Raw genomic sequence first — 56735 nt, 5'->3', positions numbered from 1 at the left:
TGATTGTGCCATGGCTTCTGCTTCTACTTGTCATACACATGACGGTGCCATGGCTTCTACTTATGGTGCCATGGCTTCTACTTTTCGCACATGACTTAGATAAATTTTGATAAGTATGGGAATGAGTTGTTGTTCTCCAAAGGAGCTAATGAGCCCCATGCTTGGACGAACGATGATGCGCCATTCTTGAAAATGACTTAGATTATTTTGCTAAGTATGGGAATGGGATTCTGTTCTCCAAAGGGGCTAATGAGCCCCATGTTTGGGCGAACGATGATGCACCATTCTTGAAAATGACTTAGATTATTTTGCTAAGTATGGGAATGAGCTGCTGTTCTCCAAAGGGACTAATGAGCCCCATGCTTGGGCGAACGATGATGCGCCATTCTTGAAAATGACTTAGTTATTTTGCTAAGTATGGGAATGAGTTGTTGTTCTCCAAAGGAGCTAATGAGCCCAATGCTTGGGCGAACGATGATGCGCCATTCTTGAAAATGACTTAGATTACTTTGCTAAGTATGGGAATGGGCTTCTGTTCTCCAAAGGGGCTAATGAGCCCCATGTTTGGGCGAACGATGATGCACCATTCTTGAAAATGACTTAGATTATTTTGCTAAGTATGGGAATGGGCTGCTGTTCTCCAAAGGGACTAATGAGCCCCATGCTTGGTCGAACGATGATGCGCCATTCTTGAAAATGACTTAGATTATTTTGCTAAGTATGGGAATGGGCTGTTGTTCTCCAAAGGAGCTAATGAGCCCCATGCTTGGGCGAACGATGACACGCCATTCTTGAAAATGACTTAGATTATTTTGCTAAGTATGGGACTGGGCTGTTGTTCTCCAAACGGACTAATGAGCCCCATGATTGGGCGAACGATGAAGCACCAAAAATGACTTAGATTATTTCACTAAGTATGAGTTCATGTGCTTGACGTGTGCTTTCCTTTTGACGTGTGCTGTGCTTGCATGGCCAATGTTTGGCTTCTACTTACAACATTCTAGAAACAAAATTTGCTAAGTAATATTACTGGTCGAGCTCTTTACTATTGCCATGAAGATATAAAGCTTTGTTTACAATGATGAGATGTTATTTAGCCTATGGCGGGCTTACATGTATCTTACCCCCACTTTCATCATTGAAAACTATCGATTTGAGCTATAAAGCTAAGTACTTTTGAGAAAGGGAGAAACTCTTAGGAGATTGAACATAAAACCTTCTAAGGTTGTCGGTGTTCCATGGGCGAGGGAGGGGCTTGCCTTCAGGAGTTTTGAGTCCCTTCTGGCTTGGCTTTCTTGGCCAGGGGCTGGGGGTACTTGTCCCTCTCTTGAGGCTGTTAACATAGCATCGCCTGCCCACTTGTTGATCCCCAAAGATTTTTCCCACGGAGCCATCTTCCAACTCAAACTGCATGAGAAGTTGGTACACCGAGATTGCGGCTTTTATTTTGCTTAGTAGAGGTCGGCCTAAGATGATGTTGTATGGCAGGGAGATGTCCACGACAAGAAAGTCTACCAACAACCGTCTTCCCTTGTTTTTAGGACCCAACCTGACAGGTAGCTTGATGGTGCCTTGAGGATGGACGCCTTGACCTCCAAATCCAATGAGTGGCTGGGAGATGGTTTTCAGATCATCTTTGGAATACTTGAGCCCTTCTAGACACTTTAGAGTAATGATGTCGGCGGATGATCCACTATCCACTAACACTCGCCTTACCGTTGAGTTAGCGACTTTCATCTCGATGACCAGCGGATCGTCATGGGACTCTTGAATTGGATGACTAGTGTTCCCACCAAATGTCATCACCGGGGCTGTTTGAGAAGCCGATACCACTTTTAGGACTTGATGTTCCAGTGCCCACAAGCTATCCTTCTCCTTGCTCACAGAACCGCCTGTTGCCAAGCCTCCGGCTATCACTCCAATGTAGTCTCCCGTATCATCACTAAGAGACTCCTTTTCTTTGGCTTTTGCTTTTGGGGGATTCTTCCTTAAGTAATTATTCAGCTTGCCCTTGTCAGCCAAGTGATCCAGTGCCATTTTTCAGCTCCCTACAGTTCTTTGTGGTGTGCCCGCACTCGTGGTGAAACTCACACCAAAGTGACTTGTCTCGCTTTGCTTCGGGCGTACGGATTGCGGGTGGCTTAGGGAGGATGTCTTTTCCTTTGAGATCAAGGTAAATCTCCCGCCTATTGCGGTTGTACCTCGGATCCTCACCATGGTCATCAACCATAACCGACTTTTTGAGGGAGGGCTGAGTTTGGTCGTGGCTGCCGTTAGGTCTTAGCTTTTGTTTTTGCCTTGTTCCACTCTCACCACCCCAATTGATCTTACAAATATCTGTGGCTTGAATGTGCATTTGGGCCTTCTCCATTGCTTCCTCGAGGTTGGATACCCCGGACTTGACCAATTCAAACTTGAAGTCATCTGGCTGAAGACCTGCCAAGAGGGCTGCGAACTTGGTTTCGTCCTTGAGATTGTGTATCTTTAGGACTTCTTCATTGAATCTCTTAATATAATTGCAAAGGGTCTCCGTCTCTCCCTGTCTGACTGCCATTAAGTTGACACTTGTCCTTTGGTGCCTCCGACCCGCCGCGAATTGGCTGATGAAAACCTTTTCAAGCTCACTGTAGCTCTTGATGCTTCCCTTCGGTACGTGCTTGTTGAATCATATAAGGGCAAGACCCTTCAAGGTGGTTGGAAAGTACCTGCACCAAGTAGCTCCGCATCCAGTCTGAACGTTCATTTGAGCCGCATAGGCGGCCATGTGTTCTTCTGGATCCGTAGTTCCATCGAAAGGCTCGATGGTAGGGACCTTCACTTTGTCTCGGCGGGGGGTGTTCATTATTTCTTGGGAGAAGGGAGTGAGAGCCTCTTGCAATGACGAGGTATGTCTGTGCCTATCAGTTCTTGGTGGAGGGGAGTCCCATCTTCCTCTTGGGGAGGTATGTCTACCTCTACTCTCTGGGAGAGGCGAGTATGTTCGCTCACGGCGTGGAGGGATCCTTCCTATTCTTGAGGGTGAGTGATGCCTTGGGCGATGAGAAGATGAATGAGCCCCTAGCTGTTGATCGAGGGGTGAAACCCTTGTCCTGGGGGAATGGCCTCTAGCCCGGCTAGAAGGTGAGTGACATCTCCTTATAGGAGAAGGTGAGTGCCTCCTGAGAGATGTCCTTCGAGAGCTGACCTCGATCGGTCTGACTTGTCTTGAAGGAGTGGGGTGGTCTCGTGCGAAGGCCGTAGTCTTAGCACTAGAGGGGGATAGACCTCGGGTGATCCTATCATTCCTGATGGCTTCTCTGGCTTGTTCGAGGCGCCTTCTGTGCAAGAGGTCTCGAGCATCAAGGTCTCCTCTGTGCAATTGTCGATCTTCAATTATCCGGCGTGCATCTTGGCTGGCCCTTGATTGGCGAGGGCGAGGCTGTGCCCCACCCCTGTCACCTAGCCTGTCCTTCACACTTCGGGGCTGTGCCCTGTGGATGGTATGAGATGTTGTGCTCACCTTTGAGCTGGTAGGGTGGTTTGGATGTTTCCTTGAAGGTCCTTCTCCCATTCCTTGGAGGTTGTGGATAGCCTCATTGACTTGAGCAGCCAAATACTCTAGATCCTTTCGGGTGACCAAGTTCTCAGGGTGACCCTCAACATGGGGATGTTGATTCTCATGGTCCTGATCACCATCGTGATCATCTCTGTTCCTCGAAGTAGGCATCAACACGTAATTGGGATGGGACTCTGATCGATGAGAGGAGGAGTGTTGCCTGGTTCGTCGAGTGTTAACCATGGCTTGTAGTTGACTTCCCCACAGACGGCGCCAACTGTTTCTGCGAAGAAAATTCTAAGTGTGAAAATAGGGGAAGCCTCTTCAACCAGGCTGTCGTTTTCCTCCAATCGGTTGTGGTTTGTCCTACAAAAACGACAAACGTAAACTGGCTCGGGGGGGTTCCCGAGAAAACCCTCTCCGACGCTCAAGTCAGTTCTTGTAGAGAGAGAAAGTAGTGAGAGAGTCAGTGTGGGAATAATTGCATACCTGAGTAATGATTAGGTGAAGCATATTTATAGTAATGCAGGATGGCATTATTAGTAAATATAGGCAAGTGTAGGGGCATGGAATCTTGGGCCTGTAGGGGGCTGAGATATGGGCCCCTAACTTCTGGTCTGTGCCCATCAAGAGTTTTGTGTTTGAGGGTATTTTCAGTAATTTCCCCTAAAAGGGTATCTTGGTAATTTGTGTAGAAAGTGGGTCCCACAGGGGGGGCCCGAACAAATACCATGAGGACTCTTTGAGTACTTCCAACAAACGCCTGTGGTTGTGACTACTCCAACAACACTTCCAACAAGGCCATAGTTTACTGCTTCCCTAGCAGTTTTCAGCTGGCAAAAAAAAGATTAAATAGATAAATCAAGTATTATCACAGCAATATGATACAAAACAATACAAGTTTAATCACACTAAAATCCATAGCGAAACTATTCAGAGAAAAATCTAGAATCCAACATTTAATTTAGGTCCATCTCTAAATGGCAATTAACACCAGAAACCTGTCAAATGTAAACCTCCACGACAATGATGGTCCTACTGATTTATAATTTCATCTAAACAAATTGGTCTGAGTTTCATAATTTGTTAATTGTTTACAACTTTACTGGCTGAAATTAACAACAAGAATAACAACCGTTGGCAGTTACACTCATATACTACTACATGCTTTTAAACACATGCAAACAACTCAACAAGCTCAACACAAAGCAAAATTCACAAACACTTGATCAACAGGAAACATAAAAATGACACCCAAAATACAAAATCAAATCGAAGAATTTCAGCAATCAATCAAATAACTGCTGAATTTTCTGAAGCTCCAATTAACACCAGATATAAATCAAACACACCCACATCAAATTAACAAAATAAAGTCATTGCAAATTGACCCAAAAACAACAAATTGAGCAAAGCCCAGAATATTGAAGAGGAGAACCTCGTCGCAGGTGAAGATGACGCAGAGGAGGACGCAGCTAGGCTGGTGAAGAACGACCAGAGTCTGGAGGCCAGCACTACGAATTTTGCAGGATAACGGCCAGACTTTGGAGGAGAGGAGCCGGTGGTGATGGTGGGCGGTGATGGTGGCCGGAGGGATGACTTGCACGAGAGAAGAAGGAGGCTTATGGAGTACGTGACTGCGAGCTGAGAGAAGAGAAGAAGATGGTTGCGTGAGTATGGAGTAGGTTAAAGTTGCGCTTATTTCAAAAGGAGGGAAAGTTTTAACGATTTTTTTTTTAAACCATCAAAAACTGCTCTTCTTGTATAAGGGCCACCTTTGATGAGCCACCTATAAGGATTTTTCCTCTAGTGATCGAATGAGATACAACACTCATATGCAGATATGGAATCATGTTTGAGTTCCATGAATGTTTTAAGTATTGGGTGAAAGGCCTATATCTGTAAAACATTAAATGCTTGATTTTGGGGTTAGAGGCCCACAATTTGGTAAGCATTTGGTTTAAACATTTATCATTTATGAAATTGTATTTCATATTAATTTAATCTTGGTTTAGTATTAAATGAGAAAGTCCAACTGATTCAAACCAATCAAATGGGATGTCAAGATGGATTCTTTGAAATTCTTATTCAATTAGAATTGCAACATTAATTAAACTCTTAATTATTTGAATTCTAGTAAAACTAGGAATACTTAATCCAAGGTTACTTGAGAATTAAGCAATCCGATATTTCTTGGAGCCCAAGACGAAACAACCCAACGCAGCCACAACGGGCCACGTTGGTGTGCGTGCTGCCTCGGCCCAGTGCGTTGTGGCCCCTCACCTCGGCATTGCACTTGCTGCTCGCTGGCTGGGCGCAGCCCATGAGCTGCTGCCTTGCCGCAGGCTTGGCGCGGCCCATGTACTGCTGCCTTGCTTGCAGTTTGGCGCGGCCCATAGCTGCTGCCTTGCTCGCAGCTTAGCGCGGCCCATGGCTGCTGCCTTGCTCGCAGCTTGGCGCCACCCATGAGGTTGCTGCCTTGCTTGTAGCTTGGCGCGACCCATGGCTGCGGCCTTGCTCGCAGGGCGCGACCCTATGGCTGCTGCCTTACTCGCTGGGCGCGGCCCATGGTGCTGCCTTTGCTTGTCGAGCGATGGGCCGACTCGCTTGCCGGCTTGTAGCTCGTCGAGCTTCCGATTCGTTTTTCGATTCCGGAATTCATTTCCGTTTCGAACAAATATTTACGTTTCCGTTAATATTTCCGATTCCGGAAATAATTTCCTTTTCCGATAATATTTCCGATTCCGATAATATTTCCGTTTCCGGCAATATTTCCGATTCCGGCAATATTTCTATTTCCGATAATATTTTTCGATACGAGCCATGTTTCCGTTTCCGGCAACATCTACGACTTGGATAATATTTATATTATCGTCATGAACCATATTTTCGTTTCCGGCAATATCATCATTTCCGGAGTATTCGTTTTTTTGCCTTTTGACGATTTCAGCTCCCACTGGAACCGAGATATGTCGTTCCGAATGTTCATAAATGGAGTATTTAATGGATAATATATTCACTTAAATACTTGATCCGTCCACGTACTATTTGTATGACCCTATACGGGTTCAGTCAAAAGTAAGTTGTGGATTAATATTATTAATTCCACTCGAACTGAAGCGGCCTCTAGCTAGGCATTCAGTTCACTTGATCTCACTGAATGATTAACTTGTTAATTAATACTGAACCGCATTTATTAGACTTAGCATTAAATGCATACTTGGACCAAGGGCATTATTTCCAATACAAGAATTTGTATCTTTAACGACAACCTAATTACGACGGGTTAAAAATCCCGTCGCAAAAGCCTTTTGCTACGGGGCTAACAACCATCGCCATTGTCTTTTACGATGGGTTAATGACGAGATTTTCCATTAACGACGACCCCCTTTTATGACGGGTTCGCGACAGGAAATCTCGTCATTAATCAATGATTATTGGCCTTTAGCGACGGGATTTTCCGTCGTTAATGGTACAATTTTTGTAGTGTTCCTTCAATAGTGTGATTGTGTTTTCTAACAATAAGATTAAAAAAATGTTATAACATTGATAAATGAACCTTAAAAAAATTAATATGTTACATAGTCTAATTAGACATATGGAGTACTTTGTAGTTGTCGGAGACGTGCAAAGTCAAATAATGTAAATGAAGCGAATGATTTGATATAATTATGTACATAAGGGGAATTAAACCAATTTTTAATTTTTGTTAATGGCCTATTGGAACTTGCATTAGTAGGACCGCACCCCATATCTCAATTCCTAGATCACTGGTATTAGCGCGCTATTGATGATGGTTTGGTGGTTGATTATTGTTATTCGGATGGAACACGTACAAGAGGGGGGGTGAATTGTAATTTGGAACTTGCTTCTAACTTTTTGCGGAATTATAAAAGAAACTTAAAAGCAAGTATAGAAAATAATGCAAGAGAGAATTTAGCGTGGAAATCTTCTTGAAAATTATCAAGAAGACAAAACCACGACCACGGGGGATTTTAACGACGAGCTCTCATTCATCAAGCGAACGACCCTGTTACTAACTTAATTGGAAACTCTATCAACCCAAGTTCCCCGTGAACTTAGGATCCCATACAAAGAGTATAACATTCACGCTTAGTTGTGTTTAACTCTCTCAAGACTTCACTCAAAGCCTTTCCAAATACAATAGGAACTCACTCAAGTTCCTAACCCAAACCTGTTACAATATATGAGAAGCGTAGAAGAACTGTAAAGGAACAAGAACTTTAGTGTAGGAACTGAAGGAACTTAGAACTCAGGAACTGACTCATAAACGTGGAACAAATATATTTTCTTTAATTACCTTCCACGTAAACCAGACTCTGTGGAATGACTGAGAAGTCAGACACCTTGGAATGAATGCTAAGATCCTCTTTTATAGTGTTGGAACTCCTAACTGCTTTCCCCATAATCTCTTCAACTATCAGCCATATTCCCATGTTCCTAGGCATGTACCCATGACCTCTATAGTTGATGAGAACGTGGTATATGAACGTGGATATAATGTACTTGGGGAACAAGCTAATACCAAGTAATGCATCCTAGTTTCTAGGCGTGATCCTAACATCAATAACTAATATGTCAGTTATATTTAACGTGTTATATTAAACGTGATTTAATAACTGATTTCATAGGATTCCTAAGTTAATAGGAACCTACCTAATTAATCTACTGATAAACGTATATTAATATTTGACTAACCTAGGATACCCAAATTAGTAGGACTCTAATTAATTAATTAGTTAATTCCAAGATACCCAACTTAACAAGACTCTAATTAATTAACTAATTAATTCCAAAATATAAAACATATTTATCTTATTAAGAATCCTAGACTTAGTCAATTACCTATTTATTTAAGGACTTTTAATCAAATTAAAACTCTTAAATAAACTATCCTAAATCACGTTTATATTCTAAACTTACTGACAATTAGATTAATGCATATTGACATTATACTTAGGATGCATACCAAGTTCCTAGACACGAGTTCCACGAGTTCCTTTTAATACCTTGTTCCATTACCTTTCACGTTTCCACATACTCACATGAATCCTAGAAAATAAACTCTTGTTTCTTGTCTTCATGTTTCATGCTGCTCCGCATGTTGGTTGTTCCTCAGGAACAAGTGCTCCGCATGTTGGTTGTTCCTCGGGAACAAGTGCTCCTCGGGAACAATGGTTGATCCTCAGGAACAAGCATCTTTAGGAACAGCCATCTTTAGGAACAGCCATCTCTAGGAACATCCATCTTTAGGAACAGCCGTCTTTAGGAACAACCGTCTTTGGGAACAACCGTCTTTGGGAACAGCCGTCTTTGGGAACAGACGTCTTTGGGAACAGCCGTCTTCGGGAACAACCTTCTTTGGGAACAGCCATCTCTATTGGGATTCCTCTAGCTCATCTGGAGTTCTAGTTCTTCCGCATGAACTTTAAAACTCCCAGCTTCTCTAGAGTTTATCCTTAGGAACTGCTCTGCAATTCCAGCTCTGGATTTTATGCTTCTTTGTTATAAGCATCTCACAATCATCAACTTCCAGTAAGCTTTATTATTGATGACTTGGGCACAACTATTCATTAATGATCCTTGCACACATACAACTTGAAAACCACGTTAGTTGATTACGTTAGTTTGTCATCATCAAAACCATATTGGCTCAATAATTTCCCCCTTTTTGGTGATGACAAACCAAGGCAAAGTAATAATAAAACTAACAGAAACTTAGTAGCAAGATCATTATTTAGTAGAGAATAAAACATAAATAACTATTAATCATCTTATAAAAGTAGGAAATAAGTATCTTTGCCTTTTCTCTTCCCCCTTTGACATCATCAAAAAGTGTACTTCGTTTCAAGGATTTATAAACAATCTTCTAGATGTACATTGACACCACACCACCAAGAACATATAGTTAATGGTCAAACATGAGGCAAAAGAAAGTATTAATTTGCTCAAACGTCAATCTAGTAATATTAGCCATCCTCACGCATACATCAACAAATCAGTCAAAGAAGCTAAAGTGTAGTTGTCAACAGTATAATCTCATTTTCACCAAAGTGCAACACATTAATAAGAATAAGTCAAATGTCCAATGAGTTCCAAAGAAAATAGATAATTGATGGAAAAATTTATGAAGAGATAAGCAGGCTAATGGGATGAATAGATTTATTCCTTTGTCACTTGTTTCTCAAGCATGCCTCCCTTTTTCTCACAATTTCAACTGAAGTTCCTCCTCATAAAATACATTGTTGTTCCTTCTCTTTCTTTTTCTATTCTTCTTTAGCAGTACATAGTGTCCTTTTCTTCTTCATATAGTTTATTTGAAGCTTTTTGATAGTTCCTTCATTCGATAATTTTTGTAGGAACTTACGTTTATGGTGTAAGTTCCCTTGTGAATCATTAAAGAACTTGATATTTTTTAAAGATAATTCTTTGAGATACTGAAACCTTCATTTGTTTTTCAACTTGGAAACTTAACTGCTTGTAGGAACTTCTTATCCCTTCTATTTCTTCCTTCACATAGCTCTCCTTTTGTTCCCCTCTTTTTCATTTTTTTTTTTTTTTTTCATTTTTCTTATGCCTTCCTTTTTTTTTCACCTCCTTTAATTTTACCTTTCAAAATTACATCTCTATTAATCACCTTCCTCATTTGTTCCCCCTCAACAATTGCTACATCATGTAAGTGACAAAGGAGGAATATTTAGTATAGAATTTTTATACAGTGATGAATTTTTTAAAATGTTTATGAAAAGAAAATAAATCAATGTGTGATATTAATTGATTTGGATCTCTAATATGTTGTAGAGATACGGTAGGAAAAGTGTAGGAAATATTTTTGTGAGGAACAAGAGTTTAATTGGTGGATATCATGGAAGAAAGAAATTATCACACATTACAGGATTTGGACATTCTTAATAGTGCACATGGATCGAATGAAAAAGCCTTATTTTGTTCCATAAGGAAATGGAACTTCACTTTTTTCTTCTTTTTCCTTTTTATTAACGCATAAGCAGTTTGGAAACTAAGGGTAATATTACAAAGACATCAGTGAGTCCTTAATTCAATTCTAGCTCATGACTACGTACAAGACATAGAAAAATTGTAGTGTCAATTTTATAAGGAACACTATTCACATAAACTCTACACCTATAATACACAATTCAATGAGTCTTAAGGGAAATTCAAAGAAAATTCAACGAATTTCAAACTTATATAAGATTTTCCTACATTATTAATAAGCCTTTTAGTGAGAGAATAAAATATATTGCTAATGAATCACTAGGAACAACTAGTGCCATGCGTTGTTCCCCCTCACTTAAGCATTCATATAGTCTAGTTATTAAATCAAGGAACACTACTTTTCTTGGGTTCCGTATTGAAACAAATAACAGACTGTTGAAATAAACATACCTCAGATTCGACTTAAAGTCAAAATTTTTCATTAAACATAGTTGTGAATCTTGAAGTGTTCCTTTGTCCGAAAGTTCCTCTTCGGATTTTGATCTATATTCCCATTTAAGGTGCTGATGTAATATGCCATCTAAAATGCCGCACCATCATGAGTTCCTAAGCATAAGTCACGGGTCATCAATGAACCAGCGAGTTCCTCAATGTTGAACTTGAACTTGCAGGAACAAGGAAGAAACTGGTGCGTCAAGTTTCTGACAGATTAGTGTGCACCTTTGTTTGTTCCTGTACCAATTCCTTAGGCAAGGGAACCCAACATGATTTGGGTCCCTTCTTGTTAGTAATGACTGTTAAAAATATAATTAAAACAACTACTACTACCAAGATACAATATGCATTCATATAAATGATATTCAATATATTCATGAAGCATATAAAATAATAATTCTTAGGCAAAAAAAAAAAAATTAGCAGTGTATAACGTTGCCGAAAAATTAAAAATTTCAAGTTCCACAGATTCTTATGTGCATTTTCTCAAAAGTCGTTTCCTTGAACTAATTTAAATATACTGGAGTTTTAAAAATAAATTGAAAAATCGGCTATTAAAAATAGATTTTAGATTTTTCAAATTCGATTTTAAATCAAAATAAAACAGTAGTTCCATTAGAAACAATGCAAGGAACAAGCAATAAATTAATGTATGCACATAAATAAAGTCTAAAGGAAGATATATTTACCTTAGAAGATTGTCTGTTACACCTTGACTGGCCTTTATTTGACAATGAAATTCAGATCTCCCTTGTTCCTTTGAATATGTAGGACCGAGTTCCTTTCGTCAAGTTTCTTGTAATTGTTCCTCCTTCCAGGAACTTAACTCAGCAGGGTTGCCTGCTTATCAGCGAGTTCCGGCTCTGATACCAACTGTTATTCGGATGGAACACGTACAAGAGGGGGGGTGAATTGTAATTTGGAACTTGCTTCTAACTTTTTGCGGAATTATAAAAGAAACTTAAAAGCAAGTATAGAAAATAATGCAAGAGAGAATTTAGCGTGGAAATCTTCTTGAAAATTATCAAGAAGACAAAACCACGACCACGGGGGATTTTAACGACGAGCTCTCATTCATCAAGCGAACGACCCTGTTACTAACTTAATTGGAAACTCTATCAACCCAAGTTCCCCGTGAACTTAGGATCCCATACAAAGAGTATAACATTCACGCTTAGTTGTGTTTAACTCTCTCAAGACTTCAATCAAAGCCTTTCCAAATACAATAGGAACTCACTCAAGTTCCTAACCCAAACCTGTTACAATATATGAGAAGCGTAGAAGAACTGTAAAGGAACAAGAACTTTAGTGTAGGAACTGAAGGAACTTAGAACTCAGGAACTGACTCATAAACGTGGAACAAATATATTTTCTTTAATTACCTTCCACGTAAACCAGACTCTGTGGAATGACTGAGAAGTCAGACACCTTGGAATGAATGCTAAGATCCTCTTTTATAGTGTTGGAACTCCTAACTGCTTTCCCCATAATCTCTTCAACTATCAGCCATATTCCCATGTTCCTAGGCATGTACCCATGACCTCTATAGTTGATGAGAACGTGGTATATGAACGTGGATATAATGTACTTGGGGAACAAGCTAATACCAAGTAATGCATCCTAGTTTCTAGGCGTGATCCTAACATCAATAACTAATATGTCAGTTATATTTAACGTGTTATATTAAACGTGATTTAATAACTGATTTCATAGGATTCCTAAGTTAATAGGAACCTACCTAATTAATCTACTGATAAACGTATATTAATATTTGACTAACCTAGGATACCCAAATTAGTAGGACTCTAATTAATTAATTAGTTAATTCCAAGATACCCAACTTAACAAGACTCTAATTAATTAACTAATTAATTCCAAAATATAAAACATATTTATCTTATTAAGAATCCTAGACTTAGTCAATTACCTATTTATTTAAGGACTTTTAATCAAATTAAAACTCTTAAATAAACTATCCTAAATCACGTTTATATTCTAAACTTACTGACAATTAGATTAATGCATATTGACATTATACTTAGGATGCATACCAAGTTCCTAGACACGAGTTCCACGAGTTCCTTTTAATACCTTGTTCCATTACCTTTCACGTTTCCACATACTCACATGAATCCTAGAAAATAAACTCTTGTTTCTTGTCTTCATGTTTCATGCTGCTCCGCATGTTGGTTGTTCCTCAGGAACAAGTGCTCCGCATGTTGGTTGTTCCTCGGGAACAAGTGCTCCTCGGGAACAATGGTTGATCCTCAGGAACAAGCATCTTTAGGAACAGCCATCTTTAGGAACAGCCATCTCTAGGAACATCCATCTTTAGGAACAGCCGTCTTTAGGAACAACCGTCTTTGGGAACAGCCGTCTTTGGGAACAACCGTCTTTGGGAACAGACGTCTTTGGGAACAGCCGTCTTCGGGAACAACCTTCTTTGGGAACAGCCATCTCTATTGGGATTCCTCTAGCTCATCTGGAGTTCTAGTTCTTCCGCATGAACTTTAAAACTCCCAGCTTCTCTAGAGTTTATCCTTAGGAACTGCTCTGCAATTCCAGCTCTGGATTTTATGCTTCTTTGTTATAAGCATCTCACAATCATCAACTTCCAGTAAGCTTTATTATTGATGACTTGGGCACAACTATTCATTAATGATCCTTGCACACATACAACTTGAAAACCACGTTAGTTGATTACGTTAGTTTGTCATCATCAAAACCATATTGGCTCAACAATTATGTTAACTTGATCTTCACTTGTATCGTGTAAGAATTAACTTATTTTAGTTGTAATTGATTGTTTGTAACTAGGGGTGCTTATGAGCTCCCCGAACTCGCGAGCTACTCGAACCCGACTCGGTCAAAGCTCGGTCAAAACTCGATTCGAATCAGCTCGACTCGAGCTCGAGATCGACTCGAAAATTTAACGAGTCGAGTCGAGCAACTTGATACTCGACTCGAAAAGCTCGAGAAGCTCGAATTATATATACATAATAAAAACTGTTATAAAAATATAAATGTTTTATTTTATCATTTTTATTCATCATTTTATGTTTTTTAATTCTTTTATAAAAATATTTTTTTTCTTCCTAAAATGGATGAATAAGTTATTAAGGACAAAAAAAAAAAAAAAATCTAATTCGTCCATATGGATTACACTATTTGGCAGTCAAAATGTCTTCTATCGTTACTCCAACGTTGGTACATAAATAAGGGAGGAAAGAAGGAAATAAATATATTCATTTTGTCCCACATGGGTAAATAAGTGAGGGAGGAAAGAAGAAAATGTTATATTAACTTTGTCCCACATTGGTAAATAAGTGAGGGAGGAAAGGGGAAAAGGGTTATAAGTATTACTCTTTGAGTATGAAAGTGTACAAATCATTTCCATTGGGCTTTCATTTGGGCTAATGGATATATTGATTTGGTGTATAAACTTACTTTTTATAAGATTTAAATTTGATTTAAGTCGAATTTAAGCTCAATTTTGGGTTTTCAAATCGATTACGAGTTGAGTTTTAGCTCGAGTGCTTGTGTTTTCGAGCCGAGTTCGAGTCGAGTTCAAGCCGAGTTCGAGCTTGAGTTTAGTTTTGGAGCTCGGCTTTGAGTTTTCGAGCTGATTTCGAGCCGATTTCGAGCTCGGGTTTAGTTTTCGAGTTCGAGTCGAGTTTGAAAATTTTAGGCTCGCAAGTTTTCGAGTCGAGTCGAGTTTGACTATGAGTTTTCGAGTTCGAGTCGAGCTTAGCCAAACTCGAGCTCGACTCGGCTCATTAGCATCCCTATTTGTAATGATCCGAACTTGAACCAGTATAAATAACAATGAAATAGTGTATAACTTGAAGAAAGTATAAAGAATAAACAAATATGTATAAAAAACCAAAGTGATCACATTTACAAGATGCTAGCTAGGCACAATATGATGTACCATTATTATCCTCCTATTTCTGATATCTTCTGCATCTATCCAATCCAATAAGGGCATCCTTTGTTCTAACATGGAACTAGCAATTCGTTGTTCTTTCTATTAAAAATTATTTCTAAAAATCTGTATAGGTACATATTGAGATAGAATTAGAATTAATTCTATAGTATAATATTAGAGTTATATTATTATAATAGGTAATGAAATTGGTGAGATAATCAAAGTTAAAAGTAGGTTGTTAATTACAATGACAAAAAGCTTAAGCTTGGCACAAAATGATGAAGTCTCATCCTTGCTCTCGATTCTGCATCCATCCCTTCCAATAAGGGTACCCTTTGATCCCTCTTTGTTTGTTTTGGATCATAAACATCAAGATAGAACTCCCTTACATCTCCATGATGGGACAATAATGTGTTGAATAATATCAATACCTTGCCATTTTTAAGGTCCGGGATCAACAAGAAACGTTCTGTATTAATATCAAAGTAATCTATAAGTGTAAAACAAGTCCAAGACTTGTCAATGCCGTAGTCCTTCATCACCCATATCTCCATCCCTTTGTCGATGGTTGAACCGCAAGCGGTACCCACACAAAGTAACCCATTCAATACGCCTAGATAAGAAACAGTCTTATTGGAGTTCTCATCACAAGTTTTAATAGTGTATGGGGAAGGGATAAACTTGAACTTCTCCTCGTCAAGATCAAACCTTAGTATAAGATTATTATCAGCTACTAACCAATGTAATGCACCATTCAAAGCTACAGCCTCGCTTTGTATGGAGGATAATTCAACAGAGCATTCTGTATCCATGACCTCCCAAGTAGAATTATTATTATCTTCATCACATACTGTCAAAACTTGTGTAGTAATTTTAGCAGTGTGAGGTTGATGATACAACTTAACTACCTTCAATAAGCCTGTTTTGGAAGCATAACCAAACCCGTATTTGGGGTCCTGCCATGCTAATGCATAAGGTGCTTCAGGAAGCAAAACACAAGATCTAGTAATCGGATTCACTAAGCGCAATGAGGCAGACACCGAATTTTGATAATTCAGTAGTAGACAAACCAACAGCCATCCATTACAAGAATTACCTACAACATTACAGTTGCTTAAAATTGTCCTTGACGTGTTTTTTTCCAATCGATATACATAATCGAAATCGTTGATGCGGAATTCAGTAAGGTGGTGGTTATAATGGTCGTAGTCAATCAAGGTAGAGGTGTTGGTGCAAGCATCATAAGCAAAGATAGATGTATTTTGGGATGAAGTATAATCATTATGGAATAAAAGAGGGAAAAGTGGGTCAGAAATAATGTTGTTAAAACCATCCTTATTTCGTTGAAAACATTGGAGGATTGAAGTAACAGGAAGTTTACTCGCAATTTGAACTAGGATTTCAGCTGGCAATTGTTGTACTGATTTCCTTGATATCTTTCTTCTCTTGTTCAAAACTCGAACCGCCATATCATTAATTTAGTTAGCTCTCTTAATTATCTATCTGTTTTTTATACAAGAAATTTTCTGTTATGAGGATGGGTATTTATAGTACGTAGGCAATATGCAACACAACATACATACCTAATTCTTACAAAACTAGGAAATAGGAAATAGGAAATTTTATCAACCGACTTGGAATTATAAAACAGAAAATAGGAAACTTTATTAAATATTCCAAACACGCGTTTACTATGATGCTTTGATTAAAAACCCAAACACATGGCCCAATAAAAAACATACAGTCCGCTCAATCTTAAAGCATACGATTAGGAATCTTTATATCGGCCCATATGCTGCTACAATTTATAGATTACATTTCAACCTTTAATTTCTTAGACCAGACTTGCTCATCCCAGCCTCAAAAATGCTCGGTTTTTGGCAGCAATTTTGTACAAACTTTTCTATAAGGCGGTATTACACAAAAGACCACATTGGTATCATATAAGTTAAGCAATGGAACCAATTAGTTAAGCAATGGAACCAATTAGTTAAGCACTTGAACCAATTAGTTAAGCACTTGAACTAATTAGTTAAGCACTGGAACCAATTAGTTAAGCAAAGAAATTAATTAGTTAAGCAATTGAATCAATTAATTAAGTAATGTAACCTATTAGTTAAGGAATTAAACCAATTAGTTAAGCAACCAAAGTGATCTTTCCGGTAAGGCGGTCTTACACAAAAGTTGCCGGCAATTTTGATCACTGGTTTTAGCCCCCATGGGTTGGGAAACAAAACTTAAACACAAATCAATTACTCCCTCCGTTACTAAATATTCTTCCCGTTTTTATTTTTGGCGTTTCTAAATGTTCTTTCCAATTGGAATCTATACTATGAATGGTAGAAGAAAGTATTAGTACTTCATTAGATTTCGTACTGCATATACCACTTAACAGACAATCACCATAATTAGATCTAAAGCAATGGTACTTTGTGTGGAAGGAGTTATGCCTGAACAACAACACGAATCACAAATGAACATGGATATAAAGCTCATGATACATCTAGGATTAACAGGTTCCAAAAATGTATTAGCTACTCCATAATATGCACTAACCTCTCTCCCTTTGGTTTCCTCACACGATCTCTGGTACTAAAATTAGCCATGGTGTACTCACATCGCACCTAAATAACATAACAAACATAAAAATAACTAAAAAAATCTCCAATCCAACAAAATTAGCAAAAACACAGTGCTAAAATGTAGAAAGATTATTACCAATGCATTGTCATTCCTCTGCTGTGCTCTCTATTTTCAACCTAAACAAAGGCATAAATAGCTCCCGCGTCTCTCAATCCTTGATTTTTCTCTTGGGCTGACTCCATTTCACCACCACTATTTGCACCCTAATTAGAACAAAGCAAACATGTGATGAAAGTGTTCAGAATACTCGCACACAGAAGTAAGCTTTGATATGGTTGGAAAAACAGCAAAACAACATAAATTTTACCTCGAGAACTGCACCCATTACATCCATGTCTAAAATCTCTGGTTTAAACCCAACCCCGTTTCCAGTTATAAGGTGAGGGCCTATTTATATTGAAAAGGCAGATTAGCAAGAGGCCGGATTGTTTCTTCAACTAAGGAGCTGTTAACTTAGGTTTTAGCATGATTCAGCAGTTTCTATTTATAGGAATTAAGAGAAGACAATTTCTGAATCACAACTAACAGCTTCAAAGCATCACACCGAAATCCCAAAAAATAACAGGAAAACAAAAAACACTTTTGGTTGATTTACTGGTTTTTTTCTCCAATCTTGAACTATGGTTGACTGGTGGTTAATCAACATTTCAACACTGAATTTACAGTAGGCTGTTTGTTAAATAACAGCAGGATCGTAATGTCTTACCAAATACCTGACATCTAGACGAAACAGGGTATAATTTTAGAACATAATCAAACTTTCAGGGTATAATTTTCAGTAGAACATTAACTGCCGAAACAGGGTATAATTTCCAATTTGTCATTTTTATGCTCATTTGCCTTAAAATTAAACAATATTACACACATTACTGACAATATTTCAACTAATTTAGATAATTATCTCTATAACTACTCCTCAAAATCATTACCCATAGAGACTCACATAGATGTTTTGTACAATTAGTTACCTGAGTATACATTTGTCACCAAAGTCATTGGTTTCGCGGTGTATGATGCCTCGGGCTCAAGTGGAGGAAGGAGGTCGAAAAGGCTTAATATCACCTTAGTAGTGAATGGCTGCTCCAATGAAGATGGATCATTCAAAGGCCCACTGGTTCTCCTTCCTAATCTCCGCCTCCTCTTTCTCGGTGAAGTCGTTCTTGATATGGAAGATCTTCCTGATCTCCTCCGGGGTTTTTCCTTTGATCATATCGGCCACGGTTTGGCAGGTTAAGTCCAGCAGACTCTTGATGTCCAGGTAATTAGCAGCCAAGATCAGGTCGAACAGGGTATTCTGGTTAAATTAAATCGTCAGAAATTATGGTCAAATCAAATCAATAGAATGAAATGCAAAGATTTCTACAAAAATTCAAACGAAAGCATTGTAATAAACTTGACACTAGATTATAATTACTGATCAAAAACACAAAAACAAACATGCCCAGATTCAATTGCAACGTAAAATGCTAAAAATATCATCTAACAATGCAAACAGAACATTCATTTCAAACAAACATCCCATCCAGACAGAACATCCATTTCAAACAACTCCATCCATCCATCAGGACCGTCTCTGAGCAAACAACTCTAAACATAACCCTAATAAATCGTATGAGAATCATATCGAAAAGGATAATATGAATTTGCATTGGAACAATTCAAAAATCATTCGAAACCAATTCATCAATCAAATAAGAACACAATGCAATTGGCAATGGAATTAACACGAAAGATGTTCACGCTTTTCAAATTAAAATGAAAAAGAACCTGAAAAAAGAATCTTAATTCTCCCAAGGGGAGCAACCGCGTTAGCAGAATGCAACCTAATTCAACCCAAATTCAAACAACCAAATTCAAAGAATCAACATACAAATGCAATCAAAATTCGAACACAATGGCATAAAACAACCAAATTCAAAGAATTAACACAAAAATGCAATCAAAATTCGAACACAATGGCATTAAACAACCAAATTCGAAGAATTAACACAAAAATGTAATCAAAATTCAAACACAATGGCATTAAACAACCAAATTCAAAGAACACGAACGGGAGAGCAAAGGGTTTGTGTTGCAGGGAGGGAGGAGAGAGAAGACAACGGGAGGGGAGAGGGAAGGCCGAAGAGTTCTTGTTGCAGTGAAGTGTGAAGGGTGTATTAGACATTTTGATTGGGGACACGAAAAGTGATGTTAAGAAATAGCCCTCAGCTCTTGGCTTATATAATAGAGATTGTCCCACGTCAATCAACAAACAAAAATGAGAATAGCAACATAGGCATAAATTGATTTGGAGAAATATTGGGAAACATACTTACTTGGAGTCCTGGACAGGGTCAATGGGTGATCAAGAAGCCTCGTGGCCTGGGTAGGTGGCCTCCATCGCACTTAGGAGGGGTCCCTTCTTAACATCTTCCCTAAGAGGAAGAGTGTATGTCATGATTTGTGATAGTGGAGGTATGCGTCCGCACCAATTTCATATCCAAACTCGAATGTATGTTACCGAGACTTGATAGCCTGCTTACACTAACACAATAAACAAAATAAGTATTGTCAGCTCTCTCTCGCTCCTAATATTCCCAAGCAATGAAATAGGCAATTGTAATATGATTATACAAAATAGATGTTGAATTGGCATAGAAGCTACTAAGTAGCTACATCACAACTAATTGGCTTTTTATGTGCCTAATTTTTTAGGGTCCATTAAGTTTCAGTAGCTTTGTAAATAAAGATTGTTCATCAAATGTTAAATTGTGCTAATTTTAATGCTCTGGATTCTGGTGCCATTATCTCAACACAACGATTGCACAAACTCTTTCTATTTAGAGGAATCGCTCCAATTACAGCCTAATGCCCCAACGGTATTTCAAAGTCCAATCCAGCAGAATCTCAAATGTACAACCAAGAAGTTCAGATACATGCCTCCTATCCCCAAAAAAATACTATTATCAGATACATTTCTTGGAAGCAACATCCAACAAATGAAATTGTCACTCTGTGGAATCATCCACCCCTAAGATAGTACGGAGTAGACAGCAAGTGAAGACATTTCATCACATTAAGACAGCAAAAGAGCTAGGCCGATTAAACAAAACAATCAAAATATCAAATATATGATAATAATTAAAAATTAACCATTCTAGTGGAATTGAGCAATCTGAATATGTAAATTGGTAATAATGTACAAAAATTAAACATGAAAAACCGCACAAATTCAACAAAAATTAAACATGAAAATCAGTACAAATCAACGAAAATTAAACATGAAAAATCGTACAAACATGAAAAACATTACTATGTACTATGAAAAATTAGACAGTTCCCCACAACAAATATTTGAGTATTAAGCAATTAATTGTAATATGACTTCAAAAAATAAACAATTAAAAATTGCAATTGCATTATCACTCGAATTCTTCGCCAAATCTTAATCGTCAATCAATGGAGCTGGAACAAATTAAACCCCCAAATTCTACAAATTTGAAATCGAAAGATTTATGAAATAAGAGAAATTGAATGATTTACCTAGGAGAGAGGGATGTAGCGTGATTCTGAACTCGATTTCTTCCCCATTTCTTCCCCATATATAAGAATAATTTGCAAAGATTAGGTCTCGAATTTTGTAGTTAGATCTCTTTTTTTTTTTTGAATTTATGCAGAAGATGAATAAGATCGAAGAAAACGAACGGGAGAGAGGAGAGAGGAGAGAGAAGAAAACGGGAGGAGAGAGAAGAAAATGAACGGGAGGGAGGAGGGTTTGCGTTGCAGCTGAAGTAGGAAGGGTGTATTAGACTTTTTGATTGGGGACACGAAATGTTATGTTACTAAAAAGCCCTCAGCTCTTGGCTTATATAATAGAGATAAAATGCCCCTAAGATTAATAAAATGCGCGAAATATCCTTACTGATTTAGAAATGCATCAAATACACATAAGGTAAAATATCCTTGAGATTTTTTTTTACTAATGCACCACATGATAGAGTTATGAGAAAGCTTGATTATATTGATGTCTATTAAGGAGTATTTATACTACCCTCAGAATATTACAAAGTCAATAATGAACAGAAATAAAAAGATTACAATGAACTAACTATATAAGGTAGTAAATACATTAGAATAAAATCTATACTAAATTAAGTTATTCTAATTGATTATATCAATCAATTATTATATTATGAGTCTATAATCAAGGAGATGATATCTCCTTGATATATTATCCTTAATACGCTCTCGCAAGATGGACGGCCAAAGGGAAAGTCCAATCTTGAAAATAAACGTACACGTGATAGAGGAAGATTTGTAGTTGAAGAAGTAATGGACATAGGTGAGTAGCGACATGCAAGTTGCGCCTTTGAAGAAGTTGACAGTTCTAGCATGGGTTTGAGCGACGACGAAGACGGTGAATATTGCCAAGATGGAGGTGATGAGCGCTCATGTCGGGGTTTATTTGTACCTATGTGCCACTTAGCCCACTAGTAGAGAAGGAGGATTTTTTTTTTGTTGAAGAAAATATGCGTTAAGAAAAAAAATTGAGGATTTTTTTTGTTGTGTTTAAAGTATAGAAATAGAAAGGGAAGATTGACTTAGTGGTTGGTTTTCAAGATTGTTGAACCGTGAACCACTGATAACCAAAAACAAACATTGAAACAAAAAATATAAATAAATCATATTATTGTTTGGAAAACCCATATATTATAAATCATTAGAGATGAGTAATTTTTGCTAGCGTGTGCCTGCAACATATTGAAAAGAAAAAAGAAAAGAAAGGGGTTCCATCGCCACCATGGAGAAAATAAGGTTGTCACGGTGGCGATGGTAGTTTTGAGACTTTTAGCGCTTCTCCATACTGGTTTGGAGATACGAGGTTATTGAAGTTTGACAACACTTGGTAGGTAAACTACAGGATGTCGAAAAGTTGAGCGGAAGTCTTGAATTGAAGCTTTCTAGAAATGATGGCTTGTTTGAGTGTGAGAATTACACACTACCGCACCATCATCAGAGGAAAAAAAAAAAGAGGTCTAATGTTATCCTACACCATTTGTCTATGAAAGTTGGACATGGATTATGGTGCCATGGAAGAAGTGGGATAAGTGGAAAGGAGAAGGGAGAGAAGAAAAATGTAGACGGATCAAGGCTGTGATACCATGATAGAGTTATGAGAAAGCTTGATTACATTAATGTCTATGAAGGAGTATTTATACTACCCTCAAAATATTACAAAGTCAATAATGAACATAAATAAAAAGATTACAATGAACTAACTATATAAGGTAGTAAATACATTAGAATAAAATCTATACTAAATTAAGTTATTCTGATTGATTATATCAATCAATTATTATATTATGAGTCTATAATCAAGGAGATGATATCTCCTTGATATATTATCCTCAATACCACATGCCCTTAATGTTGTTTTTCTACGTTATTTATTCGTTAACATTGATTCTAATTTATTTTTATTTTTATTTTCTTTTATTTTTCTTTTCTTATTTTCTTTTATTTTTTCTTTGGATAAATTATTTTTTACCACCTAAAAAAATCGAAAAATTGCATTTTACCACCTAAAAAACAAAAACTTGTATTTTACCACCTAAAAAAAATTTAAAATTTATTTTTTACCACCTGAAAAATGGAAAAATAGATTAAAATGTTATGTAGGGGGTCACAATAACGGTAATACTTCTAATATGTTCTATTCTTCCACAATTTCATGTATTTAACTCTATTTTCTTCCCCGTTTCCTTATTTTCCATTAATTTACATAATTTTTCACCACCATTGATTCACAAAATTGACAAAATTTAATGGAAGTAAAGAGCGAAGGGTGAAAGAGTTAAAGAAAATCACATAAGGAATGTATAAAATTGGAAGGAAATTGAATTAGGTAGCCACACATAAAGGTTTCATCTACTTTTTGGTTTTTTAGGTGGTAAAAAACAAGTTTTAATTATTTTTTAGGTGGTAAAATACAAGTTTTAATTTGTTAGGTGGTAAAAAACAATTTTTTGTTTTTTGTAGATGGTAAAAAACAATTTGTCCTTTTTCTTTTCTTATTTTTCCTTTGGTTTTTTCCTTATCTATTGTATCTCTCTCCTTTCTAGTTTTTGTAGGAATCTCTCTCTTTCTCCTTTTCTTTTCTCATTAAACCCAATGTTATCTACATCATATATATATCCTTTGTCACTCTTTCTACACACAGAACATAAATAACAAATCTGGGTATTAATGGTTATGGAAGGTACTTTTCTAAAACTTCATGGGAAGTGGTTGGTAATGATGTCACTGAAGCAATAAGCTAGGGAAGTGTTCTCCAATGCGAAGCTGCTAAAGGAACTAAATGCAAACACTGATCCCAAAGGTAAAACGCCCTCTTTGTTTGATTGACTACATGCCAATTTCTTGTTGCAATGTAATATACAAATGCTTACAAGGTTGGTATGTACTCAACTCAATTTAATTTGGTTCTGTCTCATATTGCCTCACAAATCAAAAAGCTTTTATTAGTGGTCGAAGTGTATTACATAATGTCCTCATCTGCCAGGATATTTTAAACACTATCAGAGGAAAATAATAAAAATTGTTGTATGATTAAGATATACATCAAGAAGGCCTATGATACACTAGAATGAATCTTTATTGGGGAAATGTTCGGGGTGTTGGGTTTCCTGACGGGTTTACTAAGGTGATAATGATATGTATTTCTCCACCTCCTTATTCTTTGAGGATCAACGGTTTTCCCATCGGTGCAACCATTCTTAAAGTCAAGTCTTTTTGTTTCCAAAATCTATTTTAAAGAGAATCAATGCAAAATGTAGAGCATATTTATGACAGGAGACTTGTGACTCTACCAAACCAAGATATGTAGATTGGGATCAAGTTGGTATTACAAGAAAACTCGGCATCAGGAACACTGTGATCTAGAACCACGATGCAGTTGGGAAATTGGTGTGGGATAATGATAAAAATAAAGACGACTAGATGGGTTCATGCTATGCATATCAAGAAAAGTAGCTGGTGAGATTATCAGGCTCCTGCCAGCGACAGCTCTGCGTTGAAAAGTATATGCAAGGTGAATGCGCATGGGCTTGATGGCCGGCTTGTGCTCACAAGCCTTGGCCGGTTAGCATGCTCATGTTAATAGCTTATTTTAATAACTTAATGCAATGTGTAATACCCTGATAATTCCTTATATTTATAATTTCCTTTTTTCGACTAATATAAAAGAATTATCAAGATATTACCGCCACCTTTATAACGACTAAGGTTATTTACCAGAATTACGCAGCGGAAATAATTTACTTTCAAAACATAATAAATAGTTAATGGTTACTTAACAAACTGGAACCGTTACGGCCCAAAACCAAATCATTAAATAGTTTCAAACTCATTAACTATAGTTTAAATAATTATAGTAGTAGTCATGACTAGAAAATCAAAATAGAGTTTATAAATACGGAAGATGAAACAGTCTCTCAACACTATTCCCATGATAAGTTCTCCCGCAAGTTATCTCTACGAACCTGCTTATTAAAAACTACTCCCCAACAATGCAAGTGCAATGATGGATCATTATCGGGTCATTAAGGCGAAGGCCATGACCGGAAGAAATGAAGCACGAAGTCACCAAAAGCTGAGTACAAACAAGCTAGAATGAAAACCTAGTCTAACATGCTTCACTCAACAATATAATAATCCACATGCAAAATCCATTTACTTAAACAATTAATCATGGAGACAGACTCGATACTTGACACGACTCTTAACTCACAGATTAATAGGAATTAGCTTCGAACGGGTAAAATATAATAACAAAACCACTAAGGGAAACTGAGGGTGTTGGGAGCCCACCAAGCACCAAATAAAGGTCGGGATTTCTACTGACAGTCGGATCATACCGACGGAATTCCTGCGCATACAAGCGATAACCAAAAGAATGAAACAACGTCTTGTATCATTCAAGGAGTACGAGTTTCTCCGCCGCGACTCCCCCCATTGTTCATACTCAAGGTATATACGTCCCAAGAGTTTTGAAGCTCATTCAGATTACACTAAGGATGACAACGGGTAGGATCCGGACCGGATCTTCTAGGATCCATATCTAGATCCATTTTTAGGCAATGATCCAGATCCTACCCGGATCCGCTGGGTAATGAAATTGAAGATCCAGATTCGACGGATCCTGCGGATCCGGGTCCAAAACGGACCCAAAACGGATCCTAACTAATTTTTTCATCAAACGACCCTAATTTTCATTTTAACCTTAAAACATAGTTTAATAAAACTTCAATAACAACGTTATTTGTAAATACAAGTATTCACTAAAAATCAAATTTAACAAATCCAACAAAAATAATATTAAAAGTTCAACAAACTTCAATAATGCTACAATTCTTAAGTCTTTATTTTTATATTTTAATATATTTTTTTATATAAACGGGTAAACGGATCCGGATACGGGTAATGACTTAGGACCTGATCCAGATCCGTTTTTAAAACAAAGGATCCAGATCCTACCCGGATCCGCCGGGTCCAAAAATTGTGGATCCAGATCCGCTGAAAAAGGATCTGGATCCACGGATCCGGGTCGGGTCCATTACCCACTACCATCCCTAGGTTACACTTTACGTTAATTAGTATGTTATGTTCAAGGTGACTCAAGACTCAACACAGAGCACAACATGCAAGCAATTAAACAATTAAACAAAGACACTTCATTTTAATCCTTTAGGACTTGTGATCAAACATAGGACTCAAGTGAAATTACTCCCATTGTTCCTTCTCAAAGCACTGTTTAAGATAACCCGATATTGCCTGTTAACAAGCGGGGTGTTCCCTTAGCACGAATAGTCCTTAGTTCAATTCACATAAACCTCTTAAATGTATTCTACTCGGCGGTAGAATAAACGATGCACTAAGGCAAATCCACTAGGCTCAAAGTATGCTAAACATCCTATACAATAGCATAATCATAATAACTTGCATGCAAAACACTCATACATGCATAATAACTTGAACAACATGCTTGACATAATTTAAAGATTATAAAAGTCCATAACATGATTGTTCACAAAGAATTCATGGATTCAATAATAATTCACAACATGCTTGTTCACACATCAAACATGAATTCTCAACACATTAAGTTCACATGATTCACAATCAATACACATCATAAAGTCCTCATGGGATAGGTGGTCACCCTAGTCATGTACGTACCTGGAATACCTAAGTACGAGGGCCACTGTGCAAATCACGACTCAAAGCTAGAAATCACCTTCTATAAACACAATGGAGAAACTTAATTTTATTCATGTTTACTAAATTTTCAGCAACTATTTGAGATTCTAAAACCTTTGTTTCAATTAGAAAATAATTGTTCTTTAACAATTTAATAGTCACAATTGATCAATTAAAGTCCTAGTACAAAAACATTGACTTTTGGCCTTTAAAATCATTAAAAATCAACACTTTATGGCCTTCTATCAAATCTGAAAATTAAGTTGGATTCCCATAATATAAATCGTCATTAAATTATGTGAATCAATCGTTCAAATAGTTGGAATTAAAACACTATCAACAGGTTATCATTAAAACCATGTTTTGACCATAAAAATTGACACTTTAATTAAATATTAAATCTGAAAATAATAGTTGGTATATTTAAAATCAATCTCATGAATTCAAATACGAAAACATTAAAATACGGTGTTCACAACCGTCCCCAGCTGTTTAAATGATCCAAAACAATAATAATAATTTAATAATTTAAAAACGGAATTTAGAAAAAGAGTTAAGAGTATACGGAGTATGGAAATCGATCAACAACAACAACCCATACAACACGGTTGTGTTGCGTGTGGGCAGCGAGCACAAAGCAGCAGGGCACTCTGCAGGGGCGCACGAGCACATAGCCTCGTCACAGCACAGTGCGCAAGGCACGCGGGCAACGCTTGGGCGAGCAGGGGCGAGCACTTGGCGCTGGGCGCTGGGCACAACACATCAGCAGCACACGGCAACGTGTGCGTGTGTGTGCGAGAGTGACGAGAGAGAGGATGCGAGAGGAGAGGGCGAGAGGTAGGCAGCAGTGCACGGTGTGTGCGGGCTACGCGAGAGATACGAGGGCGAGGTGCGAGGCTAGGCAGCAGCACGATGTGTGCGGGGCTGCGCGGGCACGGCTACGGAGATGCGCGGGTGTGCACGGGCTAGGCAGCGAGCAAGGCACTCGGTGCTTGCTTGCTTGCGGCCGAAGGCAAGGGGCAAGAGGAGAGAGAAACAGCCGAAAGGAGAGGAGAGGGGAGAGAGAGAGAGAGAGAGAGAGAGAGAGAGAGAGAGAGAGAGAGAGAGGGAGAGAGAGAGAGAAATTCTGAATTTAATGTGGGGATTAATGAGAGGAAGGGTTGTATTTATAGCTTTTCCTTCCCTCATGGGCTAGGTTTTAGGGTTTTGAGTTGGGCTTGCTAACGGGTTTAATTGAGATTAGTTTATTGCAAGCCTTGTTGGGTTGGCCAACATAGTTGGATTGGGCTTGGATTAGAATTAAAATAGTTTTCAAAATACGACCCAACAATTCCAGAATAAATTAATTCGTTAAATTTATTTCATAAATATTCGGTTTTCGTAAACAATTAATAGTTAAGTTATTTAAAAATAGAATACATTTAAATCACATTAAATGCAATTAAATTCATAAAAATCTTTATAAATACAATAAAATATATTTATAATTTACGAAAAATTTGAGGTATTACAGTCTACCACTACTACAAAATAGGGCTATAGCAACGGCCTAAATGTGTTGGCAAAGATCCATTGAATGTTGCCATAGACCTATAGCAACAGTTTATATGGCGTTTCCAATAGGTGGCGCTGCTATAACTCTATGGCAACAGTTGTGATGCCTTAGGCAACACATTATAAAAACTGTTGCCATAGTTATCATTAGCAACGCTTTTCTTAGGCAACGACTTTTAACCTTTGGCAACAGTTTTATTATATCTAAGGCAACAATTATTATGTTTTAGTAACGATTATTTAGGATTTTAAGCAACAGTTTTAGTGTCTAGGCTAACACTTTTATTATCTAAAGCAGCACTATCAATAGTCTATAGCAACGTTTATTGCTCTAATATTGCAACACATTTGAAGTCTATAGCAACATTTCTTGATATCGCTATTGCAACACTTTTACATGCGTCTATAGCAACGTTTCTTGCTACACTATTGCGACATTTTTTGTGAGTCTTTAGCAACGTTTCTTGATACATCTATTGCGACATTTTAATGTGAGCTTATAGCAACAGTTTCATACGCGTTTATTTAGTAGCTCATTAGAGTGAAAATATTATACCAAAATATCCAACTACTACAAATAGAAAACATTTATTTGAAATTAAGTTCTACTTATTATTAAAATAAAATATCCATAACAATCATTCTAATAACAAAAAGAATAGTTAATTTATAAATACATCAATTAGAAAACTAATGAATCTCGAAAAATAACTAATGGTTCCAGCAATCTAAAAGCTATCTAGTATTTAATTTATTTGTCCAAAAATCAGTCCAAAAAAACTTCAATCTATGCCCTTCTTGCCATCCTTTTATCTACCATTCTCCTTCAATTCTATCTACCACCCTGTAAACAAAAAAAAACAGTCAATATAATATGAGTTATGAAAATGAACTTGAGCTGATCTTGTTAATTACCACCCTGTAAACAAAAAAAAAAACAGTCAATATAAATAGTCACTTTTCTTATGCTTCAATGGGGAGAATGGTTGTAGTTTGAGGAGTTATGAACATGAACTCGAGCAACCATTATTGCCTCCTGAACAAGATAGTAGTACTAAGAAGTTATCTGATTTTGGAAACTGTGGTGTTTGGAGTAAAATCACGTTTTCATGGCTAAATCCACTTTTTACACTTACTAGGATTCAGCAGCTTGTATTAGCTGATATCCCATCCGTACCTCAATCAGAAACTGCAGAGAATGCATCACCTGTGTTTTTTTTTTTTTGGCAGTAGGTACAAACTAACAAACCACAGAAAAAAAATCTTAGTTTCCACCCCTTCTTGCCATGGCAGCAAGAGAGTGTGCCCTCCTAACCCTATCTCTACTACATTTAATAACACATACATTATTCATACTTAAAGCAGTTTTAATAATATCCCCACAAATTGCAGTTGTCTTTTCTAATACTTAAGCAGAGTATAGAGCCATCATTTTCAGAGCCCGTGAGGTTACTACCTTTTTTTTCTCTTTTTGAGGATCTGGCTTTGAAGATTTATGCAAAATTAGAGCACAAAGTGTGATACTCATGCAGTTTTATGACTATGTTCTGCTACAAATCTAACTCCTCATGAGAGAAGAAGCTTATTTAAGTTAATTGTCACTTCAATAGATACAAGCCATACGAAGTGAAAGCTGACCACTCAGCACATAAGGACCGCTGGAAAATGTGTGACAAAGATTTTTCGAGTTGAACAGCAATCCAAATTATTTTCCAACCTGGCAATTTCAGGGAGCCCTGTCACTGTTATCGGTCAATTGCAGTAAATGAGTAAAGTAAAACTAAAAAACACAGACATTTGGGCAAGATATCTCTATCTTTGAGATTCTTAACTGGCCTCCCTTTTTCATTTTGGAGAGATTATGTTTAGTGTGTTGGGTAACTAATCAAAAGGCTTCCTACAGGCTACAACTTTCTATCTGTCAAAACACCATTTGAGAATTGAGATACTCTTTTAGAAACTTCATACAGTCACTAGAAATCCTACGCCTTTCTTGCTTTTCTGTTGAACATGTCAACAGAGAAATGTTGTAAAGGTTTTCATATTTGAACATTGCAGTTGTCTTTTCTAATACTTAATAAGAGTATTAGCTGGTATTATTTAGGCTTCTCTGTTGTCTTGATATGTATTTTCACGTTGTTCTGTTTTTAAGACTCTACTTAAATTTTCATCCAGGGGCTAATATCATTGCATCATATATAGGTCCTCTGCTCATCACCCACTTTGTTGATTACCTTTCAACAAAGGGTGATGACACTAACTACCATGAAGGCTTGCCTCTTCCTGTAGTTTTTTCGTTGGCAAGTGCATAAAAAGACAGGAAGAGAGGGTTTCAGTGTGATGTCAAATGTGTAGTACGTGTGAGCAGAGAAATCCAAAAAAGATGGACATAAAATTTTCATTTTGCAGTCTGCTGTTATTTGGTCCAGGATTATGGTTTGACTTTATTTCCACTTGTACATCTAATAGGAAAAATCATTTTGCTGTTATCATGGGTGGTGATTTTGGTTGCAGAAATAGGTTATAGTATATGAAGAGTACCTATTAACCTATGAATGAGAATCAAGTCCCTAATTGGCTTCTTGCCAGTAGCTCTCATTAGCTCGAAAGTCCCACTCTTTTCACAAAAGAAAGAAAACCCGGAGGTGATAACTCTGGAAATGGTGGAAGGTCTGTTATATAACTCTGTGATAACTCTGGAAATGGTGGAAGGAATTGAGTATCATTTTGGGTTCTAGGTGCTATTTTTAGAATTATGTGACTAGATAGTAATCCAGGTCTGGTTGATTCAATATTACCATATTTAGTAGCAAGACCTTATATATTCAGGTCTGTTATCAACTCTCCCTATCAGATATTTCAGTATACAAGGAAAACTAGCAAGAACAATCAAACTTGGTTGTTTAAGTACTACACCCTAGTTAAAATTTATTACCAGCCACTTCTGCCATAGTGACGGAATACGGAATCACTGTTGGACTAGCAAACTCATGACCAAGATCTAACATTTCGCACAGAAAACATGTGTTTCTGATCTTTGAAACTGGAGTACAGCAGCTGAAAACCACACACAGACAGACACATTCATAAGTCACAGGCAATACAACAGCTGAAAACCACACACAGCTGAAAACCGATCAGTCCAAAAGAACTTGCTGCAACACTGCCTGAACACAGGAACCACCTTGCGGAAACAGAATAGCTACTAATTATGGACACAAATGTAAACAGAACAGCTGAAAACCCTAAACCCTAAACAGATCAGAATCTGCTAATTGGAAACAGAACAGCTACACACAAGGCAAGCACAATCCACAATTAAGACCTGCCTAATTATGGACTTACCACCTAATTATATCATTATTTTCACAATCATCTAACAGCATAATTCAACAATTATCAAACACCAAAAGCTCACAATCATCAAACACCGCAATTTCACAAGCATCAAACATCATAATTCTAAATCAACGTATAACAAAATAAGTAAAGAAGCTTATAAAACATACCTATATGTAACCATGACCAATAAAGAGAATGGTATGTAGAAATTATTTACGCATCACTTGAAAGGGTAGATACCAAAAGTGCTGCAATCTTTTCTGCAGTCAAGCTAGGGTCCTTTTTCCGCAGTCGTCCAAGTGAAGCAGCGATTGAATCAAGAGTTTCAGGTTCTTCTGGTTCCTTGATCATATTTTGTAATTTTGAGGCTTGGGACTCAAATTCCTTTGACATTCTTTCCATTTTAGCAGCATGAGATTCTCTTTCCTTTGCAAATTCCTCTCTTTGAGTGATCATGTCCTTTTGCACGTCTTCAGTTACTGCTTTTTTGATAGAGTCCATGACCTCGTCTGGCAATATTAAAGATGTACTTGATTCTATATCTTTTTGCATCTTACGGGACACACCTAGTCCATGTAGTCTTTTTGAACCTGGTGCATTTCCCATCACTTCATCAAATGAATCCTTATGAGATTCACTATTCTGATCAGCTTGTAATGCCTCCAGTTCCCGCATGGCTTGCTACATATATTAAAATACATGGTTAGTAAGCTTAAATAAAGTAATCAGATCAATAAAATAAATAATCATAATACAAGAATAACAAAATACATACTATCTTCTTTTGCGTATCATCATAAGGTCGATCATATACTTTTCCTTCTTTTCGACGACGAGTCTCTTCAAACATCTCTCTTTTTGATGGTGCCTTACCATTTTCACGCAACTGAGATAACAATGAAAAAAACGGGATGAAATATGTATTTCATTCCATAGTCAATGTAAAGATTTATTAAGCTAAATATGGTATGTATCTCAAACCATCTTGTCATAACGCATGGCAAATGACACCGGACCAACTGTGTGCATATTGTCTTGCTTGTTGCGATTTTCCGAATTCTGCAAACTTGTTTTCTAACAGAAAAAAATATATATTAGACATGTAAACAATTAAAAATCATAAGAATATATTATTCTCAAACCTACCTTTGCTGCATTAGTCTCCCAATAAGCTAGAAGTGTTTTGAAATGTGCTTCAGGCACTCCCTCCGGCGGATGTTCCAATCTCTCCTCATAGCTTCCATATGCATAATAATGTAGCTTTTTAAGCCTACATTTGAATCCTCTCCAAGATTGATCAAGGGTTTCATATACCCACTGTTCAGATTCAGGTGGAAGGATGTACTTTCTCTAAATAAAAAGTTAGTGATGTATTAATACAAAAATAAAAAAATTAATCAAAATAACACATAAAATAAATAACACTCACTTTCACATACTCCCATATTTTGTCCTTGTTTGGAACTTTTTGCCAATTTGTGTAAGTTAAAAGGGCCCAATTGTAGTCATGAGCAATAGTTCCTAAGAACCGAGTAAGCTATTTCCTATCTTTTTCTGGACCAATAGGTTGTCCTTTGTCATTACAATAGATAGGAACACGGGCTTCAAATTTGCGAGCATGGACATCAAACATATTAGTCGGTCCACGACCTTTCTTTTTAGCACCTAAGAGAAAGAAAAGATAAAAAGCACATCATGAGCAAACAAATTGTGGAATATATATACATAAAAGAACCGAACTTTTGCAGCTCCTATTAGTCTATGAAATGTTTGTTATCTGACTGATTTCTGCAGCACATTGGATTCAATGTCATTGTATCGATCATTCACTATTTATCCTACAAGCTTATTATAATCCTGTCAGGAAAACTTAAGCCTGTTTTAATAGCACTAAGCCTGTTATAATGGCAAAGTTGGCAGAAACTGATATGACTTTTTGATTCAAAGTGAGAAAATTCTTGCATTCTGATCTTAAGGACCTATATTTAAGCTTGAATACTGGTAGAAAGTTCAGTTTTTTAGTGTTCACTTAAGACTTTCTGAAAGCAGTAAATTTGTTACGATAAATTAGGCGTATTGTAATAATATCCTAATTAGAGTAGTATTCTAGCAACAACAATAGTCTAGTAGTATCCTAGCAGCAGTAGTAGTATAGCAGTAGCAGGAGTCTTAAGTTTGTGTTACACAGTAGTACGTTCCTAGTTGGAATTGATTTACAATAATAATATGCTGAACTATTTATATGGACAGAACAACTTCACTCACTACAAGGACCGTCTTCCACGTGGATGCTATCATGTTGGCTCACAACCCGGGTGGTAAAGAAAGGACAAAACAAGAGGTTGAGGCCTTGGCTAAAGGATCCAGATTTGAAGGGTTTAGAGTGGTGATGAGCGACATTTATGTCGCTCTTAGCTTAAGATTTTAGTTCATTTTATTAGCATTTTATTATCATTTTTGCTTAGTTTTATCGTTTTTAGTTCGTTTATCGCATTTTTGCATTAATCGTAATATTTTCTCGTTTTGCGCATATTTTAGTCGTTTTTGCTTTAAACGTGCCTTTTGTGCGCATTCTCATTGTGTAAGGGTCGTTTCGACTATTGACGTGTTAATATTGTGTCATTATGCTTGACGATGTTTAAAATGATTTTACAATTTGTAAAAATGCGATACGGATTATCAATACGATGTTCGATTTTTAATAACGTGCTTTGCGATTTGATAACTTGCTATACGATTCTTTGCATGTGAAGCGACAAAGCCTTGTGTGTGTGTATATCACACGAGCCTTGCAAGTGCAGCCACACGAACCAAGGCAAAGCAACCCCAGCAGCTACACTCGTGCACACACAGCAACAAGGCACGCAAGTGGCGTGCATTCAGCTTCGTTGCAGCCATTTCCAAGCTCTTTGCAACAGCTTTGTGCTCACTTTGAGAGCCTTGACAGCAGCTCTACACAACCACAACAAGGCAGCAAAGCAGTGCAGCAAGAACACGCAGCCCAGACCCAGCAGAACACGCAGAACAGAAGCCAAGCAGTGTAGCACGCGCAGAACTAGAAATGAGCAGTCTGTGCGATCGAATGGATTATGTGCGCTCGAATCCTTTGTGTGCGATCGAATGGCCATGCCTGTGCGGTCGAACAAGACTGCAGTTTAGAAACAGAATGCCCCGAATTTGGTAAACGACCGCACACGATTTCAGATTCGACCACACAGCTCTTGTGCGACCAAACATACCTTGTTGTGTGATCGAACACGGCTACGCGCTGATGCTATAAGAACTTAAATCGCAGCGAGGCTTCATTAGGCTTTCATTACGTAATTTTCATTTTTCTTAGGCTTAGCTTAGAATTCTCTCTCTATAATTAGTTTAGGGCTTTGATTAGAGATTAGGATTAAGGATTTTTAGCCCCAAATTCTTGATTCTAAATTCAATTCAATCTTTAATTTTCAGATTTCTTTTCTATTTCTTTTGATCTTTGTTCTTTATTTTGTTCTTCAAGTTTGATGCTAATTCTTCAATTCAAGGTATAATTCTACTTTTCTTTTTGATTTGTTCTTTAATTCTTTAATTGCTTCACTAATTTCGTTTATGCTTTGATTTCATGCTTGAATTCTAGGATTAGTTTGATATTTTGAATTTCATTGATTTTTCCCCAATTTTTGTGGTTTGAATTTTCTGAATTTTGTTGTTTCAAGTAGCTTAATTAATTCAATTAGTTTCATGATTAGGATTAATGTTAGTTTAATGTTGATGTTAATCATGCTAATTGAGTAGTTTAGTCTAGAGGTTAGGGATGAAGCTTTGGCATTGAATTTGGAGAAATTTAGGGAAAATTCATGATTGATGTTGTGATAAAATGTGATTTAGTGATAGGACATCCATGACTAGTTGAGTAGTAGTCGCGAGTGCTATTTGATTGGATTAGATTAGAATGTATGATTACGTTTGGCAAGACATTGTGAGCCTAATTTGTGCAAGCGAATGATTGTTCCTATTATATGCAAGCTTATCTAGTTTAGGATTAGGCGAAAGCTCTTCCATAGGCTAGGTTTCTTCGCGTGCTCCATCCGAGAGGTGGCGAGCACGTGATTTGGTTTCATTCCCCTATGTGCTATGTCGTTGCATATTCATGAATGTCTTGACCTTGTTATTTCTTTGATTCGATTTCCATCGCCGATTCCCGAATCCTCTAGAATTTCTTTATTTGTTTGCATTTCTAGCTTTGATTAGATTAATTCAAAAACTCAAATTTGATTCGAACTAGCTTGTGAACGCATAGATTGAATAGTCAAACATATCCATTCCTATGGGACGATCCCTATACTGCTGCTATAGTCCATATAGCCGGTTAGTTAGGTGTTTTATAAATTTTGTTTGGTGAGGTGAATTTCTATTCAACGACGGAAAAACACCTTATAAAAATGGCGCTGTTGCCGGGGAATGGGATCATTGTTTGATTTTTCATTCTAGTTCTCTAGTCTAGTTCATTTTTCATTTTCTTTTCTCTAAAAACCAAAAAATGGTAAATTCTCTTGTTTCTCAAAATGAAGAGTCGATTCACTTGATGATCTTCTCTTTCTTGATGATAATTTCCTAAGCTCTTTGAATTTTGAATCTCCAAAATCATTGTTGGAGAGGCTCCTTTTCATAAAATATCTTGAAATTCAAGAAGAGCTAAGAATAGATTCTTGTTTGAATGCATTTGAAGTCATGTCCCAACAAGTTGTAAAAGGCTTTTTGGGAATTTCTAACCTAATGCAAGAATCTATTAAGGATGTTTCGTGGAGAAGAGATAAGTTTAAGGCTACATTGCCACCTATGATGCATGACATTAAGGAGTTGAGTATCGGAGAGTTTGTTCGTACTCGTTCCTCTTTGAGTGAATGCCTTGAAGATGGTGATGAAAATTTATTTTCTCCTTTTTGCCTTGAAGTGCTTAAGTCGATTCAAATTGAGGAAAAAAGTGAATGTGCCAACCAAAAACTTTTAGAATTGAATGAAGGATCTTATGTTGAAATTTCTTGTGCTTTATGTGATGTGAGTGAAGTTGTTTGTGAATCTTTTGTTCCCACTCCCTTCCCTCATTCCCCATTCCGAAAGAGAAAACTCAACATTTATCCTTCATTTCCCATTTTCTTTTCCTTTTTTGTCCCGACTCCCACCGCTTGAGGATTCCTTTTCCTCCATTGATCCTAATGATTCTCCTTACTCAAAGGAGCATGAAGAGGGGAGTATTTCTTTTGTTTTTCTTTTTGATTTTTCTTCTTTTTGGCTCCCCGCACCTTGTAGGCATAGAGTTGCATTCTACTTTGTGCTTGCATCTCATTTGACTCTTGCCTACTTGTTACTATTGGATATGTTTGCCATTGCATATGACAAACTATTGCGATCATTGTCGGGGTATTTACTAGAGGTAAAAAGCGTCAAGCTAATGACGTAAAAAGAGCGCTTCTCGGGAGGCAACCCGTGGGTGTTGGCCACTTGACCCATGTATACTAATTTTCTTGATTTTTGAAGTTTTTTGTGGCTCAAGCTTTCTTGATGTGGAAATCTTTGCATCCATCTTTGCCATGTCCGGCTATTCTTATTGGTGAGTTCGTTCGTTACTACGGTTCTTTGTGGGACTTGCTCCCACGACATATCCGGTAATATCCTTCTATCTCACATGCATTCTTTGGGACGGGCATCTTGCCTATGGGGCATTGGTTGGATGGGTAGCTGTGCCCCTCCTAGTTTCGTTTTAGGCCTTGAGGACATTGCCTAATTCGAGCTTGGGGGGAGATTCTATTGTTTGCTACTTTGATCTCCGTGTGATGGATTGCTTGATTTTGTGAATATTTTGGATTTTGTGCATATTTCTTGTTTAGTTTCATTGATTTTCTTTATTTTCATTTTCTTTCATTTTCTTTTCCTTATTTTCTTTTTTCATTTCTTTTCTTTCTTTTTTCTTTTCGATCTTTGTCAAAGAAAGCTTTTCTAGATTTTTAGGCATTATTCTTGATTTGGGCAAATAATATTGGAACTTGTAGACTAGAATGCTTTTATTCCTAATTGGTAGATGTTTGCACGGTTTTCAATGTCTTGGGTCGAATCTAGGATTTAGGTGTTAAGAAAGTTGGTTGAACTTTGGGTAGCATGCGTCTTGAACCCTTGGCTTGTGGTAAGATGGTGTCGATCTCTCTAGTGACTTGAAACCGGAGAGAGTGGTATTTGCTCCCATGTGAGGTTCATGTTCAAATTAGCCCAAACACATATACATATATTGAGTGGCATGGATCCTTGGTATTGACTTTCTTATCTCCCGAATTTGACTATTTCCTTCCCGAGACCGCGACCGAACTACTTTAGGGGACGATAGAGGCATTTCTTTCGGTGACTATTTTTCTTTTTAGTTTAGGACTTTATTTTCTATTTTATCATATATTTTTGTTTACACTTGCCCCCTTGCTAGCCATTTGAGCCTTTCCCCTTCATTTCTTATGAGCACATTACAAGCCTAATAGCCTTTAATTTGTTTTATTTTCACCCTTAGAAGTTATAGTGAAGCTTTGAGTTATGATGTTTGTTGGTTATGAATGATTATGCAAGTTGAGGAATGATTGTGATTGGTATGAATGGCAAAGTTTGGGAAATATGTTGTATATAGTGAATAAGAAAAAGCCAAAAATAGAGAAAAACAAGGCAATGAGAAAAGTTTCAATTGAAACACAAAAAAAAGAGAAAATCAAATCAAGAAAAGTTCAAAAAGAGTTGTAGTTTAGAATAGTTGTTGAATAAGTTTGGGGGTACCCCAAATAAGTGGTATGAGTTTGTTGTGGTTCGAATTGCTTGAATTGAGTTCATTAATTGCGCTTCACTTTAGGAATGAGCACCGAATCCTAAATTTGTTCCACACCTTACCCCTAGCCTACGTTACACCCTAAAAAGTCCTCTTGACCCTTTTGAGTTGAGTCATTGTTGGTGGAGGGAGGATTTGGTCAAGTTTATGGAATGGGATTGTCATGCTAAGATGTCGGGTAGCCTAATCTTGTTTTCCGGCGCCTTCGCGGCGTCTCGAGACGCTATTCTCAAGGGTGGATAGGATCTAGAGATTTGACGTGGCATGCTCGGTTGAAGGGGAATTGGCTAGTGTTTGCCCTTAGTTCTCTTTGCTTAACACTTGAATCTTTCACTCAATTTAGGACATTGGTTAGCGTGCATTCGTTTATTTATTTAGTAATATTAGCATTCTTTTGTGCTCGTTCCATAATAAAGGCCCTCATCTTGAGTTTTGTAGTTTCATTTTTCGTTTTCTTTTTTTTCCATTTTCTTTTCCTTTCTTTCTTTTTCTTTTCTTTCTTTTTCTTTTCTTTCCTTTTCTTGGTTCGTTTTTCATTTTTAGGTCTTGCCTTGATTCAATTTTTGGAAGAGTTATGGGTGTTTCTCTTTGGAAACCCTTGTGAGATCCCACTCGCCCTCATGAGCGATTGTGGGGTTCAAAGAGCTTGTTGCATGCGCTTAAATGCAACCGTGATTCCTACGAAAGTGAGTTAGTGTGCATTCTTGTAGTTCTTGTTTTCGTAATTTTGATTTTGAATAATTAAGATCATTCTCCTCCCCATTTCTCATTCTAGCTTTGCTTGAGGACAAGCAAAGGGTTAGCTTGGGGGAGTTTGATGAGCGACATTTATGTCGCTCTTAGCTTCAGATTTTAGTTCATTTTATTAGAATTGTATTATTATTTTTGCTTAGTTTTATCGTTTTTAGTTCGTTTATCGCATTTTTGCATTAATCGTAATATTTTCTCGTTTTGCGCATATTTTAGTCGTTTTTGCTCTAAACGTGCCTTTTCTGCGCATTCTCATTGCATAAGGGTGTTTCGAGTATTGACGTGTTAATATTGTGTCATTATGCTTGACGATGTTTACAATGATTTTACGATTTGTAAAAATGCGATACGAATTATTAATACGATTTTCTATTTTTAATAACGTGCTTTGCGATTTGATAACTTGCTATACGATTCTTTGCATGTGCAGCGACGAAGCCTTGTGTGTGTGCACATCACACGAGCCTTGTAAGTGCAGCCACACGAACCAAGGCAAAGCAGCCCCAGCAGCTACACTCGTGCACACACAGCAACAAGGCACGCAAGTGGCTGTGCATTCAGCTTTGTTGCAGCCATTTCCAAGCTCTTTGCAACAGCTTAGTGCTCACTTTGAGAGCCTTGACAGCAACTCTATACAACCACAACAAGGCAGCAAAGCAGTGCAGCAAGAACACGCAGCACAGACCCAGCAGAACATGCAGAACAGAAGCCAAGCAGTGCAGCACGCGCAGAACCAGAAATGAGCAGTCTGTGCGATCGAATGGATTCTGTGTGCTCGAATCCTTTGTGTGAGATCGATTGGCCATGCCTGTGCGGTCGAACAAGACTTCAGTTTACAAACAGAATGGCCCGAATTTGGTAAACGACCGCACACGATTTCAGATTCGACCGCACAGCTCTTGTGCGACCAAACATACCTTGTTGTGCGATCGAACACGGCTACGCGCTGATGCTATAAGAACTTAAATCGCAGCGAGGCTTCATTAGGCTTTAATTACGTACTTTCCATTTTTCTTAGGCTTAGCTTAGAATTCTCTCTCTAGAATTAGTTTAGGGCTTTGATTAGAGATTAAGATTAAGGATTCTTAGCCTCAAATTCTTGATTCTAAATTCAATTCAATCTTTAATTTTCAGATTTCTTTTCTATTTCTTTTGAGCTTTGTTCTTCATTTTGTTCTTCAAGTTTGATGCTAATTCTTCAATTCAAGGTATAATTCTACTTTTATTTTTGAATTGTTCTTTAATTCTTTAATTGCTTCACTAATTTCGTTTATGCTTTGATTTCATGCTTGAATTCTAGGATTAGTTTGATATTTTGAATTTCATTGATTTTTCCCCTATTTTTGTGGTTTGAATTTTCTGAATTTTGTTGTTTCAATTAGCTTCATTAATTCAATTAGTTTCATTAATGTTAGTTTAATGTTGATGTTAATCATGCTAATTGAGTAGTTTAGTCTAGAGGTTAGGGATGAAGCTTTGGCATTGAATTTGGGGAAATTTAGGGAAAATTCATGATTGATGTTGTGATTAAATGTGATTTAGTGGTAGGACATCCATGACTAGTTGAGTAGTAGTCGCGAATGCTATTTGATTGGATTAGATTGGAATGTATGATTAGGTTTGGCAAGACATTGTGAGCCTAATTTGTGCAAGTGAATCCTATTATATGCAAGCTTATCTAGTTTAGGATTAGGCGAAAGCTCTTCCATAGGCTAGGTTGCTTCGCGTGCTCCATCCGAGAGGTGGCGAGCACGTCATTTGGTTTCATTCCCCTATGTGCTATGTCGTTGCATATTCATGAATGTCTTGACCTTGTTATTTCTTTGATTCGATTTCCATCCCCGATTCCCGAATCCTCTAGAATTTCTTTATTTGTTTGCATTTCTAGCTTTGATTAGATTAATTCAAAAACTCAAATTTGATTTGAACTAGCTTGTGAACGCATAGATTGAATAGTCAAACATATCCATTCCTATGGGACGATCCCCATACTTGCCGCTATAGTCCATATAGCCGGTTAGTTAGGTGTTTTATAAATTTTGTTTGGTGAGGTGAATTTTTATTCAACGACGGAAAAACACCTTATCAAGTGACATTCTCAGCTTATTATACTAAGGTCAGATTTTAAGGACTTGCTATTATCTCAACAAAGAAGCTCAAACAATGGACTAGCATTTAGAATCTGACCAGAATCTGACCAGAATCTGAACAGACTCGTTTATGGACTTGCTTCCTTTTGGCGTACGATTTTTGTAGGTTCCTTCGAGAAAGATGCCTTGGCGTTCCGCTCGTGTAGGTGCGAGCTATCCCTTCCGTGGTAGGTAATGTTTTGCTACCTTTAATCCTTAATATAGAAGTCGTGTGGCTTGCATTTCGAATTTGGGCGATAAGTAGTCTTTGCCTCTTTTACACATGCTCTTGGTCGTACCCGCATTAGTGCAATATGCCTTACTCTTTTTTTTTAGACTTGTACCGTGGGCTGGTTGAACTTATGGTGCGACGTAGGCTTGTGTGGCCTAACAGCGTGTCGTAGAACATTCCTCCAGGTGTTGGGATATCATTATTATTTTTTGCATTGGAGTACTTCATCACGCCTCGTTCAGGTGTTCGAACAAGTGTAGCACCTTCTGCGTGGGTGTGCACGGCTTATTACTTCGTTCGATGCGAGGATTCCTAGATGTTTCTTTCTTGTTTTTATCCTTGATTTTTTTTCTTTAGCTTTTACTTTGGAACGACGTAGACTTTGTAACGGGCGCTTGTAGGGCGAGCGTTATGTGCAGTACTTGGATCGGAGTTTTTGGTGACTCGTGATTTTCAGTTACCCTTGTTAGTGGGGTGACTTTATATATTCTAAGTAGCGCTTAGAATTTGGGAGGGGTTGTAGCCATTCTAAGGTTCGTTTTACACGATCAAACCTTAGGATTGTGCCCCTATGACGTGTGTATAGCATTAGCGTCGAGAATTTGCGATAAAATCGTCATTTCGAGCATTTTTAGAGTGTTTTTCTCAAGCCCCCAATTGTAGCTACGGGATTGGCTTGGTGCTATAATACTTGGCATACGTTTTTATGCATTCATGGTGACATGGATCATGAATAGTTTGAACCAGACTCGTTTAGTGCGAGGTACGTTCGAGTAGTGATTTGCTACTTCTCTTGTAAATGTCGTATTGTGCGACATTGCCATGGTCAAGGTAGTCACATGTTGAAGTGTGCCTTGACCAAAAGCTAGGTGCCTTTCTTTACCCATAATCATATTTAGAAATCTTTTTGACTCACTTGCAACATTGAGATAAACGCATACTTAGCTTAAACCAACGACACTTTATTATGTTCGAAGAAGTCTTTGAAAATTATTTGAAATCCGAGTCCTACTGTGTACAATCCGAGGTGTCCTAAGTAAGTTGACTTATAGAAGGGTTCGTACAGGATTACATGAGTGAATCAAAATACTGTTACAATTTTCGGAATGCTGTCTAAGGATTTGCTGGAAGCCAGGGTGCAGGCGTCAAGATATTACTTGTGCCCGTGTGGCACATGCTTTAGGCTTTTAGGGCCATTTTTTCCAGAATTGCGGGAATATAAACCGCTTTCAAATTGACTTAGATTTACTTGGTGTATGTCTGCACAAAAGGTCAAGGTATACTTAGTTCTTTCCCTAGTTCTTTCATTTCAATTTTTAGCCCCCAGTTGCTATTATGTCTTCTCATTAATGATGCTTTCAGATTTCGATTTTAGATGCCCGTGTCATATGTCTGAGTAGGGTGAGCCTTGATTAAGTGCCAAGTCCTATTGACAATGTCTGATTTTTTTCAAAGGGGATTCGCAAGCATTTGAATTACCATGAACGGGTGCCCTGAGTTCGAAGGAACGATGGGGCGATGCCGTAGAACAATCCTCTTTATTGCAAGCTTACCGCCTTTAGTACTTGTTGGCGATTATGACTGTGTCTAGTGGTGAAAGGAGGTCTTAAGTGAGTTACTTTGCTTTAGGGAGGGTCAAGTCGAGTACTTTAGAGGTCATGGACGCTCGCGCTAGCCCCCATTCAATTGAGGCAAAACGATCTTTTGAGTAATGGCTAAGTGCCTAGGAGTGTGAGTGCTCCTTCTGGCAAGGGTACGTGCCCTTTATTATTTTTCGATGTGTGCTCATTTTGGCATCTTGATGACTTGGATTCTTCCTTTGACTTAAATTTTTCTTTCGATTTGGATTGCAAGCTATTTCTCCTTTTATTTAACGAATCTCGGGTTTCCAAGCAATGTTCCAGTATTTAGGCTTAATTCATCAGCTACAAGGGACATGACGTGTTCTGTTCGACTTTTGGGTCGATTGCGACAGAACGCTGGATCAATTTCGCAGCGTGAGGCTAGGCTTAAGGCTAGAGTCAATACTCAGGTTATGGAATTGTCTGTGTGTTACGTCGGTTTTGAGGCTGTATTTATAGGGAAAGAGTTTGTGGAAAGATAGATTTTTAGAATACGAATCCAAAAAGATTCCGGAAATAAAAAGGCCCTAGGCATTTTCGCCTAGACACAATGAACAAAAATTTAAAATTGAAACTATGATATTTGCTCATTAATTTAGACACGATGAGCAAAAGTTTAAAGTTCGAATTTTAATATTTACTCATTTAGACACAATGAGCAAAATTTTAAAATTGAAACTATAATATTTTCTCATTTAGACACAATGAGCAAAAGTTTAAAGTTCGAATTTTAATATTTGCTCATTTAGACACAATGAGCGAAACTTTATAATCCAAACATTAATATTTACTCATTTAGACACAATGAGCAAAAATTTAAAATCGAAACTAGAATATTTGCTCATTTAGACAAAATGAGCAAAAGTTTAAAATAGATCTTTAATATTTGTTCATTTAAAAACAATGAGCAAATGTTTGAAATCCGAACTTTAATATTTGCTCATTTATACACAATGAGCAAAATTTTAAAATCAGAACTTTAATATTTTCTCATTTTGACACAATGAGCAAAATTTTAAAATTGAAACTATAATATTTTCTCATTTAGACACCATGAGCAAAAGTTTAAAGTTCGAATTTTAATATTTGCTCATTTAGACACAATGAGCAAAAATTTAAAAATGAAACTATAATATTTGCTCATTTAAACTCAATCAAAAGTTTAAAGTTCGGATTTTAATATTTGCTCATTTAGTTATAATGAGCAAAACTTTAAAATCTGAACATTAATATTTAATCATTTAGACACAATAGCAAAAATTTAAAATCGAAACTATAATATTTGCTCATTTAGACACAATGAGCAAAAGTTTAAAATCGAAACTATAATATTTGCTCATTTAAAAACAATGAGCAAATGTTTAAAATCCGAACTTTAATATTTGCTCATTTAGATACAATGAGCAAAATTTTAAAATCCGAACTTTAATATTTGCTCATTTTGACACAATGAGCAAAAAATTTAAAATTGAAACTATAATATTTGCTCATTTAGACACAATGAGCAAAACTTTAAAGTCAGAACTTTAATATTTAGTCATTTAGACGTAATGAACAAACATTTAAAATCGTAACTATAATATTTGCTCATTTAGACACAATGAGCAAAAATTTAAAATCGTAACTATAATATTTGCTCATTTAGACACAATGAGCAAAAATTTAAAATCGAACTATAATATTTGCTCATTTAGACACATTGAGCAAAACTTTAAAGTCCGAACTTTAATTTTTACACATTTAGACACAGTGAGCAAAAATTTAAAATCGAAACTATAATATTTGCTCATTTAGACACAATGACCAAAATTTTAAAATCCGAACTTTAATATTTACTTATTTAGACACAATGAGCAAAATTTTAAAATCGAAACTATAATATTTGCTCATTTAGACACATTGAGCAAAATTTTAAAATCAAAACTATAATATTGTTGATTCAGATACAATTAGCAATATTATAGTTCCCATTTTATATTTTAATGTTCGGGTTTTTTAATATTCAAAACTTTGCTCATTGTGTCTATATGAGCAAATATTTTAAAATCTCACATTACTCAACATTCAAAAAAAATTCTCAATTTTATAATTAACACAAATTAAATGAGCAAATACGGTTACCCATTGTTTGTAGTTTACACAAATTAGGCTTTTTTTTTTTTTGCTCATTTAAGTTTCTTTTTATTTTCTTCTCATTTTTTGTACTTTTCCCCCCTCATTTGCCCAAAATGAGCAAAATTTTTCTAACCTTAAATATTCCTCTGTATAATTTTTTTGCTCATTAAAACTTATTTTACCCTTTAATTTTTTTTTTTGCTCATTTAAATATGACAAAATTAATTTTGTTTTGAGTGTAGTTCAGCCATGGTCATGAACATTTGATTAACCTTCAAATCTAGTTTGACTTATACTCCATTTATGCGCACTTACTAACTAAATGACTAATTGATTACAAAAACAACAATAATAATCTACTGGTTTTGCCTGCTTGAATATAATGTTTCAAAGGAACCCCATAAAAACCCCAATTGATATGAATAGAAATACAAATGGGCATCTTCTTCACAATCTTCAGCTTGTTTCTGCCATTGATGCTACCTTCACACTCTCACCATCTTCCTCCACCATATCCACTCCTTCGCCGCCGTCACCATTTTCGTTCTCCTTCACCAAAGCTGCGAATCAACCTCAGTTTTGCCCACGAGAGCCAAAAGCCGCCACCACCACCGGCGACGGCCTCACATTCAATATATACAATCCCACCAAAAACCATTTTCGAGCTCCACCATATTGCTTCAATTTAAATAGACATGGAAGAGATTGAGGAAAGAGAAAGGAAATGGGGACATTTTCGATTAAATCTAATTGGGTCTTTTTGTTTGATTGAAGTCGATGTAATGTTTTGTATTTAAATTAAGCAATATAGGAAGAGGAGAGATAAAATCATTGCTGCCATGGAAGTGAAGAAGAACCTCAGGGAAGAACCTCAGGAAAGAACAATGAGAGAGAAAATGGTCCTGCTTTTCTTTTTTATTGGATGGGTTCAGTTTTGTTTTTCATCTTGTTTGTTGTTTTACACGAGATAATGTCATCCGTCGGATTAAAACATCTGAACGGTTGTTATCCCTTCTCATTTTTTTCAATATAAGGTTCTTCTCATTGGAGGGTATATATATATAAGGTTCTTCTCAATATATATATATATATATATATATATATATATATATATATATATATATATATATATATATATATATATATATATATATATATTGAAAATCCGGAAAAATCCGAAAAAGAAAAGAAATTCGGAAATTTTCAAAAATTTAATTCGAATTTGTTAGAATTTAATAAATTCGAGAAATATTAAAATGAAAGCAATAAGTTTTTCAAATAACTTAAAATAATTGGTATTTGGCTTTTCAAAATATTGAGTACTCAAAAATAACATTTTGACTTTAGGAAAACAATTTTCGAAAATCCTAAAGTTCCGCAAATCCTACTCAAATGGTATGAATTACTATCAACTAGTTTTTTAAAATCGCAGTTTAAGGATTTACCACTTTGCAATATTAATTAATGCAAAGCAGCTCTCAAACTAGAGCCAGCAAATACCACTTTGTAACACCCAGATAATTCCTTATATTTATAATTCCCTTTTTCTGACTAATATAAAAGAATTACCAAGATATTACCGCCATCGTGATAACGGCTAAGGCTATTTACCAGAATTACGCAGCGGAAATAACTAACTTTCAAAACATAATAAATAGTTAATGGTTACTTAACAAACTAGAGTTTAAAACCAAAGCATCAAATAGTTTAAAACTCATTAACTATAGTTTAAATAATTATAGTAGTAGTCATGACTAGAAAATCAAAATAGAGTTTATAAATACGGAAGATGAAACAGTTTGTCAACATTATTCCCATGATAACTTCTCCCGCAAGTTATCTCTACGAACCTGCTTATTGAAAACTACTCCCCAACAATGCAAGTGCAATGATGGATCATTATAGGGTCATTAAGGCGAAGGCCATGATCGGAAGACATGAAGCACGAAGTTAGGAAAAGCTGAGTACGAACAAGCTAGAATGAAATCCTAGTCTAACATGCTTCACTCAAGAATATAATAATCCACATGCAAAATCCATTTACTTAAACAATTAATCATGGAGACAGACTCGATATTTGACACGACTCTTAACTCACAGATTAATAGGAATTAGCTTCGAACGGGTAAAATATAATAACAAAAACAACTGAGGGAAACTAAGGGTGTTGGGAGCCCACCAAGCACCAAATAATTAAGGTCTGGCTTTCCACCGACAGTAGGACCATACCGACGGAATTCCTGCGCATACAAGCGATAACCCAAAGAATGAAACAACGTCTTGTATCATTCAAGGAGTACGAGTTTCTCCGACGCGACTCCCCCCGTTGTTCATACTCAAGGTGTATACGTCCCAAGAGTTTTGAAGCTCATTCGGGTTACATTTTACGTTAATTGGTATTATGTTCAAGGCGACTCAAGACTCAACACAAAGCACAACATGCAAGCAATTAAACAAAGACACTTTATTTTAATCCTTTAGGACTTGTGATCAAACATAAGACTCAAGTGAAATTACTCCCATTGTTCCTTCTCAAAGCACTGTTTGAGATAATCTGACATTGCCTGTTAACAAGCGGGGTGTGCCCTTAGCACGAATAGTCCTTAGTTCAATTCAGATAAACTTCTTAAATGTATTCTACTCGGCGATAGAATAAACGATGCACTGAGGCAAATCCACTAGGCTCAAAGTATGCTAGACATCTTGTACAATAGCATAATCATAATAACTTGCATGCGAAGCACTCATACATGCATAATAACTTGAACAACATGCTTGACATAATTCAACGATTATAAAAGTCCATAACATGATTGTTCACATAGAATTCATGGATTCAATAATAATTCACAACATGCTTGTTCACACATCAAACATGAATTCTCAACACTTTAAGTTCACATGATTCACAATCAATACACATCATAAAGTCCTCATGGTTATATGGTCACCCTAGTCATGTACGTACCTAGAATACCTAAGTACGGGGGCAACTGTGCGAATTACGACTCAAAGCTAGAAATCACCTCCTATAAACACAATGGAGAAACTTAATTATTATTCTTGTTTACTAAATTTCCAGAAACTATTTAAGATTCTAAAACCTTTGTTTTAATTAGAAAATAATCGTTCTTTAACAATTTAATAGTATCAATTGATCAATTAAAGTCCTAGTACAAAAATATTGACTTTTGGCCTTTAAATCATTAAAAATCAACATTTTATGGCCTTATATCAAATCTGAAAATTAAGGTGGATTCCCATAATTTAAATCGTCATTAAATTATGTGAACTAATCGTTCAAATAGTTGGAATTAAAACCCTATCAATAGGTTATCATTAAAACCATGTTTTGACCATAAAAATTGAAAGTTTAATTAATTATTAAATCTGAAAATAATAGTTCATTTATTTAAAATCAATCTCATCAATTCAAATACGAAAACATTAAAATACGGTGTTCACAACCGTTCCCATCAATTTTAATAATCTACAACAATAATAATAATTTAATAATTTAAAAAAGGAATTTAGAAAAGAGTTAAAAGTATATAGAGTATGGAAATCGATCAACAACAAAAACCCACACAACACGAATTGTGTTGCGTGTAGGCAGCGAGCACAAAGCAGCAGGGCATTTGGCAGGGGCGCACGAGCACAATGCCTCGTCGCAGCACGGCGCGCAAGGCACGCGGGCAACGCTTGGGCGAGAAGGGGCGAGCACTGGGCGCTGGGCACAACACAACAACAGCACACGATAACGTGCAGGTGTGTGTGCGAGAGCGGCAATCGAGTGGATGCGAGAGGCGAGGGCGAGAGGCAGGCAGTAGCACACGATGTGTGCGGGTTGCGCGAGTGATGCGAGGGCGAGGTGTGAGGCTAGGCAGCAACACGATGTGTGTGGGGCTGCGCGGGTGTGCGCGGGCTGGGCAGCGAGAAAGGCACTCAGTGCTTGCTTGCGGCCGAAGGCAAGGGGAGAGAGGAGAGAGAAACGGCTGAAAGGAGAGGAGAGAGAGAGAGAGAGAGAGAGAGAGAGAGAGAGAGAGAGAGAGAGAGAGAGAGAGAGAGAGAGAGATTCTGAATTTAATGTGGGGATTAATGAGAGGGAGAGTTGTATTTATAGCTTTTCCTTCCCTCATGGGCTAGGTTTTAGGGTTTTGAGTTGGGTTTGCTAACGAGTTTGATTGAGATTAGTTTATTGCAAGCCTTGTTGGGATGGCCAACAGAATTGGATTGGGCTTGGATTAGAATTAAAATAGTTTTCAAAATACGACCCAAAAATTCCCGAATAAATAAATTTGTTTAATTTATTTAATAAAAATCCGATTTTCGTAAATAATTAATAATTAAATTATTTAAAAGTAAAATACATTTAAATCACATTAAATGCAATTATATTCATAAAAATCTTTATAAATACAATAAAATATGTTTATAATTTACGAAAAATTCGAGGTATCACAACATGTTTTCCATACTACATAATTCATTCAACCCATGATTCACATTAAGAACTCTAATTCTCTTTGTGCCTTCAAAGTTAATATTTTCAAAAAGCCTACTACCTTGAGAAAGATCTAAGCTATCAGAATCAAGGCGGATCTGCAAGTGTCGGTTGGCGATTGTAGAGGAACTACAGGTGGAGTTCTTATTCGTGTTCGTAGAGCAAGTGGGAGTACAAATATCTAACGTATGTATGCTTAATCTATACTTTTACATGGATCTTGGTTTCGGGATTGTTTCCTTTGTGAATTTGATTAACTATAAATTCCAATAGTGGCATCACGAGCTTCATGATTTGAATGGCCTACACCATAGGGTGAATCCTGACATTTGAAGAAGTTGTAGTGAATCCTGCAAAGATTAAAGCAGTTAAGGAATGGCCTACACCAAAGGGTGTCACTGACATTTGAAGTTTTCTTAGTTTAGTTGGATATTACAGACCCTTTGTGAATGATTTCTCTAGGATAGCCAAACCAATGACTACTTTGATGAAAAAGTAAACTAGGTTTGAGTGGAATGAGCAGTGTGAGGAAGCATTCCAAGCTCTAAAGACGCGTTTGACAATCGCGCCAGTGTTAACTCTACCAGATGGAAATGATACTTATGTTGTGTTTAGTGATGCGTCAAAGAATGGTTTAGGGTGTGTATTGATGCAGAACAGGAAGGTTATTGCGTATGCATCAAGAACATTAAAATCGTATAAAGCTTATTACCCCACCCATGACTTAGAGCTAGCAGCCATAATGTTTGCATTGAAGATATGGAGACACTACCTGTATAGTGTGAAATGTAAGATATTCACGGATCATAAGAGTTTGAAGTACATTTTCACACAAAAGGATTTGAATATACGTCAAAGGAGATGGTTGGAGTTAATTAAGGACTATGATCTAGACACCCAATATCACGAAGGGAAAGCCAATGTAGATGCAGATAATTTGAACAGGAAATCAAGTTATATTGTGAGTGCGTTAGTCGTTGCTTACGAGTTGTGCAAGGATATGCAACGATTAAACCTACAAATAGTGAATGGTGAATGTCTGGAAGAAATGATGAATGCATTGACTATTCAACCATCAGTATTTGATGACATTAAGGAGAATCAAACTGGAGATGTAAAGTTAGAATGAATGACGGAAAAGATTTCGCAACGAAAGGAGACCAATTTTAAGATCCATGATGGAAGTTTGAGGTACAAAGGAAGGTGGTGTATGCCTCAAAAGTGTGAAGAGTTGAAGTAAAATCTCACGAGAGAAGGTCATAATACACCATATTATGTCCACCCAGGCGGTGACAAGTTGTATAAGAATCTGAAGAAGGTCTATTGGTGGCCAAGAATGAAGAAGGTAGTAGCTGAGTTTGTAGCTAGATAATTGACTTGTCAGAAGGTCAAAATAGAGCATAGGAGACCTCAAGGAAAGGTTCAAACATTAGAAATTCCAAGTTGGAAATGGGACTGTATTTCAGTGGACTTTGTCACTTGTTTGCCCAAGTCAAAGTTAGGAAATGACACCATTTTGGTTGTGGTAGATAGACTGACCAAATCAGTAATGTTTATACCAATGAAGGAGACCTAAAAGATGGAGCAACTTGATAAGGATTACATTAAGCATGTTGTGAGACTACATGGAGTTCCTAAGGATATCGTGTCAGATAGAGATTCAAGGTTTCTTTCAAACTTCTGAAAAAGTGTACATTAGAACTTTGGTACGACATTGAAAATAAGTACAACGTTTCATCCATCTACGGAAGGAAAAACTGAGAGAACCATTCAGACACTTGAGGATATGCTTCGTGCATGCGTAATTAATTTCCAAGGAAGTTGGAAAGATAGTTTAGATTTAATTGATTTTCCTATAACAATAACTATCATCCCAGTATAGGAATGACACTATTTGAGGCCTTGTATGGAAGAAAATGTAGAGGTCCACTATGTTGGAGCGACATCAGTTAGACAGTTGCATTAAGAACTCAAATGATAGAGGACACAATGAACCAAATTAGAACTATTCTATCAAAGATTCAAGTAGCGCAAGATCGCCAAAACAACTTTGCAGACTTGACACGTAGGGACGAAGAATTTTTAGTGGGTGACAATGTGTCACTGAAAGTTTCACCAATGAAAGGTGTGAGGATATTTTGCAAGAAAGGTTGCTTAGCCCAAAGAACATAGATCCTTATCAGATCCTAGAACGGATAGGAAAAGTACCTTATAGACTAGCCTTACCAATGGAGTTGCATAGAGTGCATAATGTGTTCCACATCTCTCAATTGAGAAAGTATGTCCCGGATATGTCACATGTGTTGCAACCGGAAACCATAGAATTAGACCAAAGTTTATCATTCGAGGAAAGCCTAGTTAAAATCCTCAAAAGTAAAGTGTGTAGTACACGAACTAAGGATGTTAAGATTGTGAAAGTTTTGTGGTCTAATCAAGAGTAAAAAGAGGCAACCTGGGAAGCCGAGGACGATATGAGAAAGAAGTATCCTGAGCTATTTCCCGAGGGTAGTTGAGTTACGGGGTTGTAACTCGTCTCTTTTAAGGGAGGTAGAGTGCGGTAGAATTTCGCGTTTTTACCTTATTTTCCCTTATTTTATGCTTGATTTAGTGCTTTCTATTGAATTTGCACTCCAAGTTTATCATGTTTAATCATTTAAAGAGTACAACAACAAATTTTGCAGATAAGCAATAAATCTCAAGTTTTGAGTTTCAAGTTTGAGTTATCGTGCCCAAGTTTTTGGACGAAACTTCTTTTAAAGAGGGCAGACTGTAATATCTCGTATTTTTAAGTAATTATAAATATATTTTTTTATATTTATAAAGCATTTTTATTATTTTGAGAATTTAAATCTCATTTAAATAGTAATTTAAATGTATTTTATTAATTAATAATATTTATTGTATTAATTAATTACAAAATGAATTTAAATTTCAAGTTGGGAATTGAATTTGGTTTCAAAACTAAAACGATTTTAAATTAATCCAGCCCAATCTAAAACTAATTTCATGACCACATATAATTCTACTAGAGTTTCATCTAAGAATAATTGGTGATAAGTGTAATACGGAGCCACTTTTCTTATATGTTAGTCATACCCTTCTTCTTCTTCAATGTTGGAGAAGGAGTCCTAACTCAATATGGGTTATTTTTCTCACCATCCTCATTTTCCTAACATGTGAGGCCGTGTATTTCTTTTCAGATACGTTCAAAGTTCCACACTAGGTTCTCTCTTGAATTCAAACATGAGGTTAAATGATACATACTTGGCAATCAATTATGTTGGACTTTATGCTTCACTTGGAAATACAAGCCCATGTTGGAGTAGAATATGACCCTATAAAATTAGGCCTATAAAGGTTCCATCTGAAAACTAAATTGTTATAAGTGGAGTACCACACCAAATTTGTATTTTAGTCACTCCTCTCTTATTCAATGTCGTGCGTCAATTAGTCTAAACTTACATGTGGTGTATTGCTTTTAACAAGCTGGTGAAATGGTACAATAGGGGCAATGGGTTCTTCCCTTTAATGTTGTAACCTATTCATAATGTTGTTTGTAAAATTTATAAGTTTTTGGCAAGATAGTGCTTTAGGTAGCAATTAGAGGTGGAGGTAGCAATTGGGTAGGCTTTTTCTCAAACGTTAAGGCCATGTTCGAAAAAACTAGCGGTTGAGTAGTGCTAGCTATCAGAGTACGAGTAGTTGTCAACTAGTTGCGGATAGAGGTTAGCTTTTAAAGTGGCCATTGCAATTATAAATATTTGATAAATGTAACGGTCGAAAATATAAAAGACGTAATTAGTAATTGAAATACCATTTTACTCCGTATTAATTACCTTACGGTCATATTCAATGTTACCTCATTTTAATAAATAAATAAAGTCATAATATTTTCTTAAACATTTATAAAATTTAGGCACAATATTTGTAGATTTTGTACTACTAAAATTTAAGCATAATGTTTGTACCATTAAAATTTAAGCACAATGGTTGCACTAATAAACTTTAAAAACAATGTTTAAGAAAAACAAAAGAAATCTAATTGAAAGAAATAAAACAAAATCAACTTGATAGAAATAAAAAGACAATCAAAACAACAAATAAAATATTTACAACAAGTACATTCTAGCAAGCAAAAATCGAACAATATTCTACGGCAATCCGTTTATAAGCATGTTCAGTAAATCAAGAATGAGAAGTTTTCTTTATCCTACTCTACTGCTACTTAATGTTGTATCGCTACTTATTTTAATGTTTGATGTAATCTATTAATGAATTATTTTAACAACTACCCACTACTTAGATTGTTACCTTAACGAAACTACTAAAATATTTACTTAGTGTTTTCACTTAAAAAAATGCTACCAGATACTTGAAACGTTACCGGCGAATGGCCTAAAAAAATTAAAGTTTTGGAGTGGTTGATAGCGTTTGATAAAATTATGGTAAACGTTTAAAGAACATATAACTTTTATTTCATTTTATAATCTCATTCTCAAATTTTACCTTATCCGATACCTTGACAGCTAACACTTACTCGTTACTAGTTCACCGTTATCCGCTGCACTAATAATTACCCGCTATCGCTCGTTTTGTCGAACAGGGTCTAAGCCATTTTTTTTCACATCCAGATAAGTTATAGGATTATTTATTGTTCAAAAGCTCTTGTGCACCCGTTGTATAATAAACTAGATTTTAGCCCGTGCGATGCACGAATTCTATTAATTGTTAAGTTAAAATAAAACTCCTATATTGCTACTGCTATATTTTATATATTATATTAGATTAGTTTTTGATTTTGGACTGAATTTCATTTTAGATTTATTTTAAATTAATTATTAGAGTATTTGTTTTTGGATGAAGTTGTATATGCGTAACATAAGTAATTAATTAAAAATATATCTACGTAGCTCCTAAATATTTATGTACGTGACACCAGACTTTTTTTATTCAAAAATAATTTCAAAATCATATTTTTCATTGGCCGAGATCGTTAGATTTCCTATGTGACGCTCTATTATTGGAATAGTGTTTGATTTTAGATGAATTTTATTTTAGATTTATTTTTTAATTATTAGAGTGTTTGATTTTTGGTGGAGTTGTATATATTAGTAATTAATTAATTAAAATATCTATGTGGTACCTAAGTAATTATCTACGTGGCACTCGATTTTTTTAATACAAAAATAAATTAGAAATTTTATTGTTCATTGGACGAAATCATTAGATTTCCTACGTGGCTCTTTAATAATTCTGCAAATATTTCTCCTTTATACATTTAAATATAATTTCGAAATCTTATTTTTCTTTCCCGAAATCATTAGATTTCCTATGCGGCGCTCTATTATTGGATTAGTATTTGACTTTGGCCAAAATTTTAATTTAAATTAGTGTTTGGTTTTGGATTAAATTTTATTTTAGATTTATTTTTAATTATTATTAGAGTATTTGATTTTGGATGGATTTGTACATATTATTAATTAATAAATTAAAATATCTACGTGAAACCTAATTAATTATCTACGTGACACTTGATTTTTTTTAATTCAAAAATAAATTAGAAATCTTATTTTTCATTGGCTGAAACCAATAGTAACTATATATATATATATATATATATATATATATATATATATATATATATATATATATATATATATATATATATATATATATATATATATATATATATCGGGGTAACCATTAGTCACTTTTTGATAACTTTTTAAATGTTTTGATAAGTGTTTATATTTGGAAGTAATGTTTGATGTGTGAATATTTTAGATGGTTAATTATATGATTTTCTTCATATATTATGAGTGATTTTGTAGGGGTAATTTTTTATTAAAGAGAAACAATTTGTCATAAAAATATAAACGACTTTTCAATCATCGAGATAACTTTTAAACAATTTAAGGTACCGTTATATGAGTTAAGATAAAGAATAGAGCCTCACCTTTTCAATTTTTCATCGTTAACGACCCAAACCTTTTTTTTCACCGTAGAGGACCTGTAAAGTATATTCCAGTCAAAATTAACTACTCATGATTATGAAAGGCTAGTCCTTTACACAGGTCAACGTATCATTTGTGGTCCAATAAACAAGGAGACAATGCATCTGCAACACTTATGACAGCAAAAGGGGGAAAAAAGAACGGCATCGTTCCTTTTACTGAGCTAAATACACAATTTTGTTTTTCCACCAAACACTTCATCTTCCTATTTTCGCTCCTATATTCATTCAACTCAAAGAAAGTATTCATCTCTTCAATTTCTCCTAGCAGCGGTAGATTCTTGCCCCAAATAGCAAATTCAGAGCAATTACTCAACTTTCTCAAGGTACGAACTTCAGATTTTGTTCTTTTAGGGTTCAAAAATTAATTTTAATTTTGGAAGTTGATATTTTGTGTTGTATTTGCATTGATTATGTGCAAAATTATTTAATTTTCATAGATGATGCGTGTTAGTTGTGTAATTTGCACATCATATAAGTTCATCGAATATGTTGAAACGAATGGTGTTCATGTTCTGTTGTATCTGTTGGAGATCAGCTTAAATGATTCTTGTTGAATAAATTAACGTTAACTTAGTTAATAAAGTTAGCTTCACTTATCTTATAAGTTGTTACCTCTGTTAATATCTTCTTGTATTTATCCCTTAATTGTAGGACCTAACTCCTTTGTATTCTACACTTACACACCTATTTAAAAGCCTCTAATGTTAATGGAAAACTCAACTAAGCTTTCCCATTCTCATATGGTATCACAGAGCAATCGTTCCTAATTTTTTTATCTCTCCTCTTTATCTCTTTGCTGCAACATGTCTCC

The 56735-nt window shown here is 36.3% G+C and overlaps 2 protein-coding genes, 1 long non-coding RNA gene and 1 pseudogene across 3 annotated transcripts; 1 reads left to right on the top strand and 3 right to left on the bottom strand.

The window, feature by feature from the left end:
- Positions 1-1158: 1158 nt before the first annotated feature.
- LOC110776374 (uncharacterized) lies at positions 1159-2554 on the bottom strand. Its single transcript, XM_056832323.1, has 2 exons — positions 2094-2554; positions 1159-1987 (listed from the first exon to the last, which is right to left on the bottom strand). Exons 1-2 carry the CDS (start codon positions 2552-2554, stop codon positions 1159-1161), a joined length of 1290 nt encoding a protein of 429 aa, XP_056688301.1.
- Positions 2555-15178: 12624 nt separating this feature from the next.
- Positions 15179-16405, bottom strand: LOC110776373 (F-box protein At3g07870-like). The gene has a single exon (XM_021980929.2). The coding sequence runs from the start codon at positions 16403-16405 to the stop codon at positions 15179-15181; it is 1227 nt and encodes a 408-aa protein (XP_021836621.2).
- Positions 16406-19886: 3481 nt separating this feature from the next.
- LOC130464593 (uncharacterized) lies at positions 19887-20056 on the top strand (annotated as a pseudogene).
- An 8808-nt stretch (positions 20057-28864) lies between these two features.
- Positions 28865-29912, bottom strand: LOC130462888 (uncharacterized). Its single transcript, XR_008923727.1, has 2 exons — positions 29507-29912; positions 28865-29214 (listed from the first exon to the last, which is right to left on the bottom strand). It is a non-coding gene; the product is annotated as an uncharacterized lncRNA (long non-coding RNA).
- Positions 29913-56735: the final 26823 nt, after the last annotated feature.

The sequence above is a fragment of the Spinacia oleracea genome, chromosome 6 (genome assembly GCF_020520425.1).
Source record: "Spinacia oleracea cultivar Varoflay chromosome 6, BTI_SOV_V1, whole genome shotgun sequence".
Classification (NCBI taxonomy): Eukaryota; Viridiplantae; Streptophyta; class Magnoliopsida; order Caryophyllales; family Amaranthaceae; genus Spinacia; species Spinacia oleracea.
Note: the sequence above shows the minus strand (reverse complement) of the source record. Positions and strands in the feature narration are given on the sequence as shown.

What these genes read in the sequence shown, in the direction of transcription:
- LOC110776374 (XM_056832323.1), bottom strand. Translation starts at nt 2,554, where the DNA reads ATGGCAGTCAGACAGGGAGAGACGGAGACCCTTTGCAATTATATTAAG. An exon ending in AAGCGAGACAAGTCACTTTG is followed by an intron (nt 1,988 to 2,093) that starts GTGTGAGTTTCA and finishes TAATTACTTAAG; the next exon opens with GAAGAATCCCCCAAAAGCAA.
- LOC110776373 (XM_021980929.2), bottom strand. Translation starts at nt 16,405, where the DNA reads ATGGCGGTTCGAGTTTTGAACAAGAGAAGAAAGATATCAAGGAAATCA.